Source organism: Heteronotia binoei, chromosome 21 (assembly GCF_032191835.1).
Source record: "Heteronotia binoei isolate CCM8104 ecotype False Entrance Well chromosome 21, APGP_CSIRO_Hbin_v1, whole genome shotgun sequence".
NCBI classification, from domain to species: Eukaryota; Metazoa; Chordata; class Lepidosauria; order Squamata; family Gekkonidae; genus Heteronotia; species Heteronotia binoei.
Window position 1 is genome coordinate 98,288,300 of NC_083243.1, and position 72,089 is coordinate 98,360,388.

At 44.7% G+C, this 72,089-nt stretch overlaps 1 protein-coding gene across 1 annotated transcript; it reads left to right on the plus strand.

The window, feature by feature from the left end:
- Window positions 1–11,438: 11,438 nt before the first annotated feature.
- On the plus strand, window positions 11,439–35,640 carry CHST1 (carbohydrate sulfotransferase 1). The gene is made up of 2 exons (XM_060262555.1): window positions 11,439–11,690; window positions 33,652–35,640. The coding sequence occupies exon 2, from the start codon at window positions 33,696–33,698 to the stop codon at window positions 34,953–34,955; it is 1,260 nt and encodes a 419-aa protein (XP_060118538.1). The 5' UTR covers window positions 11,439–11,690; window positions 33,652–33,695; the 3' UTR covers window positions 34,956–35,640.
- The last annotated feature ends 36,449 nt before the right edge of the window (window positions 35,641–72,089 follow it).

Genomic DNA, 72,089 nt, shown 5'->3' on the forward strand with positions numbered 1-72,089 from the left:
GAGAAAAGTACTTCTTTCTCTACTTTCTCCATCCATGCATTGTCTTGTAAACCACTATCATGTCACCGTGCAGTCAATGTTTCTCCAAGCTAAAGAGCCCCAAGTGTTTTAACCTTTCTTCATAGGGAAAGTGTTCCAACCCTTTAATCATTCTAGTTGCCTTTTCTGGACTTTTTCCAATGCTATAATATCCTTTTTGAGGTGTGGTGACCAGAATTGCACACAGTATTCCAAATGAGACCGCACCATCGATTTATACAAGGGCATTCTGATACTGGCTGATTTGTTTTCAGTTCCCTTCCTAATAATTCCCAGCATGGCGTTGGCCTTTTTTATTGCAAACGCACACTGTCTTGACATTTTCAGTAAGTTATCTACCATGACCCCAAGATCTCTCTCTTGGTCAGTCTCTGCCAGTTCACACCCCATCAACTTGTATTTGTAGCTGGGATTCTTGGCCCCAATGTGCATTACTTTGCACTTGGCCACACTGAACCTCATCTGCCACGTTGATGCCCACTCACCCAGCCTCAACAGATCCCTTTGGAGTGCCTCACAATCCTCTCTTGTTCTCACCACCCTGAACTATTTAGTGTCATCTGCAAACTTCACTGCTCACTCCCAACTCACTGCTCACTCCCAACTCCAAATCAGTTATGAACAAGTTAAAGAGCATGAGACCCAGTACTGAGCCCTGTGGCACCCCACTGCTTACCGTCCTCCACTGTGAAGACTGCCCATTTATACTCACTCTCTGCTTCCTATTAATTAGCCAGTTTTTGATCCACAAGAGGACTTGTCCTTTTACTCCATGACTCTTGAGCTTTCTAAGGAGCCTTTGATGAGGAACTTTATCAAAAGCTTTCTGGAAGTCAAGGAAAACAACATCTATTGGGTCTCCTTTGTCCACATGTTTGTTCACCCCCTCAAAGAAATGCAACAGGTTAGTGAGGCAAGATCTTCCCTTACAGAACCCATGCTGAGTCTTCCTCAATAACCCGTGTTCATCAATATGCCTACTCATTCTGTCCCTGATAATGGTTTCTACCATGCTTAATATGAAACTGCTCCAATCAGTGGTCAATTGTGTAAATAGACAATGAAAGTAGTCAATAAATCATATAAATCAGTCATATATGAATGCTGTTTTAATAACAATCCTACCTTTCATGTGTTTGTCTAAGTAGCCCCAAGTGATGCTAGAGAGCCATGGTGATGTTGTGGTTAGAGAGTTGGACCAAGATCTGGGAGCCCATGTTCAAATCCCCATTCTGCTGTGGAAACTTGCTGGGTGACCTGGGGTGACCAGCCACTCAGCCTAACCTACCTCACAAGGTGGCTCTGTGGATAAAATGGATGAGATGGGAATGATGTAGGCTGCTTTGGGTCACCAGTGAGGAGAATGGTGGGGCATAAATGAACAAACTAATAGCTGCTGATCAGTTTGAATTGGCAGCTTCTTTGCACATGCACAATTCTAAAAACCTAATGCAAAACCTGTTCAGGAAGCATTTGTAGCCATTCAGCACTAACTTAACTGGCTGACTGACTGGCTCATGCTTGACCAACACCTTTCAACATAATATGTTTGACAGCAAATATATCCATGCTGAAATCTACAGTATCCCTATCCATGATGGTGTATCAGCTCCACAGCCTATAAGCCCCCAGAAAGCATTCCTAGGGGCTGCTACAAGAGTCAGATCTTCGAGGATAAGACTTGGCCTTTTAAGCACTTTCCTGTGAGCATTCAGGCATCCATCAGGACTGTTTTAGTACTTAGAGACTCAGTGAAACTCTTCTCAGAGCAATGCCTGTGCTCCCTAAGAGCACTCTGCGGTCCCAGATCCTGCACAATTCTTTGATTATCAGGTACACATTTCCTACCCCAGTCAATCATTATAAGCCTCTTCTAACATCTCTGTGGGTATCAGTCAAACTGATATGGGTAAGACATGTGAGTCCCTTACCTTGGGGCAATGGGAATGTCACCTGGAGACAGGTACTCTGCAGATACTTTGGTGTGGTATGTATAATTTCCTCCTGCTTTCTATAATAGAAGGATGTGGGAATCCTGCCTTGGGGAAACAGGGGTTGTACTGTTTTCCAGCTGCATGATTCTCTACAGGGGAGGGAACTGAGACCTCTTTTAAGTCAACTGAACAAGACCTGTAGCTGAGCATCTGCCCCTCCATTAATTTAAGTCCAAAGGCATGATGAGCCCAAGGGCAAGAACCTGTGGTTTGGAGGCTGCAATGCTGTGTGAGCAGTGCTGCCAGAACTAGCATCAATCAAGGACACCTTTATGTCCCATCATCTGCCCAAACAGTGCCCTAGGTTCCTGCTATGCATATCTCTGTTTAAATTATATTTTTATGTATTTTGTATGTGAGTCCCTAGAAGGAGAGAAAAGTGAAGTATAAATTAATTAAACAAAGATTTCAAGAGAGAAAATGTTATCACTGGGCAAAGCCTAACAAACTGCTGTTGCTGTCACAGACTAATCACAAGATGCAAATTGAGTTAGGACAGGGCTTATTATTACGTGAAACTGGTACCTCTAAGCAGATTCCAAGTGACAGCATTAAGTATGAGCATTAAAGGAAAACAAATTTTCCATGAAGGCCCATAAAATTCACCATTATGTCTTCAGAAATGGTCAACCAAATGCTCTTGGGAAACTTCACACAGAATGATGGAGATAACAATTCTTGTTTCTGCTTGCAGCAGACAGAGGTACGCTGTCTCTGAACATTGGATCCAAAATGCATTAGTATTGTATTTTATATACTTGAGGCAGATAATGATCACAAAAAATACTGACTTGGTTAGATTGCATGGATTTTAATGGAAAAAGCATGAACTTTATGGAAAATGTTAACTATATAAACTGTGATGCGTAAGGTCAAAATTTACAGAAAGAAGCTGAATGACCACATTTGTCTGATGATTACTGCTTGTTTGAAAACTCCACTATGGGAACAAGCTCTAAGCATATTGTCCTGGCTCTATGGCTTGATTTTGTATCTTTTAAAAAAGATTATGTAATCGAAAATGGTGGTAATGGATCCGAGGCAAGCATGGAAAAGATGAATAAAAATGTTGCACAATTATAGAAATGCATTGGAACCACTTTTTTTTCTTCCCATAAGGTACAGCCTTCCTGCCTTAGGGTCAGATCTGTGTCTAACTTGGTTCTGCAAAAGATCCAAAAGTTAACCTCAATTTGCTGGCTGTTAAGCATTTATCAAATCTGATTTAAAAAAAATACAGAGAATATTCTGGAGTGTTCATACAACCTGATAATCCATGAGGATTTCACCACAAGGATGCTGGAGCACTGTTGTAGGGTCAGGAATTATAGGAGTTCAAACTTTTTAGTGCCTATTCATATACAACTACCATAGGGATTTTTGATCAGACAAAGGCAATGAACATTGGAACAAAAAAAATTCCAATTTTTGTATGCTGATAGGGTCTGAACTTGATGAACCTGAAAGGGAAAGAGACCTTGGGGCAGTAGTGGATATACCTTGAAAATTTCAACTCAGTGTGCAGCAGCAGTTAAAAAGGTAAACTCTATGCTGAAGATTATTAAGAAAGGATTGTATAGATCTATGGTTCCTTATAGATCTATGGTGCAACCTCATTTGGAATACTATGTGCAAGTCTGCTTACTGTATCACAAAAATGACATTGCAGAGCTGGAAAAAGCACAGAAAAATGTGACCAATATGATTAGGAGGTTGGAGAGCCTGGGAGAAAAGGTTAAATAGTCTAAGACGTTTCAGTTTCGAAAAAAAAATGACTAAGAGGGGATATGATAAAAGTTTATAAAATTATGCATGGGACATGGAGAATGGATAGAAATAACTCCCCCCTCCCAAAATACTAGCACTAGGGGCAACCAATAAAGTCAATGGATAATAGATTCAGAACAAACCAAAGGAAATACTTCTTTACCCAGGGAGTGATTAAAATGTGGAATTTGCTTCCAGAGGATATTGTGACAGCCACAAACATAGATGACTTTAAAAGGGAGGTAGACAAATTCATGGATGTTAGATTCATCAGTGTCTACTAGCCACAGTGTAGCAAACTTCTGAATGCCAGAGCTAGATAGCAAGACCATGGGAAAGCCCTGGCAGGCCTGAAGCCAGAAAATTCTCAGTGGCAGGGCACTGGGGGGACTGGTGAGGTGTGATGTCACAAAATTAAAAATAAATTAAAAATACAATAAATACACCAATTTTCCAGCAGAAATTTCACTCAAGAAGACTCAAGGGAGGCTATGCATTCTGATGCCCAACAACCTCTCCTCCAACCCCCTCCAGCTATGTCCCAGCAATCTGAACCTCAGACCAATGTGCAAACATAACTGCAGTCCTTGGGAAGTCAAAGATGTCTGCAAATATTTTTCCAGTTTTTCTGAGGTTGTGGGGAGGAGTCTGCTCCCATGCTCATCCCAGCACAATTCAACCTGCTGAAACCACGGAGTCTCCAGCAAGCCTGGATTCCGGAGAATTGAATGAAGGGGAGGGGGAATGGGCAGCAATCAGCAAAACACTTAGGCTGCATCACAAAGCTGAGGGCCCCAGGTATCTTCAGTCCTAACCCAGAATTTCACTGCTGAATTTCACAAACCCCGAGCTCCAATAACCTACCCCTATTTTGTGTATTCCCCCCCAACAAGGTCTTTTCCAGAGGTCATTTCATAAAAAAGAGGTGCCAGAGCTCATCAGCACAACTCATTTGCATATGTCACACACCCCTGACATCACTGGAAGGTGTACTAAATTATATCAGCTCAGCATCTACCTTAAAATGCTTCTTGAATTATAATGGTCATATAAACCTTATTCCATTAATACTTTTAAAATTACTTTCTCCTGTGTGGACACAGTGGCGTGATGGAGATTTCCATCTGTCTGCCTTATATGTTTTGGTTATTTCCCAATTTTTTTGTGGGGGAAAATATTAGAGAGTTTGTCATCTCTTAGAGTTCAGCAAAATTCTCACAGGGGTTTTGAACAATGAAGCCCAGAAACAAGTATTTTTTGAGGGAGGGGGTAAGAAAGAAAGAACACAATAAAATTTAGAGGTTCTGAAGCTCCTGCACAAAATGAGGCCTGGTCTTTTCTAACCACAACAGATAGAGTCCCTCCCTCTCCCTGAAAGGAAAGTTGGGTGGTGCCTGCATTCCCAAAGTCCCAGGGAACTAAAGCCAGAGGGGAGGGGTTGGGTACCTTTGCTGTGCTAATTAACCCCAGTACTGCATCAGCAGTGAGCCAGCAGTCAACTGTTCTGACTGACTCAGCTGGGCAGTGGTAGCCTCACTGCACCTATGCCAGCCTAGCCACCCTAGGTCACATGATGCTGGGTCATGTGACACCAGCAGCCATGACACATGGCTGGGCTGGCATGGGGCGATGAGGCCACTGGTGGGCAGCGCTGGTGTTATTAAAAAAATACATTTAAACTTTTGGGGCATGGCTGTAATTTAAGGGGGCATGGCTATGAAAAGTCCCACTGTAGCTACAGTCTAGGCCCTGGTTTTTATGCATGGTTTTTGGCCTTCTAGAGTAACTGCTTGGATGAAGAACTAGATGGACCACTGGTCTGATCCAGCAGGACTCTTGTAATCTTATGTTCACTGAGTACTTAATTCCCAAGCATGTGCAGGCAAGCTCTGTTTAGATGAGAACATTGTACATGTTTGATTACATTGTACATGATGATTGAACATTGTACATGGGGATAAGGACCTTAACCCCCCCCCCCTTCCCTTTCCAACCTGAAATGGCCCCAAGGAGCCGCTGTTTATCTCAGTGGAGAATCTTTTATTTAGTCATTAGTTCATGAAGGAAATTCCAAGAACACATCTATGGGAATAGGAGACAAATATACTCTACAAAACGTGAATCAGCACTCAGTGAAGTTGTCTGTTAAGTATTTTCTTGTAGGAGCTGGAAAATATGAGGTGGGGGACTTATGTAGGAAATAATATGAGGTGGTGGCCTCATCCTCTAGTGGTGGATGGTGTCAAAAACAACATGGATGGCACTAGCAGTAAATGCTATGGACAAGTAGATTATTTTGCCTTGTGGCAAAAATAGCTACCATGCTGGTCATTGGGACAGTACATGAGCAACGAACAAGTCTTTTTCCAAAACAGGCTGATATCATGACAGTGACTTCTTGTGCCCAACCAACAGAACAAAACAAAAGAGACCCTATCCAAATTGTTTCAAGAAAAAAAATTCTTCTAATTCTTGAACATTTGAGACTGGGGATATAATTCCTTTTAAAATAAAATCTTAATAAGAGATTTCAGCCCTGCAATTCTGTAGCATGCTGTGCAACATTAAACAAGCCAGGATGCAGACAAGGCTGCCAACACAGGAATTTCTGTCTACAAATGTCTAAAATGGGAGGTAGTGCATTCCTCTGGGAATATTTTTAAATGCAGTGTTAAACTACTGTAGTTCCTTATAACCTTTTGGGCTTCACATTAAACACACACTAAACAAGATGGGGCCCATAAAAAATGAATGCTGCCATCACTATATCCAGAATTATAAATGAGATTTCAATGAAAACAGCCAGAAGTCAATGCAGTGAGGTAACAGATGTAGAGGAGGCAATCCTTGGTCTACTCAGAATCCAATTCAAACCAATTTATTCAATAGGGCTTTCTCTCACAAGAGTGTGTGTGTGTGTATATATTAGGACTGCAGTTTTAAGCTCCATATTGGAATGCATGAAAAAATAAAAGCCTAGAGGCTCTGGAAAGAAACATCTTTCCTGTTTTTAGATAATTTACTTGGGTTGGGTTACCTTGGGATTCACCCAACACTTTAAAAAACTTTTTTGAAAACACAACAGAACTTCAATTTGAAGTTTCAACCTTTTTACTCAGCTTACAGCTCTGTCTGAGATAGCTTCCTGCAGTATTATTTCTAATTATCGCTTCAGTATAAATTACACATAGAAGACTTTTCCCCCCCTGTAGCTGCAGGGAAACTTTCAAACATAACACAGTGACAACTCAGTGTGTTCATGGCAGACAATATTATTTCTAGCATATGAAATCAGTGTGAAACTATGATAAAATGAGATTAACCAAAAATTTGTAAATCAGGTTTAGGAAACTTATTGGTGTGGTGGAATGGTATCTTAATTTGGATATTCCGGGTTAATTCTTGATAGCTCACAATGCATATTCTTGATTTATAGCAACCCCTTCCCCAAATGCTTCTTTCCCTGGGAACTGTTTTCATAGTTCAGCATCACACAGAGGCAGGAAGGTCCCCCACCCCCCAGTCTTGCTTCAGGCCCATGAGAATCCTTCCCTTGTAGGTTCCTCAGCTTTTATTTTTCCATGGTCAACAATATCCAGCAAGACCCATGAGTCCCAAATAAAGCATAGTTCTGAAAGCTCCTTTGTGCACTGCTGCAACAAATGGAGTCAAGCTGGGCTGACTGTAATGTACCATATTTGGGTGCTGGACAAGTAGGGCTGTGAAACACTGCAGTGCTTGTAAGAGCCACTGTTCACCCAGGCTACTGCCAAGTGGCTGAACTGGAACAAAACAGGGTCAGTTGCAGCCTTTACAATAAACGTAAAGTATTTGGATGCAAGGAACCCCAAAGCCTAGAAAAAACTGTTCTAATGTTTTTACAGTTCTTAATTTTTATTATCTGTCATGGTACCAATTATAATGAGAAGTGACCCTGGATTTAATCCAGACTGTTCCAGGATCTAGAATGGGATGTAAGTATTGTTCAAGCGTTGGAACAGTAACTGCAGCCCAATCAGTATACATGTAAGTTAAAAGCTGTACTAGAAAGCCCAACATGGTCGCATTTAATAAGATGAAGGGATTTGGTACAAGTAAATTGAAGGGAGGGTCAATGCTCTCCAGAATATTGGTAAGTTTAAATATCCAATCCTAACGAGTCGACCCATTCTAAGTGAATTGAAGTCAGTGGCCTTAGAAGGGTGCAACTCTGTTTAAAGAACACACTGCAGAAGCACTATAATATCAGTTTAGGTCAGCCCTGGATTAACCATTAAACAACATAAGCAGGCACTTAGGGCACCAAGGGAAGGGGGACATCACAGCGGGTTTTTTTTTTTTTTTTTGCTTAGATTGGTTATTGCTATTTGGTGTTAAATAAATATATATTTTTAAAAGTTTATATTTAATATAGTTGTGGGGTCTGGCCCGGGAGATGGCCTCAAAGAAAACTGAATTTTTAATCTATTTTACTTTCAGCATTTATTGAGTCTTACTCTTAATCTCGTCAGTTAAGCAATGGAAGGGTGGAGGGGCACCATTGTTGGGCTGTGTTTAGGGTATCAACTGGCCTTAATCAGGTGTGAGAAAGACCAAAAGGTTGCCAGCACAGTTAATCAGCAGATGTAAGAAAACTGTAAAAGTCTTTCTTCAAAAGGTGAAGACAAGACCATTCAAGGAGAACAAATTGAGAACTAACTTTGGCAAAGCAAAGCTAAGTTGACAATAAGGCAAGTAAAAAAAGAATTTGAGTTGCATATTGCTAAAACAAACAAACAAACAAATCCTTAAATACATCAGCAGCAGGAAACCAATGAGGGAGATAATTGGCACATTCTATGACAAGGAAAAGAAGCACTAAAGGAAGATTATTTTTTTGCATCTATTTTCACTGTGGAAGATCAGCCATAAGCAATATCTAAGCATTATTCCTGAAAACAGACCTACACTTGAAGAACTGGATCGAACAGATATGGCACAAGATGAAACTCCATGGCTAACTGTGAAACTAAAGATTCACAAGAGTTTTTTTTTTTACAAAATAAAATGTGAACATACAGATCTCCTAACTAAAATACACGGCTTGTCAGCAAGCAGGTGGAGCAGGGTGACCTGGTACACATATCTGAACTCCCAAAAATCTTTCAAACAACCAATTTAGTCATGTGGGACACTGTGGGGAAGCTTGGCCACTGTGTGCTGAAGTGCTGGAAATATATAGTTTTGTGTTGCTTTATTCTTAGTTAGTGACTAATCTGATAACATGGCATGAATTGGTTTAAAATGATCTCTCCATTAACTGGTGCAACATTTTCCTTATTACTTCCCAATTCCTTATTCACAGATATTGACAGCTGGATGGAAAATTAAAATAATCTTCTTTGTATATAACATAAATTGTTTTGGTACTTTGTGCATACCTAAACACTCAATCCACTTTTTTAAAAATTATGCAGATAGCAATCGAAATGTGATGATTGAAATTACAGCTGTTTAAGGAAGAACTTCAGTTTATTCATTTAGTACAGGGATGGGAAAACATTAACCTCTGGAACCAGGATCTTTTTGAGGGTCCAAGTTGAACACTGGCTCTTTCCTTTTCTGCCACTGACAGTTCTTTGTCTCTTTCCACATGCCTGTATTTGACCAAGCTAATAGTGCCATAAAACCATCAAAGAATGTTGCCTGCTATTGGAAGAGACCCAGATGTGAACACTCTTTAGCCCTGGGCCTGCTTGGGAGAAGCACTGGATGATTGGATGACACTGTCCTGCAGTCTGGCGTGCTGATGCTCCCGGCAAAAGTTTAAATTGCTCAAGGGCTGGGTTACGAGTTGTAATCCATGGGGGTGTAATCCATGTTGTGATTTGTTCACATCTGAACTAGTAGATCATATCAACCCATCATGGATTACTTCAGTGTAACATATGCCCCATGGCGCAGAGTGGTAAAGCTGCAGTACTGCGGTCTGAACTCTCTGCTCAGGACCTGAGTTCGATTCCAGCGGAAGCTGGATTCAGGTAGCTGGCTCAAGATTGACTCAGCCTTCCATCCTTCCGAGGTCGGTAAAATGAGTACCCAGCTTGCTGGGGGGAAAGTGTAGATGACTGGGGAAGGCAATAGCAAACCACCCCGTAAAAAGTCTGCCATGAAAACGTTGTGAAAGCAACATCACTGCAGAGTCGGAAACGACTGGTGCTTGCACAGGGGAACATACGAATGTTTCTTAAAGAATGCTAAATATGATAAAGAGATCATTTACAGAACACGCAATGTTAGGATCCAATATGCAAAACTGTATTCTTCTTCTGATCTTCTCCTGGATCTTTGGTACATGCTTTTCACAGAGGGTGGTGGTTTCAGTGTAGCAGTTCACCTAGGGTTTCCCACAGTCAACAACAGGGGAAGTTCCAAGGAAACAAGGAAAGCTACTTTTCCAGGAAATACTCGCCATGCTTGTTTTGCCAACTGTAAGGCAGAACCAGGAGAACAGAAAACCACAGTATAGAAGACTCCTCAGGGGCTCTGTGAACTGCAGGAAAGCCTCTTGAAACAGAGGCAGTGCTGAGCCCTCAACCTCATATTAAGTAAACTGTAAAGCCATTTTGAAAGGCCAGCTTGGCAAAGCCTCTCCTGCCTGGGCTGGAAATAATGCAGTGGGTCTGAAAAATATATTGATGTCAGGGCAGAAGCTAATGGAGGTCATTAACTGACATACATATCTGAATATTTTCTTAGCACATGAAGCCGCCTTACACGGACTCAGACCGTTGGTCTATCAAGGTCAGCTCTGTCTCCTCTGACTAGGAGCGGCTCTCCAGGGTATATAGGAAGACCTCAGACCCGGCGCCCGTAACCCCCCTCCCCCCGTGGTGTCTCCTCAGTTAACCACCGAGCGCCCCCTGGAGGCTAGCCGTAACGATACAGTAATCAGAACGCGTCCAAAATCCACACTGAACCTCTAACGCGGCGGCGACTATTTTAAGAGACAGAAAACTCAGCATTGCCATCTGGAAGCATCAAAGTTGTCCGCTGGTTGGGCAGAGCAATCGCTGGAGCTGGCTGAGGTCTAATGCCACCGAATTGCCTCAAGGCTGAACTGGTCTGACGCGCCGAATTCCCTTCGCAAGAGAACCACTGAACTGCGGAGGGCAGGCCCGGCGGGAGTCCTCCCCTTTCCCCAATTAAGGCAGGGCAAAGCCGGGCACTGGCTGCGCGCTGACCCCAAAGATGGGGCGGGGGAGGGACTGGCAGCTCCTGCCGCAGATTTGGCTCTGGGAGGGATGTTTCCTCCTCTTGCCGCCGGCTAAGCTGGTCGCTCGCTCGCTGCTGTTGTGCAGTTTGAGGGGAGCGCAGGCAGTGCACGCGTAGAGCCGCTCAAGGCAGCAAGGCCAGGCAGAAACGGCGGGGGGACGTCACCCCTTGCTGCAGCCTAGGCGAGTGCAGAAAGGGCAGAGCGGCTGGGACCCTCGCCTACTTCTCCTTCCGCGCCCGCGGTTGGGGTAGGGCAGCGGCTCCGGCGCAGCTTCTCTCCGCCGCCTGCTTCTGTCTGCCTCACAGCCCCCACTGACGCGTCGGAGAAGAAGGAAGCGGGGGCAGCTTGTGGCTGGCACTGCAGGGAGAAGCGGGAGGGGGGAGACACGCCGAAACCCCGCCGCCAGAGCCGCGCGCCGGTCTCCTCCTCCGCTTGCCGCGCGTGCGTGGTGCAAGGGGGCCGGCGAGAGGAAGAGCTCAGCCCCGAGGAGAGAGAGGCAGAGGATGCCGCGGTCGCAGCTGGCGGGGACGGAGGAAGCCTGAGCTGCGGAGGGAAGATGGAGCCAGCGGCAGTGGCAGCAAGCCTGACAAGAGGCGGAGGGCCGCCGCGCCCAGAGTAGCTCCGCGTTTCAGAAGGTAGCGGACCAGGATGGGGTGGTGGGACGTGACGGGGTAGGGAAGGCGCCTTCCGAGCCCTCCTGGCACCCAGGCTACTGCCTCTGCGGCCAGCCTAGGTTGCGGGTGTATGCCGGGGGGGGGGGGGGGCGGGCGATGCGGCACGAGGGCAGCAGCTGGTCAGCGGGTGGGACTGGGACGGGATTCTCTTTGGGGCTCGCACACCCTGAGGCTTGGGTGATGCTTGGCATGACAGAAACCAATGGGAGTTGCTACTCCTAATCGGAGCGCACGCTCGAGGTTGTCGAATGCAGTTTAGCGGTTCGTGAACGCCCCGTAAGTGCGGTGTCGGATTCGCCTCCCAGGCAGGGAGTTCAGGAGGGAAAGAGACGAGTGACTTGTGTTTCTAACCGCTCTGTCGGAGAGTGGGTACCGCACGAAGGGTCGGTGGGGGGTGGGGGGGTGGGGTTGTTCTGGATTCATCAGCATTAAGTGGATCGTGAGAGAGGGTTCGCTTGCCTGTGCCTGGAAGGCTTGCTCCACAGGTATCAGGACGGGAGGGCGACTTTCGGTGTGTCATTGCATACACACGTGGCGATGACCGGCCCGCTGGAACAGGGCGGTTTATTATCCAAGTTCAGAAAACCTACTCTTGGAAAACGGGGCTTCCAGAAATCCAGGCACCCACCTCCAGCTTCAGTGAACTGGTACTCAAGGAAGAGTCTGCTCCCAAATTAAGAGTCAGGCAATGATTTGGGGGAAAGAGGCTGGTATGGATCATGACAAGTCCTGGAGTTCCACGGGGTAGGTCAGGCTCTGGCTTGGAGCACACACAGAGGGTGACTTTAGAAGTTCCATCTCCATCCTATGAAGTGGAAAGGAAACACTCGTGCGCAAGGTAGCTGAGCTGGAGAGGAGGGAGTTCGTGTTAATGGGTAGCAATGGTGCTCCTGCTCCTTAGTTCTTTCTCAGCACTGTTATCGTTGACTTTCCTAGGTAATTAAAGTAACAGCTGAAATCCCCAAACAATACTTGGATCAGTGGTTCTAATTTCTGTCTCTATGTATAGTCCTTCCCCTGGTGGGTTAGGATTTCCCCTACTTTCAATTCCAGAACAGCTCTAGTAACCACTCAGATTTATTTTGAAGTGGCAAGGAAGCACAATATGCACCTTTCAGTAATCCCTTTGTCAAAGCCTGGTAGCAGAAAAAAAAAAGCCAGCAAATATGCCTCCCTTGCTTGATTGTTATCCCCCATCACATGAAGTGACTACGCAATTATCATAAGTAGAGACAAATGTGCTAGGTTTCTTGGGTGTTTCTGGCTTTTTTTGGTGGGGGGGCAGTTTTGGATAAGAGAATTCAAGGTTTCATTTATATAACTGTATTTGTGCCCCAAATTGATCTGGAACATTACAAAGAAGTGAAAACTAAAGACTTTTTTCAGATGATCAATTTATAGCACAAAAATGAAGTAAAACTGGAGCTTTTGTTTGTTATGTTGCAGGAGTCCCCAACAAAGCCTGCAGGCACATTTGGAATTCTGACATGGCATGGTAGGTGCAGCAACAAAATGGCTGCCACAAAATGGCTGCTGCAAGAGGCGGAGCCAGCCACAAAATGATTGCCACAACTTAACTTCAGTAACACAGTCTAGATTCTTGTGCTGTGGTGGCAGCTGCCAAAACATTTTAAACAACCTGCACAGTCAGTTGACTCTTCTACAGTCAGTCAGAATCCTTATTGGGCAAAAGCCCTACCTGGCCTCACCTACTTCTTAAAAACACTTGTGGGAATCACTGTTATATGGCAAAAAATGTTTCTGTTTATGCATTTTATCCAGCATTTAAACTGCAAGATACTGTTGCATAGATGAGGCAAATCTCTTCCTCCACCCCCTTAGAAGGGGCATTTTAATTGTATGTGCTGTCTGGTGTGTGGTTGTGTGAAAGCACTTATTGGACAATATGTGTGACATCATCACTGATGATGACACTCCTTTCCTCATCCCACTACAAATTCTAAAACAAGAGTTGAACTTATGAAGAGCAGAGATGTACAGGAATCAAACCTGACCAATTTTGAGACAAGGGCATAGTCTCTCTTTTTCTCTCTTTGTTCTGGCAATAAGTTTTCAGACTTTGTCTTAAAACCCAGAGCAGTTCCAGCTCTCATACACATGTCTGTCTTGCAGTCACGCAGTTTTCCCCTTTAGGGAATGTGGTACAGATCATCTAGTCTCTGCTTAAAGTTAAGTGCTTCTACCAATGTGCAGCAAGTCTACCCTCCATCTGTTTATGTTTGGATTGGTTATTGTGCATTTGAATTATAACTTGCAAAGGCTAAAATGCATGAGCATGCTTTGAGCTGATATCTCAAAAATCCCTAAGGAAGATCTTGTACTAAAGAAGTCCTGAGCTTCTAATGGGTGGTTGCATATTCCAGAGGACATCATATCCCTAGGACCCCACCAACAGTATCCATTATTTCTTACCATCCCCTTACAGAGTACACTGCACCGTTCTTACCCCCCACCCCGATTTTGAACTGGCAACCTTATAGCCAAGGTGTCCACTGTGAAAGGAGAGGGAAGGCGTTATTTTTTACTTATTTATTTATTTTATTGGATTTATATCCCGCCCTCCCAGCCGAAGCAGGGTGGCTCACAACATTAAAAGCATTTACAATATAGAACAATGACTAATTAAAACTTTGAACAGTATAACAATTAAAACATTATTAAAACAATTTGGTGCTAATGTTACCAATATCCAGCCAAGTGTAAATGAAACTATATCTTAGCAGTGGGGAGGCTGGGGCAGGAAAGCTGAATATTATGATTTAGGCTCAGGCTGCTGAAGCAAGCATCTATTTGGTGAATCAGAAAGAAGAGTTTTGCTCAAAAGCTTGACTATTGATGGGTATTGAGAATAGCTGGTAGCTTTTCTGAAAAAGCTTTTGCTAAAGATACTCTCATGTGGATGCAAAGAATGAACTGTGCTACTTTGGTAGTGGGGAATCCAGATGGTAGGACAGAGAGATGGATATCAGGTGAAACTGCATGAGGTAGTTACAAACTCAGAGAGAGAAGATGAAGCAGATGCAGGCTAACAGTTGTATCAATGAAATATTCATATTCTTTAGGGCTGGGGTCTGGAACAAATGATTGACTAGTTTAGAATTACAATTATGGCTCATAAAATAATTCCCAGTTTCTAATAAGTATGTGTTTAAAATGACCAGTCCGAAGGGTTTAAAATGGGTTCCAGTACTGCACAATATGAAAAGTTTTCTGTCTGAAAGACCAACTATTTAACAGCAAAATGTTTTACATGAGTTTTTTAATCCCCCCCCCCTCCAAAGCAATAATGCTAATGTGGGGCTCACAGTTATTTGAAAGGGAGAGTCACTGGGCACAAAGGCATGCCTAGTCCTCCTTCTCTTCACTGATTTTACCTTACAAATGCTCCCCCTGGACAATTTTATCTTTTTCCTAAAATTGGATGGGAGAGCAATTGCAGGAAAGAGAGAGCATGTGAAGGATTTAGCCGTGGTCACCTACCTGTACAGGTGGGCTCCTGTGTTCCCAGTTAGTTCAGCACATGTGGGTTTGGGGCTTGCTGAAATAATGTTGAGTTTGGTTCTGTATTAGAACTATATCTGTTGCTGCTGTTCTTTATTGATGTTTTGAAACATGTTTATTTGGAAAATGAAAAAATTAATTTTGAGATGCCTCTTTGTGTGTGTGTGTGTGTCTGTATGTGTGTGAATCTAAGAAGTATATCTGCCAAAGTGCTGCAAAATACATTTGCTGTTTACACATCTCAAAGCCGCATTGCCATCTGATTTTTCTCACATTCCAAAGACATGTGCCTGTGCCCATTTTCTCACTGCCTCTCCACGTTTGCTTTCAGAATGTAAGCAGGGAATAATAAGATAGGAAGTGGTCTTCATGAAGCCTTCCATTCACTTGGCTTCACATTGAGAAATTTCCTGCATGTGTCCTCAATAGTTTCTACCTCCCTCTTTCCCCCTGTAAGTCTTCTATAAAGTGGGGAAAATGCTGCCAAATCTGTTTGTACAGCTACCCCCTCCTGGCATCATGGGCAGCTTGCCATCATGGGCAGTCACTCTGGTTCTTCCTTCCCAAAATTTATCCTCTTAAAGGACAATTGCTGTCCTCTAAATGATTTCCCTCGTTGTGTCTTTAATCCTATTGTCTACCCAGAACCTCTGTACTGTAGTTGGGTAAATACCCAGGTTGCAGTGTATCACAGAATGATTTAAACTGAAATAATCAGCAAGCAGCATTGCTTACAGCTAGGGCTTTTTTTGTAGAAAAAGTCCAGCAGGCATTTATTTGCATATTAGGCCAAACCTCCTGTCACCATTGTTTCACGCAGGGCTTTTTTTGTAGAAAAAGTTCAGCAGGAACTTGTCTGCATATTAGGTCACACCCCCTGGTACTAAGCCAGCTGGATCTGCGTTTCTGTGCATTTGTGCTCAAAAAAAGCCCTGTTTACAGCATAACCTCAGCTATACTAAAAGGGATGCAGTAAACAGTTGGGGAAAAAATTCTGAAATCATAATTGATGAACCTAGCAAAAGAAAAGCTGTTGGCATCATGAATGAGTTGCATTACATATACAAAGCTAAGAGATAACTCTTCAATACCATGATTTGCAAACCATTATTCTTAGAAATTAATTGGAATTATGGTTGAACTAGGAATAAGGCCTGTTGTGAAGAAAAATACAATGGGTTCTAGAAAGCAGCTCTTCCCACCCTCCCAAGTGAAGGCATTCACCCCTCCACCACCACTTCAAGGGGTATGAATCTCTGCCATCTGGAGAGCAGTTGTAATTCTGAGTGATCTGCAGCCCTCACTTGGAATTTGGCAATAGTACCCCAGAGGAAGTGGCTGTTTGGAGGTTGGAGTGTATAGCATTGTACCTGTATGAGGTCCAATCCCTCCTCAAACCCCATCAAGGCTCCTCCCCTTAAATCTCCATGATTTCCTAATCTGGAGTTGTCAACTCCATTTCCTTCCCCTCTGCCCCTCTGACTTCAGCTTTCCATCCATCCCCCTTCCCTGCAGCCTCTACCCAGGAGAAGGAAAGTCTTTCTCCACAGTGTGTGTGGGGGGGAGGGGGACAAAAGCAGCTTACATCATTCTCCTCTCCCCCCTTTGATCTGCACAACAACCCTGTGAGGTAGGCTAGGCTGAAAGTCTGTGACTAGTCCACAGCAAGAGCCCCTCTCGGAAGCCCTAACTCCTATGCCATCCTCAAACTTCACCACAGAATATCCAGGAATTTCCCACCAATCTGGAACTGGCAGCCCTAGTCAGGACTGGCCCCAATGAGTTCTCCCTCAGAGGCCTTTAGTGATATGTTTCAGTCCAACTGTGTCTCTTTGATAATGTTGTTGCTCTTGAGCACAGGACTTCAATCTCTCTCTCTCTGTCTGTCTTGGTTTCCCTCCCTCCCTCCCTCTCTGTATCTGGCCTGCTGCCAGGGGACACTATTCCCCCCCCCCCCATCTCTGGCTGTTTCCCTTCCAGACAAGGAGAGGGAGGAGCTCTCTGCTAATCAAAGGAAGCCCTTCTCTGGCAATTTCCCTCCACCTTCCTCCCTCAGCCAATCAAGGGAAGGGTTTCTTTTTCTCATCTGTGAAACAGTGCATCAGGTGGCTCAGCCAATGGGAGAGTAGGGAGAGCCAGCAACTTCCAGAACCAAGGTTGGTTGCCGTCTACTGACAGAATCAGCTTGGCTGGCTAGCAATAGCTTCTCAGGCAGGAGAGAGGAGCAGACTCAACCAATGGTATGCAAGTACTCTTGACTGATAGTTGGATGGGCCAAAGGTTGATGCAACGCAACCCCAAGCAATGAGAGAGCTTGGTATTGCCAAGTGAAAGAGCTTATATATATATAGGATTATCTTCATATGTACAGGACATACCCTAGGAACTTTAGTCTCACATCTTTTATCTGCTGCCCCCCCCCTCCAAAGGCAACCTAAGATGCCCCATTGTCTCGGGCATCAGCTGATCATTGTAGATGTGTTGAGTTATAGTACAGATTTCATCCTCAGGCTTTATCCAGTTTGGTGTAGTGCCAGTTTAGTGAGAGCCAGTTTGGTGTAGTAGTTTAAGAGTGACAGACTGTAATCTGGAGGACCAGGTTTGATTCCCCATGCCCCCACATGAAGCCAGCTGGGTGAGCTTGGGTCAGTCACAGTTCTCTCAGAGATCTTTTAGCCCCACCTACTTCACAGGGTGTCTGATGTGGGGAGAGATAGAGAGAGAGAGATTGAAGTCTCTGGGACTCCTTTGGTTAATGAAAAGCAAGGTTTAAAAACTTTCTTTTTTATGCCAGCTGTGCCCCAGTTATTTGCATGATACTTCTGTCTTCCATAGAAAATTACAGTTGATAGTCTCTTGGACAATATAATCTTGACTGTTACGGGTGTTGAGCATGTTTATATACTAACTCTAGAACTCTTTCCCCAAAGAGACTTGCTTATCATCTTCTGTTGTTGTCTATAGTTTATCCGTCCATAGGTAGTAGAAACAAGAGACCAGTGGCACTTTAACCACTAACAATTTATTTCCCTAATACTAAATGGCCAATAATATAAAAAGGGCTCATACCCTGATCCTTGCCATGTTTACTTAGAAGTAAGTGACATTTGTTTCATTGGGAGGTACCCTTACAATGAAATATGTTTAGGATTGTATTTCCATCCATAATCACAATTCCACAAATGAAGGCATTTTTGTTTTGTCTGGCATTTATTTCCTCAGTGATCCTTCCTTTCTACCATATGTTTTGTTGATTTTATGTTTTTGTATGTGCATTTTAACTTGTTTTTAATTGTTCTAATGATACATTTTTGTTTAAGTTTAATGGTTTTCAAAATGTATGCATGCTTAAATATGCTAGCAGCCTTAGGGGCCCTGATGAGGGCAAAAGGGTGGAATATAAATTTTAAGAATAAATAAACATCTACCACAAAATGGACTGCTAGCAATCAAGAACTGTATCCCTGTCAGCAACACAGCAAATTGGCTACCAGGTTTTGCCAGTCTGTTCTTACCCACCATTCCTTCAAATTTGGCAACAACCTATATCTGCAAATTAATGTCATCTGCTTTAATAAAAAGCAACGAAGAAGGACAGATTTGGGTCCTGCAGTTTGAGGAGTTTCTCCATACCATTACATGAAAGCCATACTGGAAGTGTAAGAAGCTTAAGATTTTTGCTTCCTGAGGCATAAGCGGGCTCTGGTCAAACTGGAAGACATAAAGCTTCAGAACCCTGCAGTGAGATAACCAGATCTGCATAGCTATTTGTCTCCCTGCATACACTCTGCTTCCACCTCACCCCCTCTTTCCAACACCTCCCATGCATTCAACATGAGAAGTCTGGGTCAGTAGCCTGGACAGATCCCTCCCACTCCCCTCTGGCTGCAGAACATTTTCATGGCTAATTTAGAAAAACACTTCCTCAGTTCCTATCCATTAATTCATCTATTGTGCTAGTGATTTATTTATGACATTTTTATCACCTGGTCACATAGGAAAGGAAGCTCTTGAGAGATTCCACCAATACTTCAATAACTTTTATCCTGCCTAAGCATGGACAAATCCACACAACAGGGCAACTAGAATTATTAAAGGGCTGGAACACTTTCCCTATGAAGAAAGGTTGAAACGCTTGGGGTTCTTTAGCTTGGAGAAACGTCGACTGCGAGGTGACATGATAGAGGTTTACAAGATAATGCATGGGATGGAGAAAGTAGAGAAAGAAGTCCTTTTCTCCCTTTCTCACAATACAAGAACTCGTGGGCATTCGATGAAATTGCTGAGCAGTCAGGTTAAAACGGATAAAAGGAAGTGATTAACATGTGGAATTCACTGCCACAGGAAGTGGTGGTGGCCACAAGCATAGCCACCTTCAAGAGGGGTTTAGATAAAAATATGGAGCAGAGGTCCATCAGTGGCTAGTGTGTATGTGTGTGTGTGTGTGTGTGTGTATATATATATATATATATATATATATATATATATATATATATATATATATATATATAATTTTTTTGTTACTGTGTGACACAGAGTGTTGGACTGGATGGGCCATTGGCCTGATCTAACATGGCTTCTCTTATGTTCTTATGAGCAGATCAACAAAGCTATACTGGTACCCAGAACCAGCTTATTACATGACAGACCCAAATGAGATAACAACAGAACACCATCAGTTGTCATCCACAGCTTGCAACTTGAACCAGCCCAGCAAATCACCAGAGATTTGCAACCCATCTTGGGTAATGATCACCTTCTCATGCAGGTTTTGGGTGGCAGACCTTACCACTGCCTACTATGTAAAATGGGTTACTTAACAGAGACACAAACCAGGTACAAGCCCTGCAACAAATCCACATGCCAACCTTGTCCCCACATACGCTTAGCTAATATTATTACGGAACATAATAGCATTGGTGTACCAGCCTGTGCTCATCCACTTGCCTTAACTTCATCAACAATGCCCTTCTGCCCTACACTGGACAACAGGATAGCCCCCCCTCCTCCAATAAATGGATTCAAATATGTCATTATATACTATAGCTGATTTAATGGTGATTATTCTCCAAAAGAACTTCATGAGGTTCCAATGTGAGATCACTAAATTGGAATTAATTAACAAACTCAAGACAATACACACACACACAGGCTTAACAGGGACCTTGATTTCTTGTCTCACTGTAGATGCTAATAACTTGCATATCCCACTCCTTACAGTTGTTAATCTGTACCATTATCTTATTTCTTTGTGCATTTCTATTTTAATTGAATCTTGTTTTACACCAGCATCTCTTTATAATGTCTCTCCCTATGACTTCTTCTGAGTAGCTAACTGAGCCTGATAGATGTACACTTATATGCATCTGAAGGAGTTAGCTTTGATTCACAAAAGTTCACAATGAAATTATGTCAGTCTTCAAGGTGCTACCGGATTCCCTTTTTTGACCAAACTAAAGTAAAACTCAACTATGTAATTTAAAGAAGGGTGCAAGAGAAAATCTTTAATTGCATGTGCAATCAATACATAAGAGTAATTTTAAACTGCACAGCAAATGGGAGGGGGTTGTATTCTGGCACCAGTATATTCAACAGGCTTGATAGAAATACAGACACATTGAGGAAAGAAGCAAAGAAAGATGAAGAAAATGGAAGTCACACACTATAACAGTAAAGGAAACCTTGGATGGAGGAAATCCGGCAGAGGTAGTGCTCTGCGTGACACTTGTCAGGCTTGATATGAGTGAAGATGTGCTCTTCTGATCAGTGCTACTGCATTAGACCTTTACTCTTCTGGCAAGAGATACAGCCAAAACTTTTTATATTCATCCTGGAATTTGATACAAAATGTAATATTCAATTGATGCTTTCACACATGCTAAATAATACAGTTTCAAGCCACTTCAGCAATCATTTGCAAGTGGATTTTGCCATTTCACACAGTAAAATCCATTTGCAAAGTAGACTGAAAGAATGTTATTTAGTGTGTGTGTCCATACAGTGCAGACCTAAACAGTTACACCTTTCTAAATCCATTAAAGTCAACTGGTTGAGAAGGGTGTGATTCTACTTAGGACAGAACTGTTACAGAACCTTTGCTTTCAGTTACCCTTTTTCTTTCCATTATAAAACAACTAATACAAGAATACTAGACCTCATCCCACACATACCACTGATCACACTGATGAAGCTTCTGAGTCCCAAAAGTATTATATTTTCTGAAAGTAAGCAGCTTCACAAGGCAAGAAGCTTCATCTGTGAAGAAGGAGCCCTGGACCAGTTCAGAATACTAATTTTTATAGATTTCTAGAGTTATCCCTAAGGACAGCTAGCTGCCACACATGATAGGGTTCACACAGTAGTCTTACAGTTTTAGAACAATGTACAAGATCACCCATGCACATGCCCTCTCTAAAACCATATAATTTTTTGTTAGTACATTCTTGTTACTTTTAATCATAGCTATGAATATCAGAGTTAGTCATTACAACTTAATCATACATGTAATTCTTTTTTAGCCTTTAAGAAGGATGCTTTTCATATCATCACTTTGTTACTGGCTAAGTTGTTACCACATTCAGCCGCTTCTGGCTTCCCAGAATTTAAGAGATAACTATGTATTTTATATATTACTTTTTAAATTAATTTATATCCCATCTTTCCTTCCTAATGTGGACCCAAGATGGCTCATCATTATCCTTTCCTCCATTTTATCTATATAAAAATAGATCTTACATTTTATTTTGTGTGTGTGTGTGTGTATCCCTTTGTTTTATATACTTATGCTATGTTTTATATGTTTATATTCATACTTATGCTATGTTTTATATGTTCTTCCAAAACTCCATTCTTTATTTAACCTGCATACTGATCTAATCTCTCTAATCTGAGACACTTTATTCTCTCTGTAACATGTAGAGTTACCTTTTGGTGCCAGGCCAACTCTGGCCCTGGCCTGCAGGAATGCCTTCTATCTTTTTAGCCAAAGCCAGCAACAGCTCTTCTGTATATTCCTTGCTAGATCTGTGACATTGGGCATCACTTTAAAAGACTTTATGGTGCTTTCCTCAGTTATGTATGGCCTTTGCTGGAAATTTAAACAAGTTTTATAAAGTACCAAAAATACCTAGACTGGAATTAACTTTTTTAATTTAAAAATTTATCAGATTATAACTGTTTATGATATCAAATATTCTCTTCCCACAACACAACATATTCCCTTCTATTTCTCTTTTTCATCCCTACCCATAAATAAGCAGAAGGAAAATCATTTGTGTATATCAAGGGATGGGCAGAGTCTTCAGTAGCTATTCAGAGATAGCTTGTTTGTTAAATGCAGTTTAGTTGTTTGGTAGCTGGGTTTTGTTACGTTAGTACACAAAGGATGGAGTCTTCATGTAATGCTTTAAAATGTTTACATTATTTTAACTAGTTCCTACTCTAGATCCTCTTTCTCAAAACATCTCCTCTTAAGGAATGATTACTATCCTCTAAATAACTCCTCTCACTCTATCTCCAGCCCTACTATCTATCTAGCACTTCTTGTACTTCAGTTGGGTAAATACTTACCCAAATCATATCAAGGGATATAAACCATCTTGAGAAGCCAGGTCTTGATCCTGCCACATTCTTAAAACTGTTCAGAAATTATTGCTTACCAGCCTCCAGGTGGGGCCTGGAGATCTCCTGCTTTTATAATTGATCTCCAGCTGGCAGAGATTTGCTTCCCTGGAGAAAATGGCTGTTTTGAAGAGTGGACTCTATGGCATTATACCATACTGAGACCTTTCCCCTCCCCAAACCCCACCCTCTCCTGGATCCACCCCCAAAGTCTCCAGGTATTTTCCAACACAGTCCTGGCAACCATAGAGATAGCCAGTTTGTTAAATGCAACTTATTTGTTGACTAGCTAAGTTTGATTCTGGAGGTACACACAGGATAGTCTCCATGTAATGCCTAAAGAGAAATGTTTTTTCTTTTTCAACATTCCCAGTTTGATTTCCTCCTTTTCTCCTGGATAGGCATTGGTAGGGTTGCCAAGTCCAATTCAAGAAATATCTGGGGACTTTGGGGGTGGAGCCAGGAGACATTAGGGGTGGAGCCAAGATCAAGGCTGTGACAAGCATCATTGAACTCCAAAGGGAGTTCTGGCCATCACATTTAAAGGGACTGCACACCTTTTTAAATGCCTTCCTTCTGTAGCAAATAATGGATAGGGGCACCTTCTTTTGAGGCTCATAGAATTGGACCCCCTGGTCCAATCCTTTTGAAACTTGGGGGGTATTTTGGGGAGAGGCACTAGATACTATACTGAAAATTTGGTGCCTCTACCCCAAAAAACAGCCCCCCCCCGAGCCCCAGATACCCGCGGATCAATTCTCCATGATTTTCTATGGGAATAAGTCTCCCAGCAGACATTCCCCTCCCCTCCCCCCGCTTTCTGATGACCCTGAAGCGGGGGGGAGGGTCTCCAAACCGGGGGATTCCCTGCCCCCACCTGGGGATTGGCAACCCTAGGCATTGGTGTCTTTAGCCAATAATATGAGCTATTTTCCCTTGCTCAAAATCTTCTCAAATATGCAACAAATGGAGCTGTGTCCAAGTCTTAAATTCTGCCTTTAAAATCTATTATCTCCCCTGTCTGCAAGGAAGCAGCGTTTCAGCTCCAGAAACAAAGTTAACATTCAGTAAGGCAGTTAACACAAGTGGTCAAGCTACAATTTTATCACTTCTAACAGGCTTCCCCCCCTTTTTTTATAATGCAGTAGCTTCATGTCTGTCAGAAGAGCCTATTGAAAGAACAAAGAGAAGAAGATAGCCTGACTCCCTAGTTAGACAGTCAATACTGCCAGAAGGTTATACTGAGCTCTAGGATGCCTCTTTTCCTATATGTTGTCATGATCATAGGCCTAGTGCAGTCTACAGGCTCCAGGGAAGCCTGTATTGGAGTAGTAAAAGGGCCTACATTTCCCAGGATCGCTTCTGAACCTCTGATTGGGTGGGCAGCAGTTTTTGAGGGCAAACTTGCCCAGTGGAGACCAGAGGGTCAGGACCTGGAAGGAAAAGGCCAAACTAGAGTGGGGGAAGTGTTCTCTCTGGAAAGGCTGCAGTCAGAAGAGTTCTCTCTGAACAGGTGAGTCTGTTGGCTTTAGGGGAAGGAAACATTTAGTTAGTCTCATCAGGGCTGTTATTTTCTTTGCATCACCTTTACTGTTTCCACCTTTCACTTTTGCATTAATTAAAATTCACTTGTTTATTCTTGAGCACTTTAATAAAATTATTGTTGTTACACTGCCTGAGTCCTCACATCTCTTTGGTCACTGATAGAGATACTTGCTGAGAAGGAAGACACAGGTTGGGTGGGTACTTTGGAGACCCAGTTTGGTGTAGTGGTTAAGTGTGCAAACTCTTATCTGGGAGAACCAGGTTTGATTCCCCACTCCTCCACTTACAGCTGCTGGAATGGCATTGGGTTAGCCATGGATATTGCAGGAGTTGTTCTTGAAAGGGCAGCTGCTGTGAGAGCCCTCTCAGCCCCACCCACCTCACAGGGTGACTGTTGTGGGGAGAGAAGATATAGGAAATTTTAAGCTCCTCTGAGTCTCTGATTCAGAGAGAAGGGTGGGGTATAAATCTGCAGTTTTCTTCTTCCCAGAGTGACCTATATCAGAGTGGTGGCAGCCAGCAGAAAGCCCTCCGTGGTCTCCTCCTTGTGACATATGTGCACATCCCTGGGGGTCAAGCTTTCTTGCCAGCTCTACACTCTGTTCCTGTCTCCCAATATTAGATTTGCAGAGGTACTTTATATATAATGTTAGTCACCAATGGGCATGGAAGTGTAGTGAAAAACACTCCCGGACACCCCTCATATGTGATGTTTAGCACTGGCTGATGTAGTAGTTTGATCCAACAGGGAAAAAAGGAATTAATTGTTACCTTCCAAATCAAGTGAGCTATGACATGGGATGGCTGGCTACCGGAACCTCTCCTGTCTTCATGCAGATGGCAAAAGCAGCAGTGAGCTCAGCACAGCCCCTTATGGCACCAGTGTCTGGAATGTATCCCCTCTTACCATTTGCTGTCAGTGAATGTGTAATGTATAGCTGCCCCATGATGCACTTAAAACTGCATGTGGCGGTTAAATATAGGCATGGGAATCAACTAGTAATTTTTTGCCTTTGTGGGTAGTGGTGTGTATACAGCCATGCAGTTCCTCCAACAGAATGGCATCTTCATTTGCAAAAGAGGAGCTGATGATTTCCACCTATTCCCCCTTCCACTGAAGACCCCCACTTTGACACCTTTATTGTCCCTGAAGATCTGCTGAACCCAAGGAAGAAACTTTAGGAGGACTCAGTGGTTTGCAACAGGAGGGGGAAGTGGGAAAACCGTGTTCTGCAACGTCTACACCCATATGCTCATGTCCCAGGACCTAACATGTTTTACTGAAATTAACTACAGATGCTAGTTCCTCTAACTTGGACAGTACTACAGACCAACTAGTGAGAAGACCTACATTGAACAGGTTTATGTTCCAGATTCCTACGCGACTTTGCAGGATAAGAATACCATTGATTTAAAAGTTGCTAGCAGGAATTGGTGGCTGTCCTTTATGAACAGAAGTTACCTGGATAAATGCATTAATATGCATCTTTTTGGTCACAGTCCAGCACTGATTTTGGACATGCTTCCTTGTGACTCCAATCATATGCTTCCATGCAGTCTTGAAGTAACTCCTAGACACACATGCCATTCAGTTTCCAAATGGGGTCTGCTGCTAACTATTTGCATAGTGGCTGAACTTTGCTTTATATTAAGGCCTTTACATCCCCCTGTCTTACAGTCAAGCAAGGCCAGGGACATGGGCCGGCATCTAGTGAGTAAAACACTGGATATTGACTTTGGAAGATTCAGGATTATGATTTCATGTCATCAGTGGGAATTACTGTTGTGGCCCTGAGCAAGTTTTTATATCCCATCTTCAGCTCCCCATTGCATAATGGTCAAAACACTAATACTTCACAGGTTGTTGAGAAGCTGAATGAGACAATAGAGGAAATGTGTCTGTCTTTTCTGGGTCAACAGGCTTGGCTGGTCAATAAACTAAAATATCAGTAGTTAACCTCAGGAAAAGAGCCATAAGCTTCACAGATAGAAAAGCAGGAAGCTAATAAAGTATTCCAATGTTGTTGAAAGACACCCATCCTGAATTTGAAAGCAGTGCATTCCAGTTTATCCAGGCAAATGCAGGATGTCCTTTCCCTTCTTCAACAGATATCATTTAAATTCACACCATGCACATCAGTTAAATAGTTTAACACATTAATTTCATGTATCCAAAAAGTCTTTTCTGCTGTAGTAAATATAAGTTTATGGTAAACAGGAGACTTGCTTCCATAGAGGTTTCACATAAATAGGCTGCATGCAGTATGAGGATGATACACTGAGACTTAGATATGGTGATATGAACATCCTGGTGTGACAATAACAGGCAACTTGATACTTCTGACAATTGAAGTGGTGGGACCTACTGGTAAACATACTGCAGTTAAGTCTCCTAGATGCTGCAGTAGCTGTGATGTCAGGTGAAGGAGTTTGAATCGTGACACTGGAGTGGGCTTAAACCATGTTGTGCCTGTGTGTTCCTCTCTGTGTACATGACATTACATGGAGTTTGTGTCTGCTGTGTATGTGTGTCAGCTTGTCAGAGGTGGCCTTTTCCGTTCTTGTTTCTTTAGTATCCTAAATCTCCCAGAGCTTTTTGCTATTGACAGTCGTGTATAGAGCCAGCCCCAAAGTCCTGAGTCACTGTATTGTTTCCATGGAAACAGGCTTGTTCATTATAATCTGTTTTAGGGGTAGTACAGATGCTGCTAGGAATTGGGCAACTGCCAGAATAATATTGATTAGAAAGAGGAGGGGTTTCTTCATGTTGGGTGAGGGGCTCATACTCCATATGCAAATCTCTCAACAACTGCTGCAAGATACTCTTAGATGAGTTTCTTCCTTCTCAGAAGCTGTTATGATTGTACGCAGTGTGTATGTACGAGCACCACTCTCTCACACACATGCCATTCAGTTTCCAAATACACATCTTAACTCTGCCATTTCCTTACCTCACCTGTTGCTATGAAATCTTCACATTCTTCTTGTCACAGTTGTTATCACTTGCAACAAGGCACAGTGCAAGCACCATATATAGTAAGGTTTGAAGGGACCAAGGAGAATGAAGCTAATAAAAGTATTAGCTGCTGCACATCTTTCCAAGAGTAGCAGAATTCTTTTTTTCAAGCTCTCCCTGAAGCTCATAAAAATAAACTCAAAGGTTATCAGGATAAGTCAGTATCAAGCCTGGGTGACAACTTGGGTACTACTACTAATACATCCTCTTATAGTTTTAGAAATTTTTCTATCGGCTCCATAGAAAATGGGTAGGAATTCCTTCCTAGTAGGGAATGCGGACAGTGTTGGAGTGAAATAAGGCAATGCAAATCTACCCAGAAAGCAAACTTAAGGCAATGAATCAATAAGAAATGTGACATTAATCTAAAATTACTGAAAAATAGAAATAGTAGAATCATCAAATTACAGAGTTGGAAGGGGGCATACGGGCCATCTAGTCCAACCCCTTGCTCAATGCAGGATCAGTCTAGAGCATCCCTGACAAATGTTTGTACAGCTGCTGCTTAAAGACTGCCAGTGAGAGGGAAGTCACCACCTTCCTTGGTAGCTGATTCTATTGCTGAACTTTTCTTACTGTAAAGAGGTCTCTAGGTATTTCTCAACCTAGAGTTGGCAACCCTAAACTTACCCCCAGAAATGCTGCTTCTGGAGGAAAAGGGATTCCCAGGAAAAACCTAAGAAGAGAGAAAGCTGTCTGTTGTGGAAGGGGGAAATCAGTGAAGATCATCCTCCTTCTTTCAGTGGAAATCTTCCACTGGATCCAGCCCAATATTTTCTACAGCAACCATGAAATGTGAAGGTGAACTCTGCATAGGAGGAGGAACAGATAACTGATTCTTTTCATCTCTCTTGCAACCATGTGATGGGCATTTTGGGGCTGTAGGGTCTATGCCTTCAGAAACTGAAAAATGCAGGGGACCAGGAGGAGCCTTCTACTGGCTGTCACCACTCTGGTACGGATCAGTCTGGGAGGGCCTAGAGCACCCACCCAACCTCTGTGTCTTCCTTCTTAATAAACATCTTCTATCCATGACTGAAGAGATGTGAGGACTCAGGCAGTATAAAAATAAGCTTATTGTAAGTGCTCAAAAACAAACAAGTGGGTTGTAACTTTTAGTGCAATAGTGAACATTAGGCTTCCCAATCCCCAGGTCCCAGCGGGGGATTCCCTGGTTTTACAGGCTTCCCCCCTCCCCCAGCCAGCCGGCCGGCGGGGGAAGCTCCACCCCCATAGCCATTATGCACCTCCAGGAACGATTCCCATAGGGAATGATGGGGAATTGATCCGTGGCTGTCAGGGGCTCTGGGGGGGCTGTTTTTTGAGGTAGAGGCGCCAAATTTTCAGTATAGCATCTAGTGCCTCTCCCCAAAATACCTCCCAAGTTTCAAAAAGATTGGACCAGGGGGTCCAATTTTATGAGCCCCAAAAGAAGGTGCCCCTATCCTTCATTATTTTCTATGGAAGGAAGGCATTTTAAAAGGCCGCTGTCCCTTTAAATGTGATGGCCAGAACTCCCTTGGAGTTCAATTATGCTTGTCACACCCTTGCTCCTGACTCCGCCCCCAAAGTCCCCAGATATTTCTTGAATTGGACTTGGCAACCCTAGTGAACATGGAAAAACAGCAAAGGTGGTACAAAGCAAATAAAAAGCCCTGACTATAAGTTCCCTTCGTCTAATTCCAACTGAGCCACCACTCTTTGGATGAGGGAGTCTCATGACTTCAGCCTTCTCTTCAGCTCAGCCTTCCCAGAGAGACAACTCTCCTGACCGCAGCCTCTCCAGTAGGGTTGCCAGGCCTGTGCTGGAAAATCTCCAAAGGAAGTTTAGAGTTTGCATACGGAATCAAAAGTTAAAAACATAGTTATATAGACAAAATACACATTTATTACAAAAACATGAAAACCTTGCAGGGCCCCAAATGAAGTCTCATAAAATAAAGTGACAAAAACCCAAAAAAGAACTATATAGGACCTGATGTGTTTTGACTTACAGAGGCCTTCTTCAGAGGTCAAATAATACAAATTACCACACACAACTAAGTCCCTGTTTCAGTTTTAAGGCAGTAAACAATATACTGTAGAATCCAAAATGGAATGTTCCAATATGGAAATGAATGGTACAAACAAATTCATTGAGAGGTGTCATGATTCTAGGCCTAGTTAGGCCTACAGGATCCAGGGAAGCCTGTGTAGGAGTAGTTACAGGGCCTACAATTCCCAGGATGCCTTCTGTCTCTCTGATTGGGTGGGCAGAAGTTTTGGAGGAAAAACTCACCCAGAGGGGTGGGCCAATGTTCCCTCTAAGCTGGGGATTCTTATAGGCAAAAATTCTACTCTGTGAGCTGCTAGCATTAAAGTTGTGAGCATGCCTACATTTGACTATAGGGTTGCCAAATCCCTTCACCGCTGTGATGGGGGATGATTTGCATGGGGGACATGATGACATCACCTGGAGTGACATCATTGTCACGTAGTGCTGGGGATTTGTGCTAAAAACTCTATGGTACCATAGAGTTTTGCTGTGAATTCTAGAGTGTCCTCATCAAACTCTTCATCTCAAGGAAACCGAAGAGACGTCATCACACAGGCCATGTTGCACGATGACCGGGTTCTTTGGGGGCGGGGATTCCCCCGGTGGCCTGTTTCATGCTGGCGGGTTGGGCCTCCCAAACCATAGGATCCCCCCCCCCCCCCCGGCAGGAGTTTGGCAGCCCTATTTGACTATTGTTTAAATGTAGCCTACTTTGCAAGGTTGTTGTGAAGATAAGACAAAGAAAGAGAAAACAATGGAGAGCACTCTATAGTTCTGATTCTGTGAATTTAGTCAGGTTAGGGATGAATCAGCGCTCTGCTCTCACGGCCCTTTCTTACATGCCCAGTGTAATGCTGGTCCCCACTTGGGGTTTAGGAAGAAAATTTCTAGACTAGATTGACCCAGGGATCCTGTGGTTTTTTTTTTTTTTTTTTGCTTTCCTCTGGGCATAAAGCAGGCATCACTGGAGGAAGGAAGGGGTAGTTGTGAATTTCCTGCATTGTGCAGGGCATTGGACTAGGTTCCTTCCAGCTCTGTGCTTCTCTATTTACTTAAAGATTGTTTCATTTTAATGAACAGAACAGCAAATGTGAAGTTAGATTTATATATTGTCTTTGTAAATTCTGGGTTATTGGTTAACTATAATCTTTTTACAGAAATGCAATCATTGAAGGAAAAATAAGGACCAATCCTTTTTTGTAGATTATGAATGTGCCTGTCATATTAGCATGCTTCATACAAAGTGAGTGTGTGGTTCACAAGCAAAGGAAAGATTCAAGTTATTCTCCATCTCACCTACAAAGCATGAAAAGTATAAGGAGGGCCTTATAACCAAGGATGTATATAAACAAATCACCAGTGCTTGTAGAGGAAAAGTTAGGAAAGCTAAAGCTCAGTATGAGCTTAGGCTGGCCAAAGATGCTAAAAACAGCAAAAAAGGGTTCAGAGTAAGAAAAAAAGCAAGGACATGGTAGGCCCATTGCGAGGGCAGAAAAGTGAAATTGTAACTGGTAATTAAGAGAGGGCAGAACTGCTCAATTCCTACTTTTCATCAGTCTTCTCTTCTGAGGGGAATGGTGCTCAACATGGCAAAAACAGAACATATAAGGAGGGTATGAAGTTCCAACCTAGGATCATCACAGGGGTAGTACATAAACAGTTTCTTTAAATGTAACTAAGTCCTCAGGGCCAGATAAATTGCATCCAAGGGTTCTAAAAGAGCTTGAAGATGTAATTTCTGAGCCTCTGGCTAATATTTTTGAGAATTCTTGGAGAACAGGAGAGGTGCCGGAAGATTGGAGGTGGGCAAATGTTGTCCCCATCTTCAAGAAGAGGAATAAAGAGGATCCGGGTAACTACCGACCTATCAGCTTGACGTCTATACCTGGAAAAGTTTTAGAACAAATCATCAGTCAGTCAGTCCTGGAACATTTAGAAAAAATGGATGTGATTACTAAGAGCCAGCATGGTTTTCTCAAGAACAAGTCATGTCAGACTAACCTGATCTCTTTTTTTGAGAAAGTTACTACTTTGCTGGATCAGGGGAATGCTGTAGACATTGTTTATCTTGATTTCAGTAAGGCTTTTGATAAGGTTCCACATACTATCTTTGTTGACAAGTTGGTAAAATGTGGTTTGGATCCTGTTACCGTTAGGTGGATCTGTAACTGGTTGACAGATCACACCCAAAGAGTGCTTGAGAATGGTTCCTCATCCACTAGGAGAGGAGTGACAAGTGGAGTGCCTCAAGGATCTGTCCTGGGACCTGTTTTGTTCAACATCTTTATCAGTGATTTGGATGAAGGAATAGAGGGAATGCTTATTAAATTTGCAGATGATACTAAATTGGGAGGGCCTGCAAACAGAAGAAGACAGAAACAGGATACAGGATGACCTTGACAGGCTGGAAAACTGGGCTAAAACCAAGAAAATGAATTTTAACAGGGATAAATGTAAAGTTCCGCATTTAGGTAGGAAAAATCCAATGCATGGTTATAGAATGGAGGAGACTTGTCTTAGCAGCAGTATGTGTGAAAAGGATCTAGGAGTCTTAGTGGATCATACGCTGAACATGAGTCAACAGTGTGATGCGGCGGCTAAAAAGGCAAATGCAATTTTGGGCTGTATCAACAGAATTATAGTGTCAGATCACGTGATGTGATGGTATCGCTTTACTCTGCTCTGGTAAGACCTCATCTGGAGTATTGTGTTTAGTTTTGGGCACCACATTTTAAGAAGGATATAGACAAGCTGAAACGGGTCCAGAAGAGGGCGACAAAGATGGTGAGGGGTCTGGAGACCAAGTCCTATGAGGAAAGATTGAAGGAGCTGGGGATGTTTAGCCTGGAGAGGAGGCATCTGAGTGGTGATATGATCTATTTGATCAAGTACTTGAAGGGCTATCATATAGAGGATGGTGTGGAATTGTTTTCTGTGGCCCCAGAAGGTAGGACCAGAACCAATGGGTTGAAATTAAATCAAAAGAGTTTCCAGCTCAACATTAGGAAGAACTTCCTGACAGAGCAATTCCTCAATGGAACAGGCTTTCTTGGGAGGCTCTCCTTCCTTGGAGGTTTTTAAACAGAGGCTAGATGGCCATCTGACAGTAATGAAGATCCTGTGAATTTCAGGGGAGGTGTTTGTGAGTTTCCTGCATTATGCAGGGGGTTGGACTAGATGACCCTAGAGGTCCCTTTCAACTCTATGATTCTATTTATGTTTATGTGCTACTGCATGTACAGATCCCATTGTGCCTCTTATCAGTACTCTTCAGGCCATCTAACCTATCCCTTTTAGTCCTCTGTTCCTAGATGACTTTTAAACTGTCATGTGGCTTTGTAGAGAAAGAGACATTGGATGCTTGAGATCTAGTTTCAAGTCTAAGCTATGAGCAAACCTAATGTTTCCTTTTCCTGACCATAATGCACAGTTACATTTTAGATGGGGAGGAGCCTAGATTAAAGGGGGGGTGGAATGATCACATCCCAAGTCAAAACAAGCAGCAAATTTCTGAGGATTATCTAAAATGAAGAAGCCACTAGGAGGCTGAAGTTGGTTCCTTATTCTTGATCCTTATTCATTCCTTATTTGTATCTTATTCATTAATTCAACCAAAAACACTGAGGAGACTTTTAACCCCAAAATAAGGTCCTTATGTATTCCTTAAGTCTTCTTGCAGTGGATTCTCTCTTACACTCACACACAACTAGTCCTGCAAGAAACTCGGGATGCATACAGATGGGGTGAGTGTGCCAATATACTTTCTATTCACAACAGCTCTATGGGGGTGTTAAATGCTCCAGGTCACTAAGTGTTATGGACTAGAACCAGAATTTGAGGACTAGAATTTGGGGCTCCTGGGTCCAATTGACATGCCATCCACTGCACCGCATTGGGACTTTCTGGCCCTGAGCAGCTGCACTGTCTGTGAAATGTGTTCTTCCCTTTCCCTACACATCCTAGCATTTGCAAAAAAATTCTACAGAATCCAAATTTTAAAACTGGAACATATTATAAAATAATTAGATTTTTAAAATGCCACCTTTATCTGCCTTGCATAGTGTTTTCTTCTTTCAGATTTCTGAATCTGGTATTTTTCATACCCTAATCCAGCCACCTTTATGTTGCGCAGTAGGTATTCTGGCACTATTGTATTCAACTAGGCTGATTCTCTTGTGTTGCAGATACTAAAGCAACCTGTGAAGAATCTCCATGAAGGTGACCAGCCATGCAATGTTCCTGGAAGGCTGTCCTCCTACTTGCTTTGGCCTCTATAGCTATCCAGTACACAGCCATCCGCACCTTCACCACCAAGTCCTTCCACAGCTGCCCTGTACCCAACCCAATGAACTGCAGCCTGAATCAGGAGACTGAATCAGCTGACAGGCTTTGTGATGAGAGCCCCACCTTTATATATAATATTTCCAAGAAGACACATGTCCTCATCTTGGCCACAACCAGAAGTGGTTCCTCTTTTGTCGGGCAGCTCTTTAACCAACATTTTGATGTCTTCTATTTATTTGAACCCCTTTACCATGTCCAGTACACTTTGATCCCAAAGTTGACGCAGACCAAGGGCTCCACAGATAGGCGGATCATGCTGGGAGCTGGCCGAGATTTGCTGAGGAGCCTCTACGACTGTGATCTCTACTTCCTGGAAAATTACATTAAGCCCCCACCGGTGAACCATACAACAGACAGGCTATTCCGCCGGGGAGCCAGCAAGGCACTGTGCTCCCCACCAGTTTGTGAAACACTGACAACCATTGATATTCCGCTGGAGGAAGGAGACTGTGTGAAAAAATGTGGCACCTTGAACCTAACACTGGCAACTGAGTCATGCAAAGATCATGGGCATGTTGCTATCAAAACTGTCCGGGTGCCTGAGGTCAGTGACCTTCGGGCCTTGGTAGAGGACCCCAGGCTCAATCTGAAAATCATACAATTAGTGAGGGACCCCAGGGGTATCCTTGCCTCCAGGAGTGAGACATTTCGAGACACTTACAGACTTTGGCGTATCTGGGATGGCACAGGCCGGAAACCCTATAACCTGGATGTGACACAGCTCACTACTGTCTGTGAGGACTTCTTGAACTCCGTTTCCACTGGGCTAAACCGGCCAGCTTGGCTCAAGGGCAAGTACATGTTGGTAAGGTATGAAGACCTAGCTAGGAATCCTTTGAAAAAGACAGAGGAGATGTATGAATTCCTGGGCATCCCCATGGACAGCAATGTGGAACGATGGATACAGAATAACACAAGAGGGGACAGGTCTGCAGCCAAACACAAATATGGGACTGTCCGAAACTCAGCAGCAACTGCCGAGAAGTGGCGGTTCCGCCTTTCCTTTGAAATTGTGGCATTCACGCAGAACGCCTGCCAGCAGGTGTTGGTCCAACTAGGTTATAAACTGGTGTCCTCTGAAGAGGAGTTAAAGAACCTTTCCATCAGCCTTGTGGAAGAAAGGGACTTCTTGCCCTTCTGGTAACACAAACATTAGGGTTTCGTATTTTAAATCTGATACGAGCCATTTCCTAAATGTTGCCTTACTCTCCCTTTCCCCATTTACTCTTGAAATTTGCACTAATTCTTTAATGGGAGTCTCAAAAAGAGTTAACATGAAGAAAGCATCTCCTTTCAGACTATGGTATGAATTATGAGTATTGGGTACCTTAAAAACAAATTAAAGAAGCAAACTGTGGATGGGTAGCAATGTTTACAAATCACACTCACACAACAATGTATAAGAGGAAAAAAAGTAACCCTCAGGTTTTTCCACACTGAAAGGCACCTGGGGGACTATACTTTTGCACTGTTTACTTTTACAATGTAAGAGGTAACTATAAATATATACATATATATATATGTCTAATTTATGAATAGTGTTGTCACTTCCCACCTAACTCTTCTTGATTATGAGCAGGTTTTACTGTTAGCTGAATGTGGAATATCTCCTTGTTTTTAATCTTGTTTTGATATGTCTGTTTGAGTCATGTTATCAGGCTGGTTGCTGATCATGGTTTGTTTAGTAACACCTATGACATTTCTTTGTGCCAAAAAGAAAAAAAAATGGTTTGCTGAACAGCAGCAATGGACTCTTAAATGCTTTATCTCTGTGTTTTCTGCAAATAAGTAGTTCAATAAAATCAATTGTTCCTGGAGGGTGAAATTCACCAGGCCAGTCTCAATGACCATTTACTCCGGACAGATATGAATGCCTTTAATTGATGTGGCAAACGTACTTGGGGGGGTGGAATAGGACAGGAAATAGTTGCACCTCTAAAAGTTCATGGGTGGAGGCAGGAAGAATGGTGGCTAGTGCAAGTGTGTTATCTGTCTGCAAGTGACCAAAAGCAGTAGCCATTCCAGAGGCAAGGTAATATGGATTCTAATTTCCTGCCATTTTGATATGTAATGAAATATAATTAATTAAATCAGAACAACAAGAGTTCACTAACCCCAGTTTGTTCAAGAATGGTCTCTCACACTACTGCAACAAACTTCTGTTTGGCTGGAATATTCAAGCATACCTGGGGAGGTCTTGTAGCTCAGTGGTAGAGCATGTATTCACCTGTATAAGACCCCATGTTCAGTCCCAGCATTCCAAATTAGAAAGGTCTCTCATGTTGTAGGGTTGGAGAAGTTGGTGTCCTGCGACGTTCCAGAACTGTTGCCAGTCAGAAGATACTGAGATCACAGTTCAGTGATCCAACTCAAGGCAGCTTCATATATACATTTTTTTTTCTTTTAAGCAGCCACTGCAGTTTGCCCAGTTTGGTCCATCACTCTTTAAAGTCCAGTTAATCTCCACTTCAGTAGCCTTACTTCTTACTCAGAATGCTTTCAGCATTCAACAACTGATTGGCTGGATCCTTTCCAGAATCTTAGGGCCATACTCACAACACATATTTAAACCAGATTTTTTAACCTGCTTATGTACATAAATGCCATCAAGTTGCAACCAATGTATAGTGAACCTAGCAAGGAGTTTTCAAGGCAAGTGAGATATAGGTGGTTTGCCATTGCTTTCCTCTGCAGAGTCTCCTTTGGTGGTCTTCCATTCAAGTACTGACCCTGCTCAGCCTAACTTGTTTAACCTAAGAGCCACATAGAATAAATGTCAGATGTTTGAGAGCCACAAAACACGAACATCAGATGTTTGAGAGCCACGAGGAAGGCAGGCCAATTGATGGGGGGAGGGAGGGAGAGTGAAAAGAAAGCAACTTTAACTTTAAATGCATTCTCCAGGCCTCTGGCTGGTTTGGCAAAGTGATTTAAAGAGACTTTAAATGCCTTTTCCAAGCTGACCAATAGGGCAGTAAGGGCTCCCAAGAGCCACACAATATGTGTGGAAGAGCCCCATGTGGCTCCTGAGCCGCAGTTTGACCACCCCTGGGCTATATCATTCCACATCCTTCTGCGTTCAGTACATGCTACAATCTGTGCGTGGGTTGTATATCTTTTCCCCCTTCCCAAGCTAAAAAGGTTTAAAACAAGATGAGAGAACTACAGTATGGTGTATGGTAAACAGTCTTTTCATAGCGCTGGAGAAATGTTAGTTTGGTATATTGGATAGTTTAAAATACGAACTTCTAGATCCAGCACCAATATGAATTAAAGGAATGGATTTGTAACTATCCTTATAGCCAAATTGAGGCCCACTTAACATATCATTGGAGGGCATAGTTATGAGGTCCACATTATTTGAGCAAATGATATTGTGGTGAAGCAAGAAGGAGAGGTGTTTCTGGAATCATTTAATTTCACACAACTTACATGGTGCTGCATATCATAGGGAGAGACACCTACAGAGTATGGGGTTTTGGTGGAAACCAGATCAGCATGCCCAGATTGTAGAAACTGAGGGGAGATTATGTTGTTCTATGATACTATCATGGGAGTAGTCTCACCATGGCTGAAATTTATCCTACTTGCTTATAGTCATATACACTAGACTCTAATTATTGATGCTGGGGGGCATTCATTCTGCCGAAGTGACTGCACTCTAGCTGTGATGGTGGTGTTGGTACTAAGGGGCTATAGCACAGCCCATCCCTCTGTAAAAAAGTGTGTGTCACACTTCCACTAACTGTTTGGAGCAGATGTGTGGCTGCTAAGACCTGAAGTTTCTCTGGCTGCAGCTGAAAAATTTCGATTGTGCAGGATGGTCAGTTCATTTGATTGCTGCTGACTATTGTCCACTTGGCTGGATTTCAGATTTGCTTTTGAAGTTTAACACAGGTTTACATATGGGTCCCATGTCACCCTAACCTGGCATAAATGAGATCAGCTTGTATTTTCCTGGGAACTGAGAACTAAGTGGCCTTTGAGGTCATCAGTGAAAATCAGCAGCTACTGCAACTAGTCTACAGAGCACTTCAGGATTTTCTTATGCTACACAGTAACAGACATTAACATTACAGTCCTGAGCAGTGTTATACTTTTCTAGGGCCGTGGATGTCAATGGCCTCAGAAGGGTATGACTTTATTTATGATAGCACTGGAAGATACCTACTGAATCTCCCAGTGTGTACCATTTCCTCTTATATAAAACTACTTCTGGAACATTCATAATTCTAATTTGGCTATCATAAAACTAAAAACATATAATTTTGTTTTAGGGAGATGTAATTGATTCATGGATGAAATAGGGGAGTTTTGATGCTGAAGGGAAAAAATGAGGCTACTGCTAGCTTGCTGTACCTCTATTATGGCACAAGAGTGTTGCAAAGTTGCATTCCTTTGATCTATGACCAGGATCCAGGGGCTGGTGTCAGACATAAGCTTTCACATAATTTTTTGGGAGATTGTCCAAGGGTGTGCCTAATTGTAGTTAGCCTGGTTGAACTATGAAGATATTAAAAGTCTTTTTTCTTATATCCTATTATTCATGATGATCCATCTGGGTGGTGATGAATATACATTTTCAGTGAGCAAAAAATTGTATGCAACAGCAGTGCAGTCCTCTAAAACATAATTGCAAACATGGCAATGCATTAATTTCCTCCTGTGTGAGTATAACACGATTTTCATCGATGAAGGATAGAAGCTAGTGATTGTTACCAAGCATCCTAATATGTGGCACAGTCCTTGGGAGTACGACAGTGCTTCATTATCAGTGCAGCCTGTGGGTATCTGGGAGAGAGGGTCTGTGCATTGCTACAGCCCCCTTTCAAACTGAATTCAGATTAACTGTCATTATTAAAGATGTGTTTGTTTTAATTACAGACCTAGTTATTCAAACTAGTCCACTTTCACAAGGTTAGTGTAGAGCATATGCAATAGAGTTGCCCCCTTCATTTCAACTCCAAATGCTTAAACTTATTCTCTAACTAAAATGCATATGTACAATTGTTCTGTGCTTGAAATCATAGCATTGTTATGATTCAAGAGTGAAATCCATCAAGATGCATTTGCAAGAGGGTAACCAAACTTTAAAAATAAAGACCTATTAGATGACTTTGTGAGAGAAGGTAGATTAGAGCAGATTTTAGCATATGCCCTCTCTTCAGCAGCAGGGTGATCCATTTATCTTTTTCACTGTATGAACATACATTGAATTTACACCTATGTAAACAGTGGATGGAAAGTTCCAAAATTTAGAAGATTGCCAGTATGGAAGACAACCACCAGAGGGCAGGAAAGAGCTCTCTGCTAAATAACTAACTTCAGCAAGCTATAAACATGCACAAAATGCTTGGGCTGTCTAGGAGCTACTGCGCCGAGGACAGGTAAGCCCTTAACTACGTTCTTTTTCATCTCCCATGTGGCCTAAAACAATAAGAGTCTTACTTCCATCTCTCAATAAAATTCACCACCTTCACCCCCCGCCACCACCTTTGAATGGTGGTATGGATATGAGCTAAGAAAAGCTATACTGGGATTGTTGGAAAATTGGTAATTTAAGTAGGCTAAGGTGTGGTTCACAGATGTGTGTGGAATAAAGTAGCAAAATGGACTGTATCACTTCAGACTGCATTGGTATCGTCTGTCTATCTATCAATCATCTATCTATCTATCTATCTATCTATCTATCTATCTATCTATCTATCTATCTATCTATCTATCTATCTATCTATCTGAGCATTCCAAAATGAGAGCATCTATCTGCAGTGGTGCTCTACTGCATACATGAACCAGGCCCTGGAGGAGCTATGTAAAGATTTTACGTATTTTTATTTATTTAAAGCATTTCTATGCTGCCTTTCCAACCAACTCAGAGTCTCCAATACAGCAAACATGAAAACAGTGTTTGAATAAAATGTACAAACACATATACGCACACAAGCAGGGAGGAGTGCTAATAAGAGTTAGGTAACTCCAAATAAAACAAAGAAGTTTTTACCTATTGGCAAAAGATCATGATTGCAGTGATTGGTCAGGTTCATATGGGAGTCAAGCATCACTAGCATGCGGTGTGATGATCTGTGATAAGATCTCCCATTTTTCCACTGAACAGAAGGTGAACCTAGCTGTGGGTGTTCATTTATGCTGCCCATTTCCATGAGTGGTGAGAAGGTCGAGAACACTGGCACCTGATCGAATGACACAGCATTAATATTTTTGCAGTATTTGCTTTATTTACCAATTTACAAGTAGAGGACAAGAAGGCAAAGAGTTTCTCCTACAGAGTGACACATTCACTATTTTATATCAGATCCCCAGAGAGTAAGGTGATTAATTGGCAGTTGTCCCTTTGTGTTTCATTGTCTATTCCAAATGAAAGCCCGCTGTTTCTCTGCCTCTTTACCTGGGAGGGTTCATCTTGTCCCTTGGTACTAAAGACTGTCTCCTAAGAGTTAGCTCTCTCCCTTTCTCCCTTTGTCTTCCCCTACCCCCTCAGGTGAGCCATGGCAGTGTAGACCCTCAACCCAGGAGGCTGCTGAACAATTAAGACATGTCCAGATGTGTTGACTAGATTAACATCAAGTTTTATGTATTTCCTAAGTAAGAATTCATACTGATTAGCTGCTACTCTAAATATTTGAAGTGCCCAGAAATTTCCAACAGCAACAGCTGGCAGTTACTGTGCAGAACAGGGTTTCTGTATGACATGAAAAATAACTGCTGTGCTTTGTGATAGACAGTCCAAGTTATTCATAACTTGAACAGTCATAAATACAATATATGTTGTATTCATAATGCTCACTTTTTAAATCTGGTTAGTTGTTTTACATAAAAAAGCACATTTAATGGGAAGTAGAATCAGTTTTAAGAGATGATAAATATGGACATATATTTTTTCACATTTCTACCAATTCAAACTAGGCAAATTTAAACTACATTTAATATTACCTAAGTATTTTTCCCCTAAAAAAAAATCTGGTTTGGATTTTGAAAATTCATTTTAAAAAATTATCAATTTTATCCAGATTGTTCAAGAACCAATATCACTCATCTTCCCTCCCTCTATTGTTTCCTTCCATTGTAAAGGAAAAGAAAGAAAGATTGTTTGGGTAGTAACTTGTCTTTTTGGGTAGCATTCAGTGTTCCTCTATATTGACAAGGCTATATAAATAATTATTGGCCTTAATGTCTTATCTGGAGAATGAGAAGGGTGTCTGGTTACAGGTGTAACTTTGGGATTTAACTTCAGGAATGAGCTTAACTCTATGGCCACCAAACTGTGTCTGACTACTGGTCATCCAGAGTTGGGTTGTCCTGGGTTAACCTTGCTATCCTGTTTTATGAGTAACATCTGTTTCTTATCTTGTACTGCCTAATATATACATTCCTCTAGAGAAAAATACCTGATGCTCTCACCAACTTGGAGTTGGGACTGCATCTGATAAATGAAAACACTGATGGCTCGGACCAGCCTCTGGGCTTGCAAGAAAACAGCGCTGCCCTGTCCTTATATAACTCACACAGTTGAGACTCACAGCCTCTCCCCCTCCCCCTGCTTGAAGGCACACCACAGCCTGCCAACAGCAGTCCTCTCTTGGGAAAAATCACTGGGAACTTTGTGCTTTTCCAGCCCCGTCAGGAATTTTAATATGCTAAAGCCACAGGAGCTTTGAGGTTGTTGAACAGGCCCTGCATACTAAACACACCCCTAGCCAATCCAGCTCACTCACGCTGCAGTGTGTGCTGAGATGTTTTCAGCTCTGGAAATCTCCTCTCCATACTGCCTGTCAGCATCTGCTCTTGCTCTCCGATTAGGAGTGGGTGGTGTTAGGCCTTAACAAGGTGATGGGAAGCATGCTAAGCAAAGGTGAGATTTTGTGTGTGCATGAATTACATCAATAAAACAAAATGTTTGGGTGTTTTCATTTAGGCAACCCTTGCAGCAGCTCCTGCAGATCATAGACTCTGTATGAGCTTTTGTGGGTGGCAGTGGGGAAGGCTTCTGTGTAAAGAATGAGAGGAAAGTGAAAAACAGCTGGCTGAGGAGAGCCCTTCTCTGGGGGCATGCTCACAGTAGGGGTGGTGTAAACATATTTGGGTAGATTAATCTGGGATTTGCCTGGCACTTGCTGTCAGCAGTTTGTGCTCAACCTCTAAAGCCTAGCAGCCCAAGCTTATAAGCTTTCACTGCAGTTGTGGAAACAGCCATTTCTTTTTCACTGCAGCAACGAAAGCTTCCTGTTTTGCTTGTGGGACACAGATGTCTGTCTCCCATACCACTTGTTCTATATTTCATATGTTAACAGCATGAAATCTGTTCCCCCTCACTTGTTTTCTTTTTGGGGTGTGGAAACTAGTGCCAGCTGCCTGGCCACTGTGCTGCTGCACAATACATACATTTGAAAGCATGTTACGAGTACTCCTTATACATTTTGTGTGCGATGCAACCCCACTTGTTAGGGGGCAACACTGTTCTGCTCTTCCTGGTTCCTGGACCACCTAATGGAAAACTAGGATCAGGATTGTTGCAAGTATCTTCCACTTCTCTGCTATCAACACAGCTGCATAAGCTGGCAGCTGTGTGCCATGCTGGGAAGGGTATGTAAGTGTGAGAGGACATGTCGATGAGAGGGTTAGCTGGCTCATGGAAGCACTGTGTGGCACAAAGGCAAAGAAGGAAGAAATAGGAATCCAAAGGAGGAGCTGGAGGCCTGGGGTATGATAAGGCTACCAGACTGGGAACAGGCATGTGAGGGTCCTTGAAGCAAGACTGGGGTCAATATGAATAATAGAAGGACTGCCTCTTCACATGGACATGACTTGACAACTGGTGCATTGATCTTGTCCTCTATACCAGATCTTATGATCAGGGTTATTTTTATAGAAAAAGCATAGCAGGAACTTGTTTGCATATTAGGCCACACCTCCTGATGTCACCATTGTTTCACACAGGGCTTTTTTTGTAGAAAAAGCCCAGCAGGAACTCATTTGCATATTAGGTCACACTCCCTGATGTCAAGCCAGCCAGAACTGCATTCCTGCTTTTAAAAAAGCCCTGCTTATGATCTACATTGGCATGGTGTTCTCCTAGGACTAGGCTGGGAGGTAGCCTAAGTGATGAAAACATATAGCTGGCTAAGATTGCCCATACAGCGGCTTTGGAAAAACCCATTAATTGATCTCCTAGTATCACATCAGTAAGCTGAAGGCAGAAACAGAAGGCAAAGATGCACACTGTCAGGCACAAACCAATGTGTGCATGTGGAGGCATGTGTGTTGAACTCTGGTATCAACAACCTGCAGTGTGTTTTCCCCTTTAATGCTTCAAGGTGGGATGCAGGGAGAGTGGAGTGGAACTTCATGTGCTCCTGAGAGTCCAGCCTCTGAGGAGAAGTATCAGAAGCTTCTGAGGCAACTGCTGGAGGAGTATTAGAATACAGAATATGCTCTATAATACTAGATATAGTGAAAGAGGGCTTTTCAGAGTTTAATTTTGTAGGGGTTATCTTGTGATTGTATTCTTATGTTTTATTCCACAATGGGTTTTTGTGGTGGGCCTACACGACTGAAGACTCACAAATTAGAGTTTCACCTCATTTAACTCAGCAAGCAGCACAGATTGTGAACTGTAAAATGAGTTACATGGTTGTACTCTAATTCTTAACTGTATGCATAGATTTATTTTATATGATTCCATGTGCTTCTGTAATTGCCTCTAATTTTCTCTGATATAAATTCCTGAGCGTATCCTGAACACATTAGCAAAAGACACATGTACTTGCTCTTGCATGCTGGAGCAACATGGGAGAAGTGTGTTTGCAGTGGCTCACTATCTTAAGCCAGCATTGGGAGTGATATCTGATATCAATTGGTAGAGCATTTGAGCTTGTGTACTACTTAACCTATCATAAGGTAGCAAGCCTGAAAATTGCTTCAGCCTTCCATGATTTGGTGATATTATCTGAGGGGTTAATAAACTACTAAGATGAGGAACTGAATATTAAGAAGAAAGTCTTAACCCAGTGAAGGACTGTATGTCACCTTGCAATGTGTCACTGTTTAAAAACAGCAGCACTATCTGGTTTTAAGGGTGCCAATGACAGCAAAGTTCACAATGTGTATATGAAAGAGTTCAGTGTGTAACTTCAATAGTCAAGGGCAAATACATCTATTAGCTGATAAGAAATAATACATTCAGTGTAGCCATGGAAGAACCAGGTTCAAAGATATACCAGAATTACTCCACATATTACAGAGGAAAACACTAATGGACTGGATCCTGCGGTCCTGAAGGAAGGAATTTTTTAAATCAGTGGAGTGGGATTTTTCTGCTTCCCGCTTCCTACTGCAGCCCCAACTACTCTAGTGTTGCCAACCTTCAGGTAGCACATGGAGACCTTCTGGTATTACAGACAATTGATCTCCAGACAACCAAGATCAGTTTACCTGGAGAAAATAGTTGGTTTGGAAAGTCGATTCTGTGTTATTATACGTTACTGAATTTCTTTACTCCCACCCCCCTCACCTTACTGTCCCAGGCTTCATCTCCCAAATCTCTAGATACTTCCCAACCCAGAGCTGGCAACCCTAAACTTACCCCCAGAAATGCTGCTCCTGGAGGAAAGGGATTCCCAGGAAAAACCTAAGAAGAGAGAAAGCTGTCTGTTATGGGAGGGGAATATCAATGAAAATCATCCCACTTCTCTCAGTGGAAATTTTCCACTGGATCCAGTCCACTGTTTTCTGAAGGAACCATAAAACATGGAAGTGAACTCTGCATAGGAGGAGGAACAGATAGCCACTTCTTTTCTCCTCCCTCACAATCGCACAATGGACATTTTTGGGCTGTAGAGTCTGTGCCTTCAGAAACTGAAAAACGCATTGTCACAAGCAGGGGATCAGGGAAGGCCTTCTACTGGCTGCTACCACTCTAGTATGGATCAGTCTGGGAGGGCCTAGAGCACCCACCCAAACCCCTGTGTCTTCCTTCTTAACAAACACCTTCTATCCGTGATCAAAGAGACGTGAGGACCAGGCAGTATAACAACAATAAGTTTATTGTAAGTTCTCAAAAACAAACAAGTGGGTTGTAACTTTTAGTGCAATAGTGAACATGGAAAAACAGCAAAGGTGGTACAAAGCAAACAAAAAGCCCTGATGCGACTAATTACACATTCCCTTCGTCTAGTCCACTTTTTGGATGAGGGAGTCTCATAACTGCAGCCTTCTCTTCAGCTCAGCCTTTCCAGAGAGAGAAAGACAGGTTGCTTACCTGTAACTGTAGATCTTCGAGTGGTCATCTGTGCATTCACACTTATGGGATAGAGCGCCTGCGCCGATCCCTGAATCGGTACCTGAAAAGCCCGAGATTTTTCCGTGCTTGGTGCCAATGGGCATGTGCAGGCATCCCAGTACGCATGCTCACTGGCGCCAGCACGGGGATCCCACCAGTTCCTTCCTGACCACTGGAAGCTCCTACTGGAGGGAGACCGTCAGAAGTGGGGAAGGAGGGCGGGTAGTGTGAATGCACAGATGACCACTCGAAGATCTACAGTTACAGGTAAGCAACCTGTCTATCTTCTTTGTGGTCTCTGTGCTTCACACTCATGGGAGACTAGCAAGCGAGACATACCTGGAGGCGGGAAGACGGTCAACCAGAAGAAACAGCTTGCAACACCACAGTTCCCAACTGAGTCCTCTGCTGAGCATGCACGTCCAGTGCGTAGTGCTTCATGAAGGCATGCGGAGAAGACCAGGTGGCAGCCTTGCAGACATCAGTAAGGGACACGCCTCTCAGAAACGCCACCAACGTGGCCATCGCTCTTGTAGAGTGTCCACGAACAGGTCCAGGTAACAGCTTCTTTGCCAACAAATAACAGAGTTTAATCGTCTCAGTGAGCCATTTTGAGAGCCTCTGAGACGAAATCCTGGAACCTAGCTTGGGAGCAGCATACGAAACAAAAAGCTGCTTGTCCTTGCGAAAATTCTTTGAACGGTTCAAATAAAACAGCAAAGCACGCTTAACGTCCAAAGCATGCAACTTACGTTCCTCATCCGAGGAAGGGCTAGGGTAAAAAGTGGGCAACCAAACTTCTAAATTGAGGTGGAACTGAGAGACGACCCTCGGAAGAAAACTAATGTCCGGAGCCAGGGAAACCTCAGCCTCTCGAAAAACAAGATAAGGATAATCACAACGCATCGCCGTGAGCTCCCCAACGCGACGCGCTGATGTGATGGCAACCAAAAATGCAGTCTTCCATGACAGGAGCTGCAAAGAGCACGTGGTCATTGGCTCAAAGGGCGACAAGTTAGTTTGTCCAGCACTAACGTCAAGTCCCACAACTGTGGGGGCGATCTTGATGGTGGATGCAGCCTAAACAACCCCTTCAAAAACTTCTTGGACTGAGGGTGTGCGAAAACAGAGTACCCCTCCACCTGATCATGGAAGGCAGATATTGCTGCCAAATACACCTTGATGGAGGAGAAAACCAGGCCCGCATCCACTAGGGATAACAAAAAATCAAAAACTGCTGACAACCCCTCCTGGCTAGGTGAGACTGAAGGGTCAACTAAGAACTTAGTGAATCTCCACGACTTCCTGTCATAGGAAGCGAGGGTGGACAGTTTTCTGCTGTCCATAAGGACTAGACCCTGTCAGAAAACCCTACTGGTCGATGAACCATGCTGTCAGCTTCAGATGGGGCACGTTGTGATGGAATACATGCCCGCCCTGAGCTGACAGAAGGTCCGGTTCTGCCGGGAACTGGTAGAAGACCCCCCTCGACAGTTGGAGCAGGATCGAGAACTAGTTCTGGCGAGGCCACCAGGGAGTCACCAGGATGCAGCATGGTCTCTCCCTTGCTATTTTGTTGACCACTTTCGTCAACAACGGCAGACGTGGGAACATGTAGAGGAACCGGCCCTCCCAAGGAAGCAGGAGCCCATCTCCCAGAGAGGCTGGATCCGCTCCCCCTCTGGAACAGAACATGGAGCATTTCTTGTTCTCGGCCGTGGCGAAGACATCCAGCTGCGGGTACCCCCAAAGCTGGAATACAGGCTTTAGAAAATGCGACTGCAGTTCCCACTCGTGCGAGGAAGCTCCACTCCTGCTGAGGGAGTCTGCCTGAATGTTGAGGACCCCCGGAAGGTGTGCCGCCTTCACGAAGATGTCGTATTGGAGACACTCCAACCAGAGATCCATCACCAATGCGCAGAGCCGACGAGACACTGTCCCACCCTGCCTGTTGATGTAGCACAGGGCAGTGGTATTGTCCGTAAGTAGCGCTACAGTCTTCTCCACCACTAAGGGGCAGAAAGAGCATAGGGCAAAGTGAACCGCCAGCAGTTCTAGATAGTTTATATGGAACTGAGTCAGTTTTAATGGCCACTGCCCCCCCACACACACAGGCCTTCCATGTGGGCCCCCCAACCCCACAAGGAAGCATCTGTGGTGATAGTCACAGTAGAAGGTGGGAGATGGAAGGGAGCTCCCTGGCAGATGTTGTTCTCTGACCCCCACCACTGTAGCGTCTGGAGAGTCCTGGATGGGATGATGAACCTCTTTTGAGGTGAGTCTCTGAGTGGGCAAAACTGGCGAAGAAACCACAACTGTAGGCCTCTCATCCTTAGTTTCGCGAAAAGTAGCACACTTGTTGTCGCTGCCATCAGCCCCAGCATCCGTTGAAGCTGCTGTGCTGTGCCCCACTTTCGCCTCTGTAGCAGTCGTACCAGACCGACAATGTTTTTTGCTCTCTGCGAAGGCAGGTATGCACGATGCTGGTTCGTATCCAGCAAAGCCCCTATGAACTGCACTGTCCTTGACGGAGTAAGGTGAGATTTCTCCAAATTGACCTGCAACCCCAAGGTGTCGAGAAGACGTAGAGTGATGGCAATGTGTGTTGACAAACTTTCCCTCGACTTCGCCACAAGGAGCCAGTCGTCGATGTATGGAAAAATGACAACTCCCTGGAGACGGAGATGGGCAGCCACAACGCTCATCATCTTCGTAAACACCCGAGGTGCAGTGGACAGGCTGAACAGAAGGGCTTTGAAATGGAAGTGTTGGGAACCCACTGCAAACCGGAGGAAACGCCTGAACGCCGGATGGATGCTGTCATGGAAGTAGGCATCCTTGAGGTCCAGGGTCGCCATCCAGTCCCCTTGATTGATGAGGGGCAGGATTGTTTGCAGCGTGGACATTCTGAACTTCTGGTACAGAATAAATTTGTTCAGATTCCGAAGATCCATAATTGGTCTTAAGCCCCCGTCCCTCTTGGGGACAAGGAAGTAGCGAGAGTAAAAACCTCCCGTCCTGGCCTCCATTGGAACTCTCTCTATAGCTTGTTTCTGTAGGAGGTTGTTCACCTCCGCCAGCAGAGGTGGGGAAGGGGGAGTGGTGATCACCACGGATTGGTTCGGAATCTGAGCAAACTCTATTTTGTAACCCTCTTGTATGATGGACAAAGCCCACCTGTCTGTAGAGATCAACTCCCAGGCAGGCAGGAAAGGGCAGAGGCAGATAGATATTGAGCCAGTAGGGGCGATGATGCGTGCCACGGGAAAGTCAAAGGCCCTGCTTCTGAGGGTGAGCACCCTTGGATTTTCCAGTGGCCTGAGAGCCATAGCGGTTCCTGTTGTTGCCTGAGCACGATGGTCTGTCAGGCTGGGTGGAGCGAGGTCACCATTGCTGTTCGGGCGAGAACTTTTGGTAAGGCTTCTTGGCCCATGGTTTGTGCCACTGCTTCACCTTGGGAGCCCAGGAGGTGGCCTGCACGCTCAAGTTCCTGGAGGTCTTCAGGCTCTTGTCTATTTCCTGCAGTGCACTGTCTGTGGTAGTGCTAAAAAGGCCATCCCCCTCAAAGGGCAAGTCCTCAACAAAAGCCCTAGTGTCCTGCTGCAGGGCTGTTAACCGTAGCCAGGAGTGCCGATGAATGCACACAGCGGACATGATGGCCTTTGCCGACACGTTCACCATGTGCTTTGCTGCAGCCAATTGTTGCTTGGCCACAGCAAAGCCTTCTTTCTGCAGCTTCCTAGCAGCAGCCTTTTTGTCCTCGCTCAGGGAAGAAAGGAGAGGGGTGAGTTGTTCCCATATGGAGTATTGGTATCTAGCCATGCAAGCCGCATAGTTAGATACCTTTACTCCTAGGGCCCCTGCGGAGTAGACCTTTCTTCCAATATTGTCCAGTTTTTTCCCTCCTTGTCAAGTGGGGATGAGTGGACTTTTTGTGCCTTGGAGGAAGACGAGACGACCACTGAGTTCGGTTTCGGATGGGTGAAAAGGAACTCAGCCCCCGTCTCCTGGACCCTGTACATGTGGTCCAGCCTTCTGGATGACACCGGAGTCGAAGATGGTTTCTTCCAGGGTTCCTTGACTGCCTGCAGAATCACTTTGGTGACGGGCAAAGCGATTGCTGTGGATGTGACCCTTTGCATAATGTCAAAGACATTATCATCCACGACAGGTTGTGGTTACGTCACAGGCAGGGAGAGGGAGGTTGCCATCCTCTTCACCAGGTCGCCATAGGACTTCAGATCCTCTGATGGCGAAATAGGAAGATCTTCGGCCGTTTGGGAACCTGGCGAAGGCTCCAAAGCACCTTCCTGGGCGTCGGTACCGCTTTCTGAGTCCGATGATGAAGAAGAAGATGATATTGGATTTATATCCTGCGCTCCACTCCGAAGAGTCTCAGAGCGGCTCACAATCTCCTTTACCTTCCTCCCCCACAACAGACACCCTGTGAGGTGGGTGGGGCTGGAGAGGGCTCTCACAGCAGCTGCCCTTTCAAGGACAACCTCTGCCAGAGCTATGGCTGACCCAAGGCCATGCTAGCAGGTGCAAGTGGAGGAGTGGGGAATCAAACCCGGTTCTCCCAGATAAGAGTCCGCACACTTAACCACTACACCAAACTGGCTCTCCCAGTGTAAGGAGTGCTCAGAGAGGATCTGTGTCAATTCCCGAATCGGCGAGCGGATTGACGTCGATGGTCGCTGATGAGTCTCAGCCGCTGGGGTGGTGCACCTTTCCGGAGGGATCGATGCCGATGGCCTTTAGGAATGGTGCGACAGCCTTGACATGCAGGATGCCTCTGACTGTTGATCCCACTCCGCAAACTCCCTCGGTGGATACCACTGGTAAGGAGGGTAGGGATACGGATAGGTGGGCGGCCACTGATGCTGCTCCCACGATGGTAGCGGTGGGAAATGGCGTGGTGCCATGGAGGGCTCTAGCTCCCGTCTGCCTCTGGGCTCCATCGGGGTAGACGGGTCCATCGGCGCCGAAGCCTCCACTTCTGAGATCGAACCGCTCCCACTGCGACGCCGTGACCTGGATGACGAGGATCGCTGGGTGAGGTTGATCTCCTGCTCACACATCGAGAGACAGGGATGTTGAGTATTGCCTCTCGATGCCTATGGGCTGTGGCACGGGGACTCCAGGATCTTCCTCGGCGGAGCAGAGGTCATCAGTGCCGAAATGTCGCGAGAAGGCGATGGAGTGCAGGGCCTCTTCTGCTTCTCCTTGGACTTGGCCTTCTTCGGAGCAGATGCTCGGGTCCCTGAGTCATCCCGACGCTTCTTGGCGGGTGTGTCCACTGATCCCTCATGGGATCTTTTTTTGGAGGAGCCTCGCTCGATCGGCATTTTGGTCACGATCGGGGTCACATTGGCTGATGTGACCGTCGGGGCTGGGGTGTCTGCCATGGTTGATGCCAATGGGCCCGATTTCTGAGGGCAGAGTGCCGACTCAGTTAAAGCCGCCGAAAGCCACGCTGCCCGGTTCTTCCGCGTTTGCTTGGAGAAGCGGAGATAGTGTGGGCAGGACTCCACACGGTGCGCTTCACCCAAGCAGAGAAGACACAGAGAATGGCCGTCTGGGGGAAGGCAATCTTCTTCTCAGAAGAGCGGAAGCGTTTGAAAAACCCCCAACGTTTTTCCATAGATGGCAATCACCAAAAACCCCACTCAGAGTCCTCTGAGGGGAAAAAAACTTTTTTGGGAAAACAAACGGGGGGAAAGGCCCTGAAGGGCAGTCCAACAAACACACACACAAACTTTTTTTTTTCTAACTATCTAACTAACTATCTATCTACTCTAAGAAAACAACAAACGGGCTATATACAACAAATAAAGGCAAAAACCGATATCTCACCGACCGGGCTGAGCCCATCTCGGAGGAGCAGCACGGCGAGCGGAGAAGAGGCTGCGGGGCGGTTCGCCACGCTCCCCGGCGCCGTTTCCGCCCCTCCCTCTAGCTCCACCCCAGTGTCTCCTGGCTCCATCCCCAAAGTCTCCTGGCTCCACCCCCAAAGTCCCCAGCTATTTCTGGGGTTCGATTTGGCAACCCTAAATGTTCCAATATGGAAATGAATGACAAAAAAAAATTCATTGAGACGTGTCATGATCCAAGGCCTAGTGAGGCCTACAGGTTCCAGGGAAGCCTGCGTAGGAGCAGCTACAAGGCCTACATTTTCCAGGATCCCTTCTGTCCCTCTGATTGGGTGGGCAGAAGTTTTGGAAACAAAACTTGCCCAGAGGGATGGGACCTGGGAGGAAAGCATAAAATGACCAAGCTACAGATAGGGTGTGTTCTCTCTGGAAAGGCTGAGCTGGAAGCAAGTTGCAGCTGGAGAAGGATCCCTCATCCATGGACGGTGAGTTGGTTTGAAATTAGAAGAAGGGAACATCTGATTAGTCACGTCAGGGCTTTTATTTCTCCTATACCAACCTTTACAGTTTCCATATTCACTGTTGCACTAAAATTTTTTACCAATCACTTATTGTTTTGAGCACTTATAATAAACCTGTTGTTACATTTCCTGCATCCTCCTGTCTTTTCAGTCACAGATAGGAGTTTGCTAAGAAGGAAGACAGGGGTTGGGCTGGTGCTCTGAACCCTCTCAGACAGACCCTTCCTGAGTCGTGGCAGACAGTAGCAGGCCCTTCCTGGTCCCCTGCTGTGTGGCAGGAGGCCACAAATATATCCGGCCTTACGTCAGCAGCAATTACATATAGTAGAAATAATAATATTGGCAATATATACCTCCCAGTTTAGGTCTTAAAAGTACAAGTAAAATCCCCTTATCAGGTCCTACTGCACTTCCCTGCATAACCTTCTCCTTGTAGTTTGGCACCCACCTGGAGGCTGGCAATGCTTAGGTTTGCTAGGTCTGTGTTGGAAAATACCTTGAGACTTTGAAGGTGGATCTGGGAGAGGGCAGGGTTTGGTACAATGCCACAGAGTCCACTCTTCAATGCAGCCATTTCTCCAGGGGTAGGCAAAACACAAATACACTGTGTAACTAGATTTCAATAAATGCAATATTTAACCACTATTCTCTAAAGCAGAGTTTCCCATTGGCAGGGGTGAGACCTGGGCCCCGGGCCCTGAACCTCTGGCCACCGGGCAGACTAACAAGCGCCCGGGCTCCCCCCCCCCACGTTGGGTGTTTAAATGCGAGGAAAGGCAAATCACCCACCTTTGCAGCCTCCACGCGAGGTGGGAAAATGGCAAAGGCCGTTCCCGGGCTCCCTCTCACAGTTAAACAACCGCCACGTGTTAAAATAGGCGGGAGGGTGGAGGAGATCGCCTGCCTTTCCTGTCTCCCTGCCAGGCAGGGAGATGGCAAAGGGAGCTCCAAGCTCTCCCCCACTTTTAAACATTCCAACGGCGTGTTTAAAAGAGGGGGGAAGGAGATCGCCTGCCTTTCCCGTCTTCCCGACAGGCAGGGAGATGGCAAAGGAAGCTTCGGGCTTCCCCCCCTCTTTTAAACACCCCAACAGGATGTTTAAAGGGGGGGGGGAGGAGATCGCCTGCCTTTGCTGCAATGCAGGGAGATGGCAAAGGGAGTTCTGGGCTTCCCCCCCTCTTTTAAACACCCCAACAGTATGTTTAAAGGGGGGGAGGAGATCACCTGCCTTTGCTGTCTCCCTGCCAGGCAGGGAGATGGCAAAGGGAGCTCCGGGCTCCCCCCCGCTGGGGTGTTTAAAAGAGGGGGGGGAGATCGCCTGCCTTTCCTGTTTCCCCAATAGGCAGGGAGATGTCAAAGGGAGCTCCGGGCTCCCCCCCTTTTAAACACCCCAACGGGATGTTTAAAAGGGGGGGGGAGATCGCCTGCCTTTGCTGTCTCCCCGCCAGGCAGGGAGATAGCAAAGGGAATTCCAAGCTCCCCCCCCACCTTTTAAACACCCCCGGCAAGGTGTTTAAATTGGGTGTGTGTGGCAGATCATCTGCCTTTGCAGTATCTCCATAGGTGGGGAGATATCATTTCTTGTCTCCCGGCTCCACCCCCCAAAGTCTCCTGGCTCCATCCCCAAATTTTACTGGGCCAGGAAGGAGAAGTATAAAAATAACCGGGCCAGGGAGGGGGAAAGTTTGGGAACCCCTGCTCTAAAGTCCTCTTTATTTTGTGCATAAGCACTCAAATTAGGGTTGCCAAGTCCCCCCTGTCCTCCAGAATAATTCAATGGATAGACCACAACTCAGCAGACTAAAATTCAATCCCAACATGGCATAGTTATACAATACAGGCACTAAAGTGTAACATAAAGTCTATAAGGGTGATTCTGCACAGTCACTTACCCCAGGCAAAGTAATTCAGAGTTCAGGAAGAATTCCCCACATGCCGATCTGGGTTTAGATTTCTACTCAGGTTTTATAATCAGGAATGCAGGTTTTTTGAACACCTTTTTCCAGATTTCCCTTTTTTAATTCAGCTGTCAAACTGCAGCTTTGTGAGCAGAATTCTTGCATTCAGAGCTATTTTTCCCGCCCCTGTTTTGGTGATCACGCCCTCCATCTCTTTTCTTCTCATGTGCACGTTGTGACGTGGTGAGAACCCCAGATGCGACCACACAGTTTTTTCTTCTCCCAGGCACTGAGCGGGCACCATTGGTGCGACTCAGCCCTTAAAGGGCACTGGGGCTGTGTTGCCATGGGGTGACTGGCTCCCGCGGCCTTCCTTCCACCCATCCAACACACACACATACAACACCCTAGCCTTCCTTGACAGTGTTGGCCTTGGGAAGCCCTTGAAGGGCAACGGAGTTGTGCTGCTGTGAGGCGACTGGCTCCTGTGACCTTCCCTCCACCCCTCCAACACACATGCATGCACACACAAACACCCCAGCCTTCCTTGACAACACTGGCCCCAGAAAGCCCTTGAAGGGCACTGGAGCTGCGCTGCCATGGGGGGATTGGCTCCCGTGGCCTTCCCTCCACCCCTCTAACACACACACACAAACACCCCTGCTTCCCTTAAAGGAGGCTGAGTTGGTTTGAAAGGGCACTGGGGCTGTGTTGCTGTGGGGCGACTGGTTCCTGTGGCCTTACCTCCACCCCTCCAACACACAGAGCGCTGGCCCCAGGAAGCCCTTGTAATCAAAAGAGGAAGGCTCGCCGCCCCCCCCCCCAAGAGCACATCAACACACTTTCTGGAGCTGGGCACTGTGAAATAAGAAAGATCTACTCGCCCTCCTTTTTCCATTGGTGTTATATTAAAATGAGAGGCATCTGGAAACGTGAGGTGCCCAATTTTTGCTTCCAGATCAGCCCACTCTTTTCTTCCTTTATTCAGTGAGGTTTGTTTCTCATACATTTATTTAAAATCTTATTTTAAAATGTAGTAATACTCCCAAAGAGTGAGGTGAAGTTAGCATCTGCGTTGCAGGAGGGAAGCCAGACGTAGGGACAGGAAGAGGAGAAATAAGAAAGCTGATAGTCGCTGCCGCCACCGGTCTGTTGCTCAAGTGCAGTTCCAGGCATCATGTCTGTTGGCGAATTAGCTCTAGAGGAAAGCATCCGGAGAAACCAGCAGCTTGGCTACCTCCTTCCCTCTCCCGCTCTTCAGCCATGAAATTGGGACAAGATTGCTACAAGTGCTCTCTGATGTCCATTTGCTGCCATGCCTCAGTCCTGCAGTTGTGAGTAGGAACAAAGATGGCGATGCTCAAACTTTACTGAAAACAAAGCATTTCAAGCACTGGCAGTAATACAAGCAGCCAATCAGCATGCTGGTTTAAAGCAAGCATATAAAACAATGCAGCCTGTAAGGTTGCTGCCAATTGGTCATGTGCCCTGAAAAAAAAGGGAGGTGGAGTTTCAGTGATGAAACATTGTGGGTGGAAAAGTGCCTGGGAATGCTCCAGGATAATGTTAATGCAGAAAATGATCCCGCAGATGTACTGGGGGGGGGGGGGCTATTGTGCAGAAATAAATCTGAGCCAGGGGAAACAGACTCGCAGAAACACCGAGGCAAGCAAGTAGTGCAGATTCACCCTAAGAGTCCATGCCTGTCATATTAATATGCTCCATGCAAAGTGAGTGTGTGGTTCACAGGGTTCGTTTTGTAGAAAAATAGGTGGTGGAGTTCATCCAGGGATTGTTATGCAGCTGCACCTACTATTCAGTGGACAAGGAGGTGGAACTCTCAGGTTCAGGAACTGCGCTCCTGTGAGCTCCCACTGAATCCAAGGCCTGGTGGTTCACAAGCAATGGAGAGATTCAAGTTATTTCCCATCTCACCTACAAAGCATGAGAAGTACTCGTATATTTATGTTTATGTGCCACTGCATGTACATATCCCATTGTGCCTCTTCTCAGTACTTTTCTGGCCATTTAACCTATCCCTTTTAGTCCTCTGCTCCTATAGACTAGATGACTCTTAAACTGTCATGTGACTCTGTAGATAAAGAGGCATTGGATGCTTGAGTTTCAGGTCTAAACTGTGGGCAAACCTAATCCGTTTCCTTTTCCTAACTATAAAGCATGGTTACATTTTAGACGAGGCGGTGCCTAGATTAAAGGGAAAAAATGATCACATCCCAAATTAAGACAAGCAGCAAATTTCTGAGGATTATCTAAAATGAAGAAGGCATTAGAAGGCTGAAGTTGGTTCCTTATTCTCAGTCCTTATTTATTCCTTATTCATGACATCCATTAATTCAACCAAAAATACTGAGGAGACTTTGAAAGCTCTGAACCCCAAAATAAGGCATGGACTACCATGTATCATACACCCCTCACATTTGGGGGACTCTTCACTTCCATAGGACATGCATTCTTTCCCAGTCCAAATCACTGTTCTTGTGCCAGCAGCTCCAAATGTGGTGCCCCCAGGACAATCACACAGGCAGACACTGGGGCTAGCCTGTACCACAAAATAATCTTTGGATCATCCCGAATGACACATCCCCATGCTCGAGAGACTGTCCTTCATAACTAAAACATATCTAAAACAAAATAACAAGCAACCAATAATATTCAATCCTGCTGGGTCCAAGACCTCTTTGATTCCAACTGACAACATCAGACAAAGTTGAAAACATTCTCTCCTTTTCTCACTGATATGACTAAATGCAATGGAGGAGACCAGAGTTCCTCCACGTCTCTACTCACTGCATGGAAGAAGCTCCAGCAGGTGTAGTTTGTCATGCAGGAGACAGAAAAGATGCACTTCCTGATATCACCTCTGCTACACATCTATGTAGATATAGAGAGCAAGCAACTCTAAGCAGCTCTACTTGGAAGCAATTAGCATTTTATTCAATGGGGCTTTGGGGGAAGTGCTTGTAGGACTGTAGTCACAGTATCCTTTGTCCTCCTTTTCATCTGATAGTGGTATTTCTTTTTAAAAGAATGTGCTAGTGCAGGGGACCTTTCCTTTCCTTCCTGACTTACCAGTTGAAGACCAATGGGCTAGATCATATTTTAGGTCTGTGCTTCCATTTAGTTTTTATTCTCACTATTTTTATTTAGTTTATTTAGTTTCATATGTTTGTATTTACTAATTTAGTTATATAGTTTTTCTACTCAGTATAGATGGTTTTATTTTTTAATTGCTGTACACTGTTTATTTTTTAAATTGCTGTACACTGAGAGCCAGTTTGGTGTAGTGGTTAAGTGCACAGACTCTTATCTGGGAGAACCAGGTTTGATTCCCCACTCCTCCACTTGCAGCTGTTGGAATGGCCTTGGGTCAGCTATACCCCTCACAAAGCTGTCCTTGAGAGTTCTTTCAGCCCCACCTACCTCACAGGTGTTTGTTATGGGGGAGGAAGGTAAAGGAGATTGTGAGCCACTCTGAGATTCAGAGTGAAGGGTGGGGCAGAAATCCAATATCTTCTTCTTCGTGAAAAGTTTGCTGCTGAAAAGTGGTCTAAAAAGATTGTAAATGCCAGTATATAAATGAAGTGCTAGGGCAGTTTTCTTTCCCACTCTTATGATGAGTTTTTCAGCTGTACCATGAAGCAGAAATAATGCAAACAGGGGACATTATGCAGTAAGTTTCCCATGTCAATACCAACTCTGGCAAGGAGTTGTGAAGTAGATGGCAAGATGGTCCCCACATAAAAGGTACATGCTCCTTTAGTGATTATGGTCCTACTGGGAGGTGAGAAATTTGCCTTGGGATGCTGGTCCTCGTGAAAATAATGCCCAGAGAGCCTCTGACCTGCAATCAAGAAAACAGTTGCAATTAAAAGGTGGCAAGTGCTAGAGGGCAACTGGATTTGGAAAAAGCCCTGTTGACTTGGCAGAGCCAGTGGAATTTCTACAAGCTACTCATAAAAGAGTACCTCAGATGTCAGGAACATCTTGCCCCCGAGTGAAATTATTTTCACTTGGAGTTGTACAACTTCATACCAAAGTCTGTGAGAACTGCGCCCATATGCAGAAGGTTGTTAGCAGTAGGTATCATATACTCATGGGGACAAAATAGAAGTAGGAAACAGCAGTTGCACAGTTCCCTGTTAATTTTTCTTGAGTGCCCTTTCAAAGGGCAAGAGCATCAATTGCTGCAGTGCGCAGCCATCTTGCTAGAGGCACTTCACAAGGTGTGCCCTCCCCCAGCTTGGAAGATGGAAACCCATTTTAAGTGGGAATGGCTGTGAAAGGTCAGCAGAAAAATGAGTTTGGTGGCCTCTCCTCTAGGCTTGCAGAAAAATGAGTGCTGCCTTATAAATCATCTGTGCCATCAAGAGAGGGATGGAGCTGGCAACTATACAAAAGAGTGAAGAGGAAGAAGCTGCCCCCCCTCACACAATACCCTCCCCTCATCCTTTCAGGTACTTTGGAGCAGTGTTATTTGCAGCAGCTCAATAGATGTTTGATCCAAGCAAGCCCCACAACAGCAGTTGTGCATACTGTTTGTGTCTATACCTTGCCAGTCCATGCAGTAGATACTTACAGGCAAGCGCAGGTCATATACAAAGCAGTCAGGAGTACAAAACCAACATTTGACAGGGACTGTCTCTTTCACTTCTAGCTTTAGGCTAAACAAATGTCCATCCAGGATCAGAGTAAGTTCCTACATGCGCAAACCTTTAATGCAGATAAAATGGAATAGCCTCTCCAATGCGCCACACAGACAATAGTGCCAGCATTCAGTGCATCAGTACTTGGAAAGCCATGTGATGGTCTTACAAATGTGGTCAGGAGGAGAAAAGAAATGAGTTCCATGAAGAGCAGGTGCCAGGGGGGTGGGGATAGGTTGGGTCCCTCATTGTTCAGTGGCTTCCAAAATCCAGTAGAAGATGGACAACAGCATTTGCTGTTCAGCTGTAAAGGCCACAGCATGACTATCCTTTCCAGTAATCAAGCACATTAAAATCACAGCCCCTGGCAGTTGACTTCTTATGTACCTTGAAAAGAGCCTGCTATGAAGTAAATAAATGACTTGATTGGCCCATTATTATTTACTCAGGCAAATTAGTCCTTTAGCAGGCACTTTTCTGTAGACATTATTCTGTAATAGGGCTGTTAGAAAACTTTTATTGACTGGATTGGTATGCTTTATGCAGCAGCAGAGAAATGCTAAAGAGCTACTAGTAACATCACACCCCTGCAACTCATTTTCAAGTACACTGAACCTTTATGAATGCTGTTTGTAACCACAACAACAATGTGTTATGTGCCAGAAAGGGGCCCAGACCATGCACAAAAGAATCTAAAATTCTGCAACCCATCAAGCTCCTTTTTAACTCTGCAGAGCTTCCAAGAACTTGGTTTTTAAAGAATTTGGAATTTGTTACAAAGATCACTCAGAGAAGGGAACCAAGGTGGGGGGAAGGCAGAGGATGGGAGAATAAGTAGTCTGTGCTGGCAGTGGGCCATAGGATAAGAGATATATGGGAAACATAGCAAGAGGATAAAAAGTAGGAGCTTATTATGGAATGATCTACAATGAAGTGCAAGAGCAACTAGGAAACACCATCCTCAGTCAGAGCTGAGGGGCACAGTTCTTGAAAACGGCCACAGATTTTTGAGGGTCTCCTCTAAAATGAGGTAAAAGTGGTCATTGCTTCAGAATGAAGGGACAGATGATTTGGGCAGCATTGGTGCTCACCCTAAACTTGTCCTTGTTTGTCCTTTTTCGCATCATGTAGCCTAATCTGATAGGCTGCTGTTCAGAATGTGTGCCCTGATTGGATGAGAGTACTGGAGGAAAACAGAGAGAAAATGATGCTGCACCATCAGCAGCAAGAGGAAATGATACCTGCAACAGTGCTGAAAAATATCAGTAAGAGCAGTTTTTATGAACATTTTGGCTCTACAAGAGCAATGCATTCATGTCAGGAAGCGAAATGGAAGAATATTCTGTGCAGGCCAAACAGCAATTGACTACAATATCATGAAGAAATCTTTTCTTTTATTTTCTTTTTGTAAATATGGTGACTTCAACTATTAAAAACTATTTAAAAAGACTTTATATGGTAGACAGATCTGAACAAGTGTCACAGGTACTTATCCCTGCATACACTGTGGCTTGGTTCCTAAGGCTGTTTTCAGTTGCAGGGGATTCCTTTGGCTCTAGGAGCTCCCACAAACACCAGTCTTTTGATGAATTGAAAAGCACCTAGGGTGCGGTCACACTTACATTAAATCCATCACTAACACATCTTTAAAGCGTCTTTAACGCGTCTCTCAAATAATCCGTTGCAGCCAGTTCCCCGATCAGACAGCGTGGAGTTCCCATGTTGATCCCGTCGCTGCTCGATCACAGCGCCCTGCCAGAACTATTTTCAGATGGCAGCAATCCGCATTAGCGCAGGCGCAGTGCTGGGCGCTAACAGCTTTTTTGGATTCGTTTGAGCGCATGCGCGTTTGTGTTTGCGCTGGCCTATTTTCAAATAGTGGCAATCCGTTCATGGGGAAGACTGTTGTTTGAACGCTAAAGGTGACATTGGTGTGTACGTGAGCCTTCTACTAAGTTCAGAACCGATCGCCTGGATAGCTCCTTGGTGGCGCAGTCTCTTCCGTTCCACGGCTGGCCCCCGCGACGATGGCAAGACGCTCGTTGTGCTAGCAGGCACTCTGCATGCACCGGTGTAGAGTGCCTGCCAGCACTCGTGGCTGCTTGCACACATAAGTCCGTTATATTCCTGGATAGTTTTGCCTGCAATCTCTGGCCAGACGTGTGCGAGCTCAGTTCTCCAGGCGCCCTGGCAACCATTCATTTTTTTTAAGCGCAAGTCTGGTTGCGTTACTACGTAACAACATAACAACGTAACAATGAGGCTCCCTTTCTTTTCGTGGGCAAACCGCATCACGTGTGCCGCTTCTGCTTATGGATTGGCTGCAGCTGTAGCATCCTCCACAGCCCTTTATGCTTCTAACTACTGCCATTACTTAATAGTAATATCGCTATTACGCAAGGAATTAAATTTTTTTTAAAAAACTGACGCATGTGTTGTGTATGCTGTATGGCACTTCATTTCTCGAGGTCCATTCATTCGATCGCGCAGTGATATCCTTATTTTGCTTGTGGCGGGAAGCGCTGTTGCGACTCAGCAACGATTGCGTGTTCAAACACAAACATCAGCTCAGGAAGCGCTCAGGAAGCGCTCAGGAAGCGTCATGATCCGGATTTAAAGTGGTAGCAAAATAATCCGCGAGCAAGGCGCATCAGCGTGGGACGCGCACGAGCTAGGTACCATTCACAGATGTTGACGTGTGAACGACCAGGTAAAATGCGACATGCTTCCGGACTCCACTCATGCCCGTAGCGGGATTTTCCGAATGTCTGACCTCACCCCTAGTGTCAGAGGAAAGAGCTGCATAACAGAGGGCAAAGAGGCAACCCGATTCTAAGCCCACTGAGTTCAATGGACATGGAAGGGTATAAGTCTGCTTAAGTCTGCACTGTTACTCACAATCAGGGCAACCTCAATGGCTTGAGAGGGCAGTGAGCTCAATGGAGGAAACCTGCCTCTGCCAGCATCCTCTTTTTCTTCAGTTTTTCTTGATTTGACAGCTCTTGGAACTGTGGACTATTTGATTTTTTATTAGCGGTATCAGAAAAGCCTCGGAATGTTGCGTATTTCTATAACGATCAATGTAAGGAGACTTCTCCAGACACCATCTCAAGTATTATCCTGCCTTATAGTTTCCAACACTGACAGCTTCCAAATGCATTTTCTAATTTTTTTAAAGCTGTCTTTTATGGCATTTCTTCTTTCCCAGCTTCTGAAGCCTATCATCCAAGCTGCTGCCTATTCTGAATTAATGGAGTCTTTAATCCCATTTTGTTAAAGAAAATGGGGAGAAAAGGATGGCTGATGAAAGAAAGAAAGTAGAGATGCAGTGCTGATTCTCACCAGTATCCTGTGACTGGGATGGCGCTGCCACTAGAGTGAATTGGACCCCAGATGGGGGATTGTCTGAGCCATGCTCTTTTTTTCTTGGCTGTGACACTTTAGCATGGTGTAATGAAACCAGTGTGTTCAGCTCCAGTGAACCAAAGCTAAGTTCCCAGGGAACACTTGGTACTACATTGTGATAGTAAGATAAGACAGTTTATTTCCTGCAGGATTTCTAAACCCTGCTTGGGAGAAAAACAACACAAAAACTTATAAAGGAAAGCCTCCTAACCAAAAGAGATGGAGAAGATAGCTTCATAGAAGGTAGCCTCTAATACTCTTTATGATCTAGAAAGGATTCAGCTCAGCAGCAAGTTAGTTATAATGGCCATTCATTCCTGTGGGTCATGACAAGATGATTAATAAAAACATTCTTATAAATCTCTTGAAGACCAACTTGGTATCAAGTATTCAAATAATATTTCTAAAGTACAAGAACTAGAAAAGGAGAAGGACCAAGAGAGACACAGACTTTAGGCTGCATCATCAACAGACATATCTGAAGGTAGGGTTGCCAGTCCCCAGTTGGGGGTGGGGGATCCTCAGGTTTGGAGCTCCTCCCCTGGTTCAGGGATATCAGGAACCAGGAGAAATCACCTCCAAACTGGCGAGAAGTCAGAAATAAATGTGACATGCCTACATCACCTGGAAGTGATGTAGACACATCAGTGATTTCGGGGTGGCGAGGTAACACTGGTTTTGGAGCAAAACTCTAAGAAGCTAATTCTATCATAGAGTTTTGTGCACAAATCAGAATGTCATCCCCAATGTCCCTAATGCACTTATATTGCTTCTGGGTGACTAACAAACAATGAAGCATCATAACCCAAGATTACTGTGAACATTCAATTATTTTATGTTCCAAAACCTTCAAAACAACAATCCAGTTGACACATATGAGTGAATGCTGACACATGTGGCAAACGTGCGAATGCTGAGATGTGAATTCTTTCTCTGTTAAGTGCTACAACGATTATTCTTTATACAGTGAGGTCCCGACTGTAATGAAGTACTGGATGAACAAGCACATCAAGTTGACCACTGGGGCTTTTCTGTCATTGGGGCTTTTCTATCGTTGAGTGACCTTCCCTGTTACCTTATATGGAGATTAAAAGTCTTTGAAGCTTGCATGGAGACTTCAAACTTTAAACTCTTTGGAGTGTACATAAGCGATTCTTTGGAAGCATCTTTATAAATTGGAATTACTGTGGGCTTCTTACTCTTCAGCCTTTGGAGGATCTATACTGACTTTAAAAGACCAATGGATATTGGGATTGTGACTGTATAATGTATTGTATTTATTTTGCATATGAATTGGATTTTTGTTTTGAAGGTTTTGGAATATAATATAATTTTCAAAGTGGGATACTTTGTTGTATGTTTTTCATAATTCTACCTGGGGACTGGCAAGCCTATGGGTGATGTAGGCATGTCATATTTATTTTTGGCTTCTTCTCTCCCCACTCCCAAAAAGTGCAACCCCATCCCCCACCAACTTGTCTGAGGAACCTGGTAACCCTATCTGGAGGTTAAGTCAAATTAGGTGGACTTGATTTGGAGTTAAAAAGGTTAATGACTTGGGTGGCACTCTGCTTTCTTTGGTTGCTGTCCCAACTAAGGGCCAAACTTCTCAATATGTTTATTTAAAGAGCTGGCTTGGGGAGACGGGATGTATGGAGGCATAAGAACCCTCTGCTCCCCACATCACGGTCCTGAGCAGAACTGGGCCACCACAGGCTTTTAAAATTATGTTTCCCTGCAGCTGCTGTGTGGCTATAGTGAAAGCAAGACAGTTCCCTGGACCCATCTCATTGAAAAACAGACTGTGTAGTTTGGCCCTAAGCTGAAGCCCAAAAGAAACTAATGCTGCTTTGGAATGCACTTTAAATGGATTAATAGAAGAAATAAGCATTTTTTAAAAACATGCTTTAATATATTACACAGGGGTGGCCAAATGGCTCTCTCACATGTGGCTCTCTTACATATATTGTGTGGTTCTTGAAGCTCCCCGCCCCCCTGGGTTGGCTAGCTTGGAGAAGACATTTGTATCTTTAAATCACTTCTCCAAGCCAAGCCAGCTGGCAGCTTGGAGAATGCATTTAAATTTAAAATTGCTTTCTTTCCACCTCTCCCTCCTTCCCCCATCTATTTTCCTTCCTTCCTTCCTTCCTTCCTTCCTTCCTTCCTTCCTTCCTTCCTTCCTTCCTTCCTTCCTTCCTTCCTTCCTTCCTTCCTTCCTTCCTTCCTTCCTTCCTTCCTTCCTTGTCTTGCGGCTCTCAAACATCTGATGTTCATGTCTTGTGGCTCTTAAAAATCTGACGTTTATTCTATGTGGCTCTTTCATTAAACAAGTTTGGCCACCCCTGCACTAGCACATTCTTTAAGAGTTCCAATTAATACATTTCCTGAAACATTATACTATGCCTGCCCAGTCAATGAAGATAAACCTCTCAGGAAAACATGTATTTCAGACTATTCAGTAGCAGGGACACCTTGCACTTTTCATTACTGAAACATATCTGTGCACTGGAAAACTACATACATACTTGTTCACCAATTGAAGATTACCATAACTCACATAGCTAATATTGCTGCACTTTTGTACGTATATAAAACTAGGAATAAGGCGCACTATGGAGGAAAATACAGTGGGCTCTAGAAAGAGGCTCTGGTCAAGTGCCCCTCCCCTGCTGCCTTTACACCTACCCTCCCTACCTCCAAGTGTTTGATGTCTGTCATCAGGAGAGAAGTTGTAATTCTTAGTGATTTCCAGCCCTCACCTGGAGATTGGTAACAATGGTTCCCTGGGAAGAAATGATTGGTTTGGAGGGTGGAATCCATGGCATTGTACCTGAGGCCTAACCCCTTCTCAAACTCCACCCTGCTCCACCCCTCAAATCTCCAGGAATTTTCTAACCTGGAGTTGGCAACTGCTAAGTCTCACTGGCTGCCATAGGGGGGTTGCTGCTAAACAGGAGCAAGCATTCAGGCCTAGTTAAGTCATGCCAGCCAAGTGGCATCAAGTCACCCAGAGGGTGCTGCCAGGCCTAGGGTAGCCAACCTCCAGGTGGATAAACACAAAAAGGCTGTTGCAGTCACTCTTCACAAACCATAAGCCTCCAAATATCACAAAACTATTTTAAAAAGTCTTCATATCTCACCTTACACGATGTTATTGCTTATAACTATCATGTACAAATGTTACATTCATGAATGCTTATCCTCATATACAACCAGAGTAAACATTGGTATGTGTGCCATATATGAACTGAAGACCTCCTCAATTGTACTTAAAGTCCAGAATCTTATTTTAATAATAATAGCCAAAGGGAACCAAGCAAGAAGGTTCCGTAGTTACCACCAACAAACTCGTCAACCTGTGGTCCTCTTCCCCAGTGCTTTTTCTAGATGGGACTTGTTACAGTAGCCAAAGTTGCAACCCTCACACATTGGCTGAATACATTCACATCAAAGAATCTTTCACTGTTCCAACAGCTGAAATTGCTACCAATGCTGATGATTGCTACCAGCTGATGATTGCTACCAATCATCAGTGTTCCAATCCTCACACACAACTAATACATTAACATCCAGAAATCCTTAAAAATATTCAGTTGATGTGTGAGGATATCACAGTCCCTTCCAGGTTTGGCTTGCTAACTTCCAGGTGGAACCTGAAGATCTCCTGGGATCACAGCTGAACTCCCGACAATATTTCTGCAACCTTTGGAAGCTGTGTGTGCTAGGAGGCCAACTGTTGATGTGGCAGCACAGGTCCATTGCTGGAGACACCTTTCATGAGGCCAGTTGACAGAGAGGACTCAGAGAAGAGTTGGAGGTGTGACTGTCTCTGAGGTAAGAGTGTTTTGGCAATTTGTTCAACATTCCCCAGCCTGTAGTAGGTGGAGGCAGGGGAGTTAGGCAATGGGAGGCCAGAGATGCTGACTGAGCCATGATGGGCCAATGGTTTATGGAGTGCATGGAATGCACTCCTAAGCCAATGGGAGAGCTCCATTTGGCTACCACCATTGGTGAATTATAAATATAATACAATGCCCACAACTGAAGCTAGAAAGCCTGACCAAAGCCTAGGAGAAATAGTGCCAAGACAAGGGATAGTCTATTAAGGGACTGTTGAGGTCTTAGAAGGGGCAAATGTGTAAGAATGACCATATATGAGAGAGAAAAAAGAGAACAGAAACAATCAAAATGTGACATCTGGTGTTCTTACAGAAAATTCCAGTTAAATAGGTGACCAAAAATTTACTCTGAGTGAGGCAGGTTGGAGCCCCAGAAGAAGAAATTTTGACATGTCCTTTGCCTCATGACCCACATCCACTGGCTTGTTTTAAAGATGGTTTTTCCGCATGGAAACAGACCACCTAATAAAAATACAAGCAACAACAAGACAGCAGCCTGTTACTTTTCAGATAGCAGCCTGTTGTCTTTAAAGCCCCCCAAATAGCCAGTGATGAACTGGCTGCTATCACTCAGCAAGAGGGCCCCTGTCCTATGAACTTACCTGAGCTTACCTTACATTAGTAAGGTGGCCACAAAAGGAGTGTATCACTGTCAGCAGCACCGGCCTGTGGGTGCCTGGTGCCCTAGGCAGGCGCCCCGCTGCCGCCGCTCTCGATGCCCCACCAAAGCGTGGCGCCCATCCGCCTCCTCCCTCCCCTTCCTTTCCCGTTTGCCTCCCTCCCCCCCCCCCACCGCTGCTGCTAGCCCCCTCCAGCCTGCCCCCACCCCCTCTGGCCCGCCGACACCCCCCGTGCCCCTGCTGCAGAGCTCTGCTCACTTGCTGACCCTCCCCCCCGCCCTGCTCGCTGTGAGAAAAACTAAGGCCTGCTGGCTCCTCACAGCCCTGCACCTGCTTGTTTTGTTAAAAGGCTCTTAACAAAATGCACAGGCGCAGGCTGCTATGAGCCAGCAGGCCTTGGTTTTACTCGCAGTGAGTGGAGGGGGAGGGGGAGATGGAGCAGATTGTGGCAACAGTTGGCTGGAGGGCATCGGGGGGCAGTGGTGGGCTGGAGGGGGCTAGTGGCCCCGGCGGCGGGGGGGAGGAAGGCAGACTAAGCACTTGCCTGGGGCACCAGAGTGGGGGGGGAGCCCAATTTGCTGGCCCCTGCCTCCCGGCGCCCTAGGCAACCGCCTAGTTTGCCTAGTAGGCGAGCCGGCCCTGACTGTCAGCACCATGTAGATGCATGGTTTTTGTAGAGGCACTTTTTACAGATGTAACCTTTTGAGATCAGTGGCTGCACACCAATCAGCAGCTGCAAGCCTACATGGTGCTCACAAAGCCATCCCTTACCTCACTGGCCACCTCGTATCTTCCAAATGAAAAGATATAGCGTCTTCCTCATCCTCAGCAGCCACACAATGACAGTGACCCAAGTGCTACCTTCTACCCACCAGTCATGTCAATGACTGTAAAGGGAAAAATAGTCTCCAGACTGGCAATTTAGTGGGACAACAGGGCTTCCCATCTAGGTTTCCTGTCCCATTTGTCCACAGTTGTCATCTCCAGTGAGCTTTGAAAAACAAGGAAGCCTGCCGCTTCAAATCAAAAAGTCAAGTGCCTGAATAACTTCCAAAAGGATGGATGGTCTTTTATGCATGATGGAAAAGAATGGCTCTAGCTGTGCTACTACATGTTCCAAACAACAGCTGGTGTCTAAACTGGTAATTCATTCTCTCTCTGATGCAGTTCTTTTGCAATCCAAATGGTGGTGTGTTGAAAAAGTGCTGAAATGAGGTGACCTGTTGAGAGGAATTTGCACTTGGAGCCTAGTCAGCCTTTTCCTTCTTTGCAGTGAAAGGACCTTTACTGGCCATTGCACTGTCCACAGCTCCCATTCCATTGGTCACTGCTGAGATGCTGCCTTTACCAGTCCAACACCAGCTGCAGGAACAGGGGTCATGGCTGTTTCAGTCAGTTCCAAGCTTTTGCTACAGACCCACATCACTCCTCCCAGTGTTACTCCCACAGCTTCCCAGGTGATCCTGTATAGGCCATGGATCAGTCTCCATATCATGCCTGACTGGAACCATATCATGCCTATGGAACCAGCTCCCGGAAGAAGTGCGAGCCCTGCGGAGCCTTGACCAGTTCTGCAGGGCCTGCAAGACCACCCTTTTCAGGATGGCCTTTGCTGGCTGAGCGACTGATGTTAGGTGACTTCTATCACCATTATTTTAAAGAACAGAATTAGCACCTAAAATCTATTTGCAATTGTATTTGTTTTAAACTGGAATGTTTTTAAGACTAATGTGATTTTAAACCTTTGTATAATTATATGAATATGTTGTTAGCCGCCCTGAGCCCGCTTCGGCGGGGAGGGCGGGATATAAATAATTTTTATTATTATTATTACTACTGTTGTGCTGGGTGGTCTTTTTTGGAGTGTGCAAGAAGTAATTATAAGAAAGCACAAATGATAAGTCTTTATCTTTTGAGCAATTCAGTGTTGGATGATTCATTATCGGCAAGTAGGAACACTAGAAAGGCCACAATGACTAATAATACTCCATGGCCCCATCCTCAGTGGAGTTCCTTTTGCACACCTGGACAATATTCTGGCCAGCCAAGAACAGAAGGTGCCATTCATGATGGGGCAAATGAAATCTATACTTACAGCTTGCCTACATCTCTTGTGAACAAGCTCAAAGGGTAGATTACTTTGTAAAACTGCAGGAAGTGGTATTCTCATTGTATCATTGTAAGCTCTGAGGAGAACAGTGAGGCCCTTTTGTCCTCATTGTCAAGGACTGGTATAGGTCTGCAGAAACTAAGCTGATACTTGTTGCTTTCACATTTTCCCCTGCATGGACGGCAGGAGTCATGCTAATTCTGAATTTGGCACAGGTCATTCCCTGGGCTTTTCTCTTTAATTCACAGAAAACAGAATTCTGAATTAAAGTGAAAACTGAGGTGTGGTGACCACCATGGGGAGGCTTGTCCCCATTTCTTCCAAGTCACGGTGTAGCATTATGGTGCAGCTTTGATTGGGAAGGGGAAAGTGAGGGGAAATGGGGGATCTGGGTATGTCCTAGGGTGTCCTAGGGTATGATCACACAAGCAGTTTGGCCTGACATAGCCATCCCTCCCCTCTGGATCAAATCGGTGCAATCAAACATGCACATCTGGCTCCTGTGTCCTAATCCCAATCTCACACTAAAATGATTCCAACATGGATTAAATAGCCAGTGGCAAATTCCAGTGGCTACCTTTGTGAAATACTTCTGGGAGGGTTTCAGGGTGTCTGATCACCTGGATGGTGCCACGGAAATGCATGAGCAGTGTGATCATTCAACTTGGTTTCTAGTATGTCCTTTTTTCTCCAACCCCACTCCAATGTATGCTTCAGCATCCCCAAAGATCATCACCCTGACCCTGGAGACAGAGATCTTCCCAGAGAGTCTTATGGAGGTCATGGTTGTACTACAAAACCCATATTTGGATCCATTAAATCCAGCCAATTATTGCCCAGTCTCAAATCTACCATTTCTGGGTAAGGTGATTGAAAGAGCAGTAGCTGAGCAGCTCCAGGGCTTCCTGGATGACACATCAGTGTTAGATCCATTCCAGTCTGGCTTCTGCCTGGTCATGGGACAAAGACCTGTTACTGTTCTATTTATTAATGTACCATTGGTCATTGTGTTGTTAGCCGCCCTGAGCCTGCTTCGGCGGGGGAGGGCGGGATACAAATAAAATTTTACTTACTTACTTACTTACTTACCATGCAAGTCACCCTGACAGACAACCTCGGTAGACACCTGGATCAAAGGTGGGTCAATGCTGCTATTGTTGCTTGACCTCACAGTGGTGTTCAACACAGTTGATTATGACCTTCTGACTCACTGGCTTGCCGATGTAGGAGTTTGTGGGATGGCCCTTCCATGGCTCTCCTCATTTCTCTATGGGAGACAGAGAGTGGTGCTGGGTGAGGATGTGTCCTCTAGGCAACCCTTACTATCTGGGGCTCCTCAAGGGGCACTCCTCTCCCCAATCTATATGCACTGCCTTGCCCAGCTGGTGAGAAGCTTCAGGCTTCGATGCCATCAATATGCTGATGATACCCAGCTGTTATTGGGTGGCTGGCCGGCCACTGCCCTGCAAAATCTGGTTGAGGGGCTGGAGGCTGTGGTAGGATGGCTAAAAAAGAGCAGGCTAAGACTGAATCTGGCAAAGACGGAGGTTCTGTGGCTGGGGGGAGGGCTTTAGTACATAGTACATATTTTCAGCTCTTCATGGGGCACCTTTGACACTGGCACTATCCATCAAGAGTTTGTGTATGACTTTGGATTGTCACTATTATGTGTAAAGAGACAGCTTATAGCATGTGCTGCAGAACAGAAAGTAGATCTAGAGGCTTAGATGATCTACATGACAGCAGGTGGCTGGCTGCCAGAGGGATTGCATCAGCCAGCAGAGTCAGCATGACACAGCAAGTTGCTGATTGGCTGTCCACTGTATAAATGTACAGAGCAACTGTGGTGATTGTGGGTTAAAGGAGTTGGAGTGCAGCGGAGCATATTGTCAGTCAGGAGAGTGAGTGGTGTTGTAAATAAATGTATATAGTGGTTTTACAGCTACTGTGTACAGCTTTCATTCTTGCGTCGCTAAGAATCACCCTCTTGGTCTCTACGCGCATCGACATGGATGCCTCTTTATTGATGGAGGCCTGTCATGCATATTATCAAGGTGATGTTTTTCTGTCTTGGCCAAGCTCGGCAACTGGTTCTTTTCATGTCGTTCCCTGACCTAGCCAAGGTAATCCATGCAATTAGACTTCTGTAACTTGCTCTACCCTTGAGACTGACTTGGAACCTCCAGCTGGTCCAGAATGCAACTGTGCAAGTCTTGATGGGAACATCACAGGTGGCACTAGGGCTGCCAAGCCCCTAGGCCGGGCGGGGGTTCTCCCACCCTGGAGATTCCCAACCTGCTGGCCCACATTGGGTGAGTGGGAGGAATCTCCCCTGACGTCGTCGGTGTGATGACGTCACCCAGAAGTGATGTCATCGCACTATCGACACCACACACTGGCCACTCTAGGCATTTCTGGGAAAATTCTATGATTTTCCCAGATGCTCTAGCAATTTGGGAGGAAAAAACTCTAAGGTATACTGTAGGTACCATAGAGTTTTTCCCTCCCAAATTGCTAGAGCATCTGGGAAAAACATAGGGTGTTTTCGCACTGACCTTAATCAGCAGCGATGCCCCTTTTCACCGCGCAGGATCGGCGCGGATTTCGCACTAATTGCCGCGGAGCACCCGGAAGAGCCGGAAAGTCCCGCGGCTTTTGCGGCACAAATGGAAACTGGTTTTTGGCGGTTTCCGTTTGCGCTGCAAAAGCCGCGGGACTTTCCGGCTCTTCCGGGTGCTCTGCGGCAATTAGTGAGAAATCCGTGCCAATCCTGTGCGGTGAAGAGGGGCATCGCTTCTGATTAAGGTCAGTGCGAAAACGCCCATAGAGTTTTCCTGGAAATGCCTAGAGTAGCCAGCGCATGGCATTGCCAGTACGATGACATAACTTCCAGATGGCATCATTGTGTGTGCAAAAAAGTCCCCTGCCGGAGGCTGAGGGGGACTTGGCAACCCTAGATGGCATATTCGCCTGGAGCTGCACCAGTGAGCCAGGTTCAAGGTTTTGATACTGACCTTCAAGGCTTTGCGTGGTCTGGGACGAACATATCTATGGGACTGTCTCTTCTGATATGTCCCTGGGAGAGTCTTTCATTCTACTAGCAATCTGCTAGTGATGCCTGGCCCTAGGGGTGTCCAGCTGTCCTTGAGCAGGGGCAGGGCCTTTTTGGTCCTAGCCTCTACCTGGTGGAACTCTCTGCCAAATGGCTCCATGGCCCTGTGGGATCTTATGCAATTTCACAGGGCCTTTAAGGCAGAGATGTTCCACCAGGCTTTTAGCTGAGGGAAGCAATGGTTTCTCTTATAGCTGGCACCCTTCCCTTCTTCCCTTCCCCCACAGGCATTCTGTCTTAAGTTCCCTCCCCCTCCTCCCAGGACACAGCTGGTAGTCCAGAACTGGAGCAGCAAATTAATAGGATGCCATTTTGGACTCTCTTTTATTTTGATTTTTAACTCTTCATTGCTTGTTGAATTTTAATGTTGTATTTATGTTTGTTTTAATGTTTTTATGGTATTATGCTCTGTACATTGCCCAGAGCCTGGCACAAGCTGGGATGGGGTGATTAATATACTATTACTACCACCACCACCATCATCACCACCACTACTACTACTACCAGTATTACTACTACTACAATGGACAGTACTATGTGTGTGCTTTCTGCCTCTGTGCAAACACAGCAGGACTTAGAAAAAATGCAACCCAGCCACAGATCCATGGTTGTGGCATGTTCGTGACGTGGATGACCATCACTATGATGCCAGATTAGGGAATGCTGTCTGATTGACAGAAACCACCCCAAACTCAAGCAGTTTATTTAAAGCTGAGATACTGCTGTGGCAAACTGCCCCATCTGACCACAACTTTAATGATATCAGTGTAATATCTATGTTTTTGTCACATTTGATACAGGGAAAAGGAAGAGCAGCAGAGGATTGTGTGGGTGGGAAGGGTGGGGGAAATGAGTGGTACTAGGGTTGACTGGAATCTCC

Excerpts from the sequence above, each read along its gene's own strand:
- CHST1 (XM_060262555.1), top strand. The coding sequence starts at position 33,696 with ATGCAATGTTCCTGGAAGGCTGTCCTCCTACTTGCTTTGGCCTCTATA.